Raw genomic sequence first — 65984 nt, 5'->3', positions numbered from 1 at the left:
CGGTAGTAAATAAACGATTTAACTTGTGTCATATTATACAACCGTAGTAATTAAAACGATTAATGTTACAGAGAAAGTACATGATCGGGGAAGAATAAGCAGTAACTTGCCAGGAACATTAAATCTGCAATACTAGTACCATGTCATATTAATATTTAAAATCGTCAAAAGCATACATGGAAAAGGAAACTGGAAGTGCAAGTACACTATTTAGCGCGATATATCAATCGACGAACAAGGCTCGCTCGATCTATCACACTTTGTCCTCGGATGTGTAACTTAATTATAATATTATAGAACGGCGGCGTGTATTGCGAAGAGGGTAAAAATCTGCTCGGTCGGTGCCAGAGTTAATCGAATTCGCCGGACAGCTTGCAACGTCGTGACGCAGAAGGGCGCATCGTCGCGATCGAGGGCGCATTTGAGAAAAAGTTGAACGCGAAGGCACTAAGCAGCTCGGAAGAAAAGACTCTTCCGCGTCACACTTTCTCCGATTAATTGCGTTAATTGTCTCGGGGCAATATCAGGTGGCAATTAAGGCGGCGACGGCTAATTAAGTTCGAAGCGGAGACATCGGTCCGAGCACTAACTCCCACCCCGCTGTAACCCTTCACCCTTTGTCCTTCTATCTACCTACGTGTCGTTCTAACGCTCCTCGTCGCTCGCGATAGCGCACAAAGCTGCGGACTAACTGAATTTTCTTGAGCAGTCAGGCGTCCATCAAAGATCCCGGCGATGGAAGGGCCCGGTAAGGGCCTCCGAAAGGGCATATCGTAACCCGCTCGCATCCTTTCCGCGACAATTACGCAGGGCCGTAATCGATTCTTCGTAGACTACACGTAAGTGTAGTCCTCGATCGACTCTGAGGAAAAAGAGGACACGCGACGGCTAATTAATTCGCGAAACGCGCAACGGTACCAAACGTGAAATGTTCGTCGGCGAAAACAAGCGAATCCGCCGCGAATACCGATAGCGGCGTTTACACAATGTTTCGAGTGGTTGCTGTTCTCAGTAATATGACATCAAAAGACTTTAATGCAATTGTACGAGGCGCGCGTCGCGCGGACGAAAAAGGACAGGAAAGTGGACAGAGAGGAAAAGAGGCGGGCGACGCTCATCGGCAGGGCGTAGGATCGGCCCTGGGTATCCACCTCACCTATAGCTAAACGCATCTAGTCTGTATACTGGGTGTACGCGATAAGTAATTCACTTAGACCTCTATTGAGTTAACCCTTGCTTCTGCCGTACCTCCATTTAGCCTCTGAAACCCGCTGTTCCGGCGGTACTCCCATCCCCGCCCTCCCCCTGCCCGCGTCTTCCGTCGTGGGTTGTCGTTGGACGATATTAAAATTATCGAGGAGGACGTGCGTATACTTTGTACACCCCTTGTACGCCGGTGCAGGTGCGATCGCATCGCATCGCGTCGGTGCCGGCGTTTGAAGCGGAAAAAGCCACCGTGCTACCGCGATTAGAAACTGAACTAAAACGATTTTTAGAGAAATCATATCCAGGTATACTAAAAGCAAGAAGTACGGAAAATTCCGAGCATACAGTTAATTTGGAATCATTGCGTTAAACGTAATGACTAAAAATTTATGTGACCGCGGAATATTTTTCTACAACTGACAATTCTTACGCCAGATCCCTGTCATTTTCTAATAGTTATCGATTGTCGAAATTCGTAATTTTTAGAACGCGAAACGTTCCACATTGATGGTCCCAGTGGATGAAACGAGCAATTGATATCCGCTCGATTACATAGAGAGGCAGACAGACGTGGAGGAGGAGGTCAGAGTGGAGAGGGGCAAAAGGTCAGGTCATATTGCGGATAGGCAAAGTAAGTATCTACCTCGTCGAAACGTCGGCGTAAGACCACTTAGAGCAAGGGTTCGTCTCTTTGGGAAAGCTTATGGTGGGCCCTCAAAGTGGCCATTACCAGCCGATGGTTGGCTCGTAGATGGTCAGTAAAATCGACGGCTAGCTCTTCCACGCTCCCTCCCCGTCGCGCCCCCCCCCCCGCCCTCGTTCCGCGCTCTTACTCACTTCCGGTTAGCATTTCCCGACGAACTTGTCCAATTAGGTGTGTCAAGGGGTATCGAATAATTACAGCGGTTTACTGCGGCGGTCGCATCTTCCACTGCTCGATTGATACTCCGGAAATTGTCTATTTTCGACGAGAGATGCCGAGACACAATAACGGCGCGAGATTAGAATCGACGAGCGCACCGGCATAGAGTACGCGTTTCATATTTAATAAATTATTTTATCCCAATCGAACCTCTCCATTTATTTCGTCGTTGCACCCGCGAGATGCGCAGAATGATTTCCTAAACAGTCTTTCGAGTCCGTTCCGCGACAGTTTCGCGATGCGAGGTGTTCAATGGACAACGCGTGTCACATCTGTCATAGGGTCTAGGTCACAACTCCGTTAACATACGCGAAGGGTTTGATAATTGACCTGTTACCCACGTATATGCGAACATTTGACAGTTACTCGATAGTTCTCGCCTGCTACTAACGTCCTTCCGGTAAGCCTCGGGTGTTACAGTTGCTTCGTAGTCGTCGCAGTAATAATGTCATAGTCGCCCGGCTCTGTCATTGTTGTCAGAGTTTTGATACTATTGTAAAATTGATGTCACGGAATTACACTGCCGTCCGTTCGTTTGTACAATTCGATGTAACTTTACATGCATGTTGCATTAGTAACATTTGATACAACGTGAAACTACGGCGATTATCTACATCTTTGAAATAAATATTCAACGTATTTGTAAACGAAGCGATCGGGAAAACAAAGGGGTAAGGCGAGCGTATCGATCTGGCATAAAAATTGGATACGCTGTCAGCTACCTTCGACACACGATGCGACAGAGAATACTAATTGACACAATGTGTAGAGGCTACCTTTCGAGAAGTTATCGTAGCTTCTCCATTCTGCTTTCAATTATGAAATACTCGCAGAGAAATATCGCCAAGCAAAATTAATGCCGCTGGCTCATCGGGCTCGAGTATTTAAAAAGACGTCTCTTAACGAGGAAGGGTATCGTTCGCCTCGCAACAGGACACGTTTAAAGAATTAAAGTATCTAATGCGAAAGAAAGGTCTTCGAAGCCGCCGTTTGAAAGCGAAGCATTGTCTGCTTAAGCCTGGCATTCAGTGATCTTTCCCTCTCTCTTTCTCCGGCGCGCGACCTGTCTCTCTTCCTTCTCGGATATAAATTGCGAAAGATAGGATAGAACAGGGATGGTTCGGGGTGGAGGGAGAAATAAGAAATTAAGAGAGAGTCTTAGGAGAGAATAAAGCTAAGAATTAAGGCGGCGCAGAGAGGCTCGGAGGAGAGGAAAGTAGGAACGATGGAGAAAGAAAGACGGGCGCGGAAGAAGAAGAGAGGACGAAATGAACTGAAACCACTGCTGGCGCTCGCTTTGGGGCTTAAGTCCTCCGAGGGATTCTTACTCGCGCGTCATTTAACAAAACAATTAGAAGTTAACCCCTTCCTGTGCGTCCGTCCATTCTTTTCTTGCGGGAGAATCTACGTTCCAAAACTAAGAAGATTTTTAACTCACTGGCAATGTTTTTCCTTCGTGTAAGCCCACGTCCCTTCAATTCTCGATTGATAACGGTACGTCGCATTTTTCGCGAGTTAATCTGGAGCGCGTGATGCAACATAAGGAGTTTTTGAACAATATGATAAGGTTTTACGTGAACTTCGCGCGAACGGTTTGGGGCAGTAATATGCTAAGTTATACGAAGTTAAACTTTATGCGAACACCGAGAGGAGCCGTGCATTATTAATGAGAGACAGTAGTCCTTTTCCTAGTTTTGGGATTTAATCCTAAACGCACGATCTTCGAAGACGCCACAAAAATTTGCAATTAAACCCGATCTCTTCGAAAATTAGGCGCAACACAAACCTTTTTCAAATACTCCACCAATGCGATATACCCGTAGAATGCGCTCGCCAATGGATAGACAATTTGTCGATAGCAAATCATATTGGAGATGTTCACATGTTCAAAGATAAATAAATCCAATAGATGGAAAAGCTTCTCGAAATATCAATTAGCAGTAAAGGAACATTTCTTTCTTTCTTTTTTTACTGACAAATGTCTGCGCCAGTCTGCGAGTTTCGCTTCTTTCAAATAGATAAATAAAACTGTAGCAACGTAAAGACATCCGGCTCCACTGCCCCTCTCGCTGCGTGAGACCGCACGAATGGAAACCACCCTCAATCTCATCGCAGGCGGTCTCGTCATCCCCTCCCTCCCAACAGTCCCCGTTCATCCTTCCCGCTCGCCTTCGAGAACCGCGTTGAGCGTCGAAGAGACAAAATAAATATGCCATCCGTGCTTCCCCGTCGCGGCCACCGTGAAATGTGCATAATCCTCAAACGAAGACGCGAAAGGAGGTTCGAGATCGGGCGGAAGACCGAGGAATCTTCGGAGGGGTGGAAGTGAGCGAAAAGATTTCTACCAATTATCGACGGCGCGCCTTTTGATCTGCGTACGCCGCCGCGACGCGCGTATGTTGATTCTTAAAACTCTTATTTCTATTTGAAAAACCCGCAGAGAAGCAAACTCTGCCTGTCTACCCCATCCACGCAATTTTCCCTCCCCCACCGCCGCACTTTCGATTCGCGGCTGATATTTTGCCGAAGAGTGGTTATTTTCAGAGCAAAGAGAAGACGCCGGTATGCCGTAGCGTAAAATCCTCCGAAAAGTCCTTTCATTTCGTCCCTTTATTTTTTAGAGGGTTTTTAAATATTGCAAAAGAATTAAAAAAAAGGAAACTCTCTCTGCTATACGGATTTATTGTCGTAATTAATCGATGCTTTCGCTTCGATTCTTTCCTCTAATTTTTTAATCTTGTCCTCACTCCGATTTTCTCTCCATTGTTTAGTGTGTCAAATATTTGTAAATGTATGTATAACAAATGTTCACAATGTATTGAGCTCGGGTCCGTGCGTTTGCCAAGCCCAAATAACTGTGCGGGTCACTCCCTGCATACAGGATTAGTAATAACTCTTTGTTTAAGAAAGGATTAGTCAATCTCGATATTTTTAAAAGAAAAATATTTTAACGTTTATCAAATGTAGCATTAAACATGTTTTTGTAGAAATATAAAAATATGTAAGGGCACACTTTCTTTATCATAATCTGACAACCGCTTCTATAAAAATTGTCTCGAAAAGATGTCTTCCGCAACTAGAAAATAATTAACTGTTTTCTAGAGTTCGGCAAATAGGTTTGAAAGGCCTTTGCGTTTATACAATCGACGAAATGACCATCGGAGCCAATATTCGCGGCTCGCGGGAATTGGGCCTTTGCACGACTTTTATTAATAATCAAATTAAATTTGCGTGGAAATCGTAGAAGTCGCAAAGGCGATCGCGACGGGAGGAGACGCGAATGGAATGATTCATCAAGATCTGCGATTCATAAAAGACTTCTAATCCCGAATCGCGACGGCGCTTTGCAACGAGGGGTAGGGTAGGGGTCGCGACAACTTGGAGTGGCCATTGTAATGTTAAGCGTCCGTCCCCCCCGTTTCCACCCTCGTTCTTCTTACGGCCAGGTCTGTTATCTCGACGACGCTTTCACGACGGAAACATCACTCGCTCCTCATTTTCCGCAAACGAGAGACTAAAACAATGACGAAGAAACGTAAAGATCGCGCTATTGTTATTGCGGTTATTAGCGAATGAATAATTCGCGCAAACCCATTATCGTCTATTAAGGTCGAATTATTGTTGGCGGTATTCCGCGCGGCCGCAACTTAGTGCATCCTCTTACAAACGTAATTAGTAATAATCCTATTGAAGAATAACCAGGTATGCAATTGCAAAAGTCGAAATTTGATCGTTATTCGAATGGTGGAGCATAAGCTTGTTGATTAGAGATTCCCTTTCAAAATTTTTATGTCAAAGTAACTGATTTTGATGCAATATTTTCTCGGTATTAAAAGGATCAAGAATAGCAATTCAACGTATATATATTTACTAATTTTTAAAATATAAGAAATGCGTTTATAGATAAAAATGTAGCTAATTAATTGTTCACGAGAAAACGTATTTACATAAAGTTAAATGGAGTGTATTTTATTTAATCCAACTGCTGCAAATGAATCTTTCAATTTTTATCTCAATAAGCTCAGACGGCAGACGAACTATTCTGTCGATGACAACCACTTGTCCCCGAGAAATGCATATCGCTGTAGATCGAGCGAAGGGTTCGAAGTCAATGGAGAGGAGACAAACCCTACGCGACGGACTGTTGATGCGAAAGCCACCGGGCTTTTTAATCGATGTCACCCCGTGCGTCCGTCTGGTCCAGATTAATTTCATCATGAATGTTAGCCCAACACTCGAGATTCAACCGCGAGCAAACACCCTCTACGCACTCTATTAACAGTTTAAAGCGTATTACAGTCGCATCGTTGGCCGCGCTTCGCACGCACGATCAACACCAACGAGCCATGATTCGCTTGGGAAAATGATAACTTTACCCGGTCAAAGAAAATTTGTATGGAAATATTTGCGTTTTCAAGTTGATCCATATGATCGTTCCAAGCGCAGTCGACATCGATATAATTTTGGCGAATTTCAACGTCACGGAGAAAAATATATATTGCGATTGTTACAAATAGACGTGAGCAGCGTTTTTCGGACTTTCGACAAAATATTACGGATTATCAAAGATCACTTAGTTTTTACTTGACAAAGATGATTAACATTTTTGAAAAGAGTAGTAAGCTAGAAAAGTACAATAACGAGGAATCGATATTCAAATGATTCGATTCGTATATAAAGTTCTTTGTCGTCGTATTACTTGAAATCTAATAGGAATGATTTGTGCTCGTTTAATCGACGCTTTTTTTTACAAAAAACGGTATATTACCGATTTGGTATTAGTACAAGTAGCCAATTAGGCTGGCTCTAGGAGTAAGGCTTGCGCGTGTACGCTCAACGTTAGTAGAATAAACCAGAACCGAGTCAGACCGAGAGCGCGACAGAGAGGAAGAGCGGGACGGAGTAAACGGAGATAGACAGAGGCATCGAGAGACAAGGAGAAAAATACGAGGCGAAATCCCTCCTACCTTCGCCTTTTTCGGTGGAGAAATAAAACTGTTGTATCTACTAATAAAGGCGGAGTCTTACTTTTAAAAGCGCGCACTTCGCTCTCCTTCTCCCTCCGTCTCGCTCTTTCGTTCTTTCTTCTTCTTCGTCCTGCGTTAAAATAGGAGGGATTAGTTCCTATGGTAGCGCTGGGGCTTAAGCATTGATGAGGTTTTTAAATGGGTTCTCCTTTGACGGTGGTAAGAGAACGCGAAAGGCGAGTAGGGGTGGCTACGACAACCAGGCCGAAGAGGCGGGCGGGCGGGCGGACGATATTTACCGGGAGATTAAAAAATCGAGGGAAAAATTAAGTGTTACGGGGGCACGCCCCTGTTCTGGACTTAATTCTACGTAATCCTCTGCTAAGATCGCCGAACCTTCCTCCCCCTCTTGCAACCCCCTCGTTACCCTTCCACGTTCTTCCACTTCAAGGAAGGTCGATCGAGATTTTCGTCCCCCTCCACGTAAGGATATGCTTTTTGTCGCTTGCTAATCATCTGGGATTACGTTCGTGTAAGAAAATGAAAGGGTTTCCCGATCAATGTGCTAGCTGTTGTCTGAATGTTAAGTGAAACGGCTGAATCCTCGATCTTTACGAAAAGAGCCCTATTATATTTCACGCTTACGCATCCTCGTGGTCGATAAGCAAAAACCGAACATCCTCGTAGTAAAACGGAGCGAAATCAAGTTTCGACCAACTGATACGAAATGCCTTCCGAAAGGACTTTTTCCCAGGCGGTCGCCCTCAAATAATAATGAAACTTAATTACATGAGGCCAAGTCGATATGTTGGCGGTACAAATATTTAGAGGGCGAGCGCACGGTGGTCGCGAAGCGATGTTATTAGTAAATTAACTGACATCAAAGAAATTGCGAGTGATGGTCACTTACTCCACTAATGGAAAGCCTGCATCCTCCTGCAAGAGATATACATATATACGTATATATATAAAAGATATATGTATATCTTTTTCTCTTACAGGCGAAAGATTATTACATATCTCAAATTCCAAATATATATATATTTATAGTACATTGCGTATATAACATATTTTTTACTTGTGCCACAATTTATGTATCTGAAAAAAATCTTCGTGCAAATTTCATAAACTGTTCTCATCACTCTTTTATTAAATTACGTGCATTTCAACAACGAATTATTGCAACATATACGCTACCTTGTAAATGCTCGATATTCATCACACTACGATTTTAATAATGCATCTAATACGCGTTTTGATTTTTTTCAGAAAATATTCAGTTAAAATATGTATTTAAAAATATTTCATTCAAAATGTATTATAGAAATAATGTAAATGTTTCAAGCATACGAAATATTAGGTTGTAAATAAATATATAATGTAAAAGTCTATTAAAGTTATTTTTTACTCGAATGCCATTTAAATCCAGAACGAGCATTCTGCTCTTTCTACTTTCATCCTGCTTGTCTATTCAATATTTAATATTCAATCATTTTAACGCCATGCTATTGTCGTTGATGACTAAACGTTTTAATGATCGTCAGTAAGTAGAAATCCCGAAGATTGTCAACGTTTAAGGGGATAACACATGTTCCGTGTGACGGAAAGCCGAAAGATCTACACGCGTCGTTTCCTTTCGGTCTCATCTCTAAGACCGGCTCCGCTTCACCGGGTGTCCGTTGCCGAGGGTCTTAAGGGTGATTTTTTCTCGTTCCTCGGCCTCGCCGGACTAAATTTCGCGCGTTAAGCCCTCGGTGTAATCCTGCCCTTAATATTCAAAAACGTGATCGCCCTACCAAGAGTGCCGGAACTGGTTCGTAGCTTGCCCAACGAAGACGCCACCTCGACGGGGAGGGAGCTTTTCATATGCTAATTGGCATTCGTCATTTTCTTATGGCGCCGACTTAAGTGTGCTTAAGGCTGCTAACTCCTTTCCCGGCGTTAGAGAGCTGGCTATGCCTCGCCGGCGTCCTCGTAATTGGACCTCTTCTCGATCCGCGCTCACATGCAGGCGAACGCGGGAATTCGTCAATCGCAAAATCGAGAATCTCTCGCTTGACAATAATGGCCGAATCGATGAGACGAAACCTCTTATCGCAAAACTTTATCGGTGTTTTACTTTAATAGTGCACATATTGAGAGACACCTACTTGCGTTCGCGTAGATCTGCTTTGGTTGCGCAGTGTCCAACAATAAAAATCACTTAGGTTAAAAATTCACTTTTAATAAAGCACACGAACTGTGAATGCGAACGACTACGAATGCCGACCTATGACTTCACGAGCACGCTATATATTGCGAAAAACGAACGTCGAACATTGATCGACACCAACTTTTAATTAAACTAGAAATGACAAAACGCGCGCTTCGCGCGCGCAGTTTGTGATCGGGCATTGTATAGTATTAAGAATTTGTACACATGCAAAGAAGTAATTGTATGCGCAACCAGCGCAACGTCAATTTAAAATAAAAAGTAATTTATCACTTACTGATACGATTCGCGACAGCAGAGTTGTACATCGTTCACTGTATATGTTGTACTGTAAAAATACAAATATGTATATGATTATTATAGATTAATTATGTAAAATCGAAATTATTGTAGTAAATGTGGTGGTAAATTAAGCACTGTAGACCTTTTATACAAATGTCCTTTATTGCACACGTTCTCTCACGCCGGTCCACAGTCGTCGCTCTACCACCATCTTGTCTTCACTCTTCTCTACCGCTATCGATCGTCGCGACCGATCGAGAGTATCGATGTACGCACTCTCTCACTCTCACTCTCTCTCTCATTCCGCGCGGCTCATTCAAACTTACAACATAAATATACTTTATAATTTATATTTTTTTAAATAGATATTTATTGACATAATTATATAGAATACTGAAAAGGTCCTTCTTTTAAATATAAACTCAAAAAATTGTACACGTATGGTTTTGTCTCTAACACTTATTCGAATCCTCGTTCGAATCATTTGAATAAATCAAATGAAAATACAGAACAAATGTTGTATTTCGCACAAGTAGCAAGTAACATAAGAATGTAAGATACTTACCTCACCATTTCTCCGTCGTTGCCCGATGCCTGCTTGGCCTCCTCCTCCTCTCAGATTTCCTTGTGGCACTTACACAACACTCACTCGCGAAAATCACCGATCGCGCGAAATTTCGGACACTCCCGTACGCGATGTGATATATCGCGAAACGCCCGAAATAGTATTAACAAATATCGCGTGACTTTCTGTCATACAAATTACTCAAACTAACAATTTGATTCGGAAGAATAGGATAATGGATAAAACACTTTTGAATTGGCGTCAATCTAATCCTCGAGATAAGCTATGTGAACAAAATTTCCAGCGATAAATAGTAATTATTAATTGCAACAGTTAATCGAGATCATTTACACAACGTAACGACGTACAATAAGCGATTTTCTGTACTTCTTGCCCGTTCGAGTTGCGAAGAACGACAGAGCGACTTACAGCGCGAACGCCGAAGTCGCACAAATTTCTCTTTTCCCGAAAATGGAACAGATTACACGAAATCGATAGACAATTAAAAGCGCGGTGCGTAAACGAGATGTAACCGCGACAAAGTACCACGGTTTACATAAAAATTTTAGACGAGTTAGTCTCGTGAAATATGTATACGTTGATAAAGAGCCGTCGCCTCAACATGCAATCCGTTTCTCGTTACAAGTTGTCGAAACTTAGTAATTAGTCAAGGAACGTTACTTGTTACTAATGAAGGTGTGCAAATCAATAGTGTTTTATCCCTGCGTTCGTCGCGATCGAGTCTTGGAAGCCGATAACGGAAAAGTAATAACACGTACGGAGCGACTCTCGCCACTGCCTGCCGGCTCGACGTTCGGCGAGCGAGTGATAGAGCAGCGACCTTCAGGTAAACTTTGGCCCGCGTAACGTCGTACGATACAGCGCCGAGTGAAAAACAACAAAAAAACCTTGAGAATTCGTTGGCCCGCTTAATCGTCGTGCGATACCGCGCCGAGTGAAAAACAACAAAAGAACCTTGAGAATTCGTTGGCCTGTCTACGCAATGGAAAATTCCGTACTTAATATTTTATTGTATATTACTTTGTTCCGTGGCTGTTACTACGCTTTGTGTATTATTCTGCGGACTTATTGGTATTGATTAAATTAACGATTAATTCTGTTCAATCGAGAAAATGTATCGGAACAAAAATCGTTGTTACTTAAATTCTAATTACCAAGATTAGAGATTTTACCTCAATAGTTATTGTATACAAATGTATATTTCTAAATTGCAAATCTTCATTCACAATGAATCTAAAAGAGAAGTGAAGCACACCGCGCTTCGAGAAAACCAATCAACATCGCGGAAAAGAGGCCTCAACTGTTCGATATTAACGACATTCGCGCTGGTAATAGAAAGGGATAAAATAATGGAAAAGCAATAGAAGAGATACATTCGCGTAATTCATTACGTGAAAAATTAATATTAAACACAGTCACACTAAGAGATATTTGCTTACATTCGCGCAGATCTACTTCGGTCTCTCGTGCTGTTCAACAATAAAAATCACCATCTCTGTGTTAAAAGTTCACTTTCAATAAAACACACGGAACTGCGCGCATCATTACCTTGTCCGTTGGAGAGTCGTTGGCAAGTAATAACACTTACGAGCGCGCTATATGCCACAAAAAGCAAATACGAACATCGACCGTTACCAGGTTCATTGTCGCTTACGAAATATTTGTAAAATAAAATTCACGCCGAATATTTCGCCCGTTGTATTTTAAACTAAATTTCGACGAATTATTACCGCACACTTTGCGCACTGCTTCATGGGATTCTTAACATCGCGTCTAAGGCACAACGATTACTTTCATTTAATTGCTAATTCCATTAAAAGAAAAATTCAATAATTTGTATACTATTATGTTGCAATTTCTTGTGATTGATCAATTTGTTAACGTTAACTGATTGCTATCGCTACATAAAAAGACAAAAGATAACACCAGTTAACAATAAGTAATCTTCGATACTTTTGTATTACAATTTCTCTACTCTAATTAATCTACAGAAAATCTGCAGAATACGCTTTTAAAGCATTCCGCGATCATTGTAGAATACCTTGTATATTTAAAAACGCATGCACAAAGAGTTTCTTATATAATTTTCATAAAGTTGTAATAAAAATGTGTTACAGTTCAATCGCGACGAAGTTATATTAATAACAACGATACCTATTCAATGAATTAATAAATCTGCGTTTGCTCGAAAGGATTGGCCGTTTGTCAAATTAATCCTCGAGCGAAGATTAAAATAAATTTAAGCGCAATTGGTAGACGTGTTTAATTCGAATGCCAATGGCAGTGCGTTAAAGAATGGACGTTGTATGGTTATCCCTTTTGCACTCACGTGAATAGCGAGTCATACACACCTCCGCGATATGTCGGTGTCGGTAATGTTATCCCCATCGCGACACTCTAACTTTATCGGAAGATATCTCGACGGCGTATCTGTAAGAAGATAACACGCGTATTCATCGTCGAATAGTGCCGCGCCTGTGCGCTCACGTTGAACGCTTACGTTTCTTTCCTGCAACGGCAGAGGTGAAAAGACGGAAAACGAGCTTTCCACGGGGTGAAATTTTACGCGGGATGTTGTCGCCATGTGAGCTTACCACAAAGGTGAATTAATAACACGAAAAAAATAACTATTTTTATCATCAGTGCAAATCTGAATAAACGTAAGTAGATGCCTGTGCAACGTATGCTTCGTATCACAACTTTATCGATCCTGTGAAAAATTATAATCGCGAATTCGTGCCCTATTATAATTGCGTTACAAATTTACATTCGAATAGTGCGATTACTTTTGAAGAAGCCTCTACGGTTCCACTAACTCAATGACTCACGATGACACATAGGTTGATATCAGATATATACCATTGCCGTAATTTTTTGATTTTTATGACTTTGATTCCATATATGATATTTCTAATATAAAATTTATTGTAAGCAGCGGAATATCTTTTTTACGTGTGTATATTTGCAAAGTATCTACACGATACTCAGCTAAATGAAAAGCCTACACGCGCGTGGATGAGACTTTAACATATTTGATCTTGCGATTAAAAGGCACATTCTTTTTAGAAAAATGACAGTTCGTTTTCCGGAAGTGATAAGAAGCGGATCGGAGGTGGAAGGCGGTTTGTCAGGACCGGCCAATCCAATACCTAGTCAATCAATCGATTGCGGCTGCGGACAAATGCGATGCCCGAAACTGGCGAAATTTGCAACGCGAAAACTCTTCGTGGGATTGGTTTGTTGGATCGGTGTGGTGCAAGCTGCATCGTATGCTTATTTTCATGTGACGGGAACCACAATAGCCAGAAGATTTCAATTCGATCCTTATGTGATGGGTGCGTATATCATCGATAATGCAAAACTCCTATATTTAACTAAAAGAATTCTCGAAAGAAAATTACACAACGTTGTGTTCACAGAAATATCCGGGGCATGAAATATTTTTTCTGTTACATTTCGTAAAACATATTTTAATCTAAACTGTTATTTTAATAGTTACATAAGTCTTCAATATAGTTACATTATTTTTAACATATGCAAAACTTGGCGTCGGTAACTTTTTTCTTTCAAGAATTGCTTCGATAATAAAAAATAATTTCCTAAAGAAACTTATCTCTTTCAGATTGGATTCTTGTTGTAGCAGAATTGACGCCTATTATATTAGGATTGGCGATAGCATATTGGGGCGACAGAATACACAGAGCTGCGTGGATAGGAGCTTTAACACTTTTCCAAAGCGCCTCGTTTTTCATTTTGATAATACCCCATTTAACACATCGTGTTCGTGTGATCGAGGAGACACAGAACATCACTCATATGTCATTGTATGCGGGTTAGTGCCCGAAGCGTACAGTAAAATACAATTATTTTCTCACTTCCGTTGGTATTACTGTACATTAGTATTGCATAAATCACATTGGCATTTAATTAGTCAATAAACAAAAAATAATTTTCTAGGTCCTAAAATGGCGTTTAAGTTTCAAATTGAAAAGTAATTTTGTTCGCGTTAAAAATATATTTTGGTTTCAGATGATAGTCCAGAATTATGCATTCCCAGATCATCGAGGATCATCGTAGAGGAAGACGAACCGTGTTACTTTACTATGGTCGTCATAATTTTTGTATTAGTTGTAAGCGGGATTGCAAATATCACATACTATGCGCTGGGAATTTCTTACCTGGACGATAATACAAAAAAGAAAAACGTGACCACTTTTATCAGTATAATAATTGCCGTAAAGATTATCGGGGTCCTTCTCGGGTATTTCTTAGGTTGGGGATGCCTTCGGTGAGTGCTACAATATATTTTATTAAATATCCTGGTTATTATCATATTATCATTGCGTGTTTGCAATCATTAAGATTCAATTACATTAATTAATGATTGCGAAACAGACACAAGTATATGTATATTTATTTTTAAACTTATTTACTCACGTCGCAGGATAGACGCGGAAGATTTCAGTGTTATAAAATCGTATCAGGACCAAATCGGGGCGTGGTGGCTTGGATTCCCAATTCTCTCCATATTATTGGTAATTCCTGGCTTGCTGCTTTCGTGGTTCCCAAGAAGATTACCCTCAGAGGTATATACATAGAACATAAACACAAATTTCTAGATTAATTGGAATTCTATAAGGTTTTATAAATGCAAGTGTTTTTGAAATTAATACTAATCCACTTTTTCTTATTACATTACATTCTTTTTAAAAAAATCACATTTTTCAGTCATACTTACTTTGTTAGGTTGTCCAACAAGCTGCAGCTTCACTTCTCGATCGGACTGCGGTACATAACCGAGCACCCCATAGAACGGCCAATCAAAAGGTCGGCAGTCCTGATTTTTGGCCGTCATTATGCAGATTGGTTACTAACAAAATTTTAATATTCAATATTCTGGCAACGGTATTGAGCGCCACGGCGCTTCTAAATTTTATGGCGCACGAGGAGAGCTTCTTAGAGTCCAGATTTCACATATCCAGACCGACAGGAATGTTTCGTGGATTTAACGACCCACTATCTTTCAGACTAGTCGCTAGTAAGATTAATCAATCTCTCTATTAATGGGCATATAGATAGAAGGAAAATGAAATCTTAGCGATATCAGTTTAAAGATAAATTTTTGGAATATTTTGACAAAGTAAATTATCAATAGCTAATTTTTATACAGAAACAAAAAAACTAAAATTTGTTCTCTTTCTAATTAACATTCTGTAAGATTAAGTGTAGTAGAGTAAGGCATTATATAATTAAATTTCTTTTACTTATGCAAAAAGAATTACGTAACCGGTAAATGAATCACCATGATTAAATTACTGAGACTTAAAAAAAATCTAAATATATGTAATTTACGAGTCGCAAGGTGTTGTAGGAAGTTGAAATATTATGTGATAGTTGAAATAATTTGTATGTAAAATAAATATTCACGTTTCGTTCTAGCTATCGTGAGACCTGTTCTAATTGGACTGATCGTAGTCATCAGTGGCCTAGTATTAGCCAAGGCAAAGCCACGAGCGAGATTTGTTATTGGTTACAGTTTCGTTATCGTGCTTCTGACAATAGCGATTATCATCGCACTAATCTTTGCTGCTTGCGAGAAACCACCAGTCGTCGGTTTAGACAAAGGCTCGTAAGTGTAGGCCGATACGTAGAATTAACATTTATCGAATAGCAATAGTATCATTAAAAGTAAAGGGACAATGTATCTCATTCTGCGACGTTCTATTTCATCTCGTGATAATCGCATGGACAAGTAAAGATTTCTTGACTGATGCTTTTGCAGCGATACAATGCTGAGATATTGCAACAAAAACTGTCATTGCTCTAAGGACGCCGAATTCCGGCCGATTTGCGACAACTCGGGAAAGTTCACGTACTATAGTCCTTGCTATGCCAGCTGCTCTATAATTATTCACGTCAACAACGAGAAGATCTACAGCGGTTGCGGCTGCGTAGAGGATCTGGCAGGATGGAGTAATGACCAGGCGACAGATGGTTCGTGCAATTCGACTCAATGCCAGGCCGGCTGGATGCTTTTTGAGGTGACTACACCTTTTTTCGTTTTTAACACTTTGAGTGCCATGTCACTCGTCATCTGGATGTCGCGTAAGTTTCCGCAAATACTGGATTTGTGAATGATACTGTCTTATTCTCATCCGATTAAGAATAATTTTACTAAAAACGTAAGACATTTAAAGAGCAAAAAAATATTCAAATTCATCAGATTTATTAAATTTAATGCCGAAATCAGATTGGTACTCAAAGTGTTAAATACATAATATTATAATCAATTATATATTTTAATTGTGGCTTCTACTATATTTATAAATCTTGCAATCCAATCTGAACAATTGCAGAAGCAAAATTTTTTAATATGTTTCAGTTTGGAGCTGTTTTAGCGTATGTGTTGATCGCTTCCACCCTCGTCGGAGATTTATTGATCAATATAAGATCGGTCTACAAACAGGACAAAGCTATCAGCATAGGTTTCTGGATGATGTGGATCGGAGTATTCGTTTACGTTATTGGCAAAGTTCTTTACGAATTCGTCTCGCGTCAGGCGTGTCAATACTGGGGCAATCAAAAGATAGTCTGTCGCTTACACGATACCGACAAACTCGGGAATTACTTGTGCTATCTGACAATACTATTCTTATCGCTTAGTGACTTGGTCAAAATTATCGTTTGGTTTTTCTGCAAAGATTTACAGTTATACGACGAAGATAAAGACCGAGAAAATGTTGAGCTACAAGAAATGGTCGAACAAGCAACAATAACCGAGCTACCTGAAATATTAAACAATAGTAAATATCCTTTGCAAACGATTACTAAATTCAATTTCTCCATTAAGAAAACTATAGTTTCTTTTTATACAATAAATTCCCTTTTCTGTAGAATCAGCAATATAAGATGCAATGATATTTTCAGACGACGAAACGGGACAAGTGGAGGTGGTTGTTGAACCAGAATCAAGGACAGTACCAGAGACAGCCGAACTGAAAGAAAAATCACCGGAGGAAAAAGAAGATACTCAAAAGAGCACGCCTTTGAAGTATGGCTCGTTGGGTTCAGGCAATCCTCGGTCGAGCTCGAATCCACCGACAAATCACAATTCGCAATCGACGATTCAAAATCTCGATTCCGAGGACGAGCTAGACAGTTCGAGCGACGAGAGTAAGAAACGGTCGGGTACACAAGTCGCTTACACGCCGCTGGAACTCGACTCTGATGTCGAGAGCGACCTCAGTAGCGTCGGACCTAGATCGAGGAGGCGCATTCCGAGCAAAGATTACGATCAAGCTCACGAGAGCGATCGCCCATCGTCCAAGAACGCGTCTCTTGGACGTCAATTTCCGAATCCCGATCACTACGAGGATCCACGAGGAAATTCGAGATTCAAGAGTCCGAATAGTTATCAGAACGATCCCTTGCAGACAAGCAGCTCCGAGTTGGCGAAGAAGGGTCAAGAGAGCGACGCGCCCAAACAGGGCGACTTCAACGAAGTTGGCATACCGATAGTGGATCCGTTTCCGGACGGGAGGAGCAACTCGGGCAGTACTAACACGGGGCACGTGAAGGACGTGAAGTCGCTGATCGATCGATACGAGCAGAACGCGAGTCAGGAAACTCTAGACGAAGATCGCTTATCGGTGAAGTCGACAGAGGATACGAGAAGTCGACCGGAGAGTAAGATAGGTATACCTCTGGTCGCTATGGTACCCGGTAGGTCATCCTCTCGAGGACAGGCCTCTTCAGGTTTCGGTAGCTTGCCAGATGTGCAGGACAAGAATGACCCACATTCGGAGAGATCCGGTACTCCCAGTCCGAAAAATGTCGCTAAAGGCAGCAAAGTAAGGCATCAAACCGATCTTTAGATTCACGATCGGTCTTACGTGATAGATGACGCACGGCACATGAAAACGACGCGCAGTTTTGCAGATATTTATGGAGAAGCGAGTAAATCCACTAGTAGAATAGAAGCACTATCACGATAATTTTATATCTGCGAGCGATAAGAGGCTTTGACTACAAAAGTACACAATGCTGCACAATACTATCTCTGACACCTGTCGCATTTGAGATATAAAACCCCCCCAATTTAACATCGCGTTTTGATAGGCGAACAGTAAAATTTTATGTACACTCTCTTTACTTGCGAATCGTAATATCAGTATAAGTTGCTCCAATTATCATGCAGAAATATTGCGATCGATAAAGTTATTTTCATCTGTGACTCCAAATATTTCTAATAAAGGATAGCCGGCTAATAAAATATTTACTGTATTTCATGGCATACTTTCATATTTGCAGTTATCCTTTGTAAAACGTAACATGTGTATAACAACGTCCATTATGATCCTTCTGATATTTATTACACGATTAAAATCTATCACATTCCTAATTTTGTGGATTATTTCGCCTACCTGTTAGTAATGGTTTCCTGTTTCATAGTACCACCTTATATATGTAGATAAAAATTCCTTCTAACGCGCTAATAACAACGGATACATTATATTTCATTGAGTAGATAAATTACGGTGTTTTGTTACTACTTCAAGGTATAATCATTATATGTACAATCATTTAATTTTATAGACGATTCATATTAGTATGAATCAATATTTTCACTATCGACAAGCGATGTATACGAAGTATATATATATATGTACTTTATACATGTACTAATTTAGCACCCGTTTTTCGTTGGAACGTGAGTCCGAAATAAAACAAATATTCATATTATACGTACCTACAACGAATTATGAATTCATCGGTTACGGCGATAAAAATAATTAATAGTAGTAAATTAAAATTAGTAAAAGATCGGGTGGTCGCTCTTCTCTTGCGAACACCATGGGTGATCTGCTAACAGTCGATTCTATCTAGGTTACTACGAGCTTTAAATAGCTAAGAAGGTGCTTAAGGTACTTGTAAAGTCTTTATTTGTCGGTTCTCGCTCGCTTCGCATTCGTCGTTCGATCCTTCTTGAAGATCTTCGATCAAAGTCTTTCTTCACGCGTAATGAATACGCCGAAAAGGTGATTGAACTTGATCATCAATTATTCTTTAAAGTGTCTCACCGGGCTCCTCAGCTATATCTTTTAGCTCGATCTCCTCGTCGAAGATCTTCACGTCTTTGACGAAATACCAGACGCCCACGTCGAATATCGTGCCGATCGTTACGAAACCTGAACAACAAAGAGATTGTGATGCACGAACAATTGTATTCTTCAAATATCATCGTTTTGTAAGATACTCACTGGCCGCGGTGAAGTTCAGCAAATACCTCAATACCTCGCCATTGTACAGCCAGCAGTTTCCCGTACCTGAACAAGTTTTACCCCACACGAGACAGGTATTGTCTAAAAGATAAAATATTAATTAATCTCCAAATAGAGAGCGTGTAAGCAAGCGAGTGCGTAAATATAGAGATACATGAAGTAATCGGTCGACTTGCGAACAGAGACATGGAATATTACTGAAAAAAAAAAATAAATAGAGACATCGGAGTCTTGTTTGCTGTTTGATAATAACAATTTGATAACGTTAGGCAATCTGTCTCTGTCGATGTTATTAACCGCGCGCGCGTGTACAAATGAAGTTTATCACTAACCTAATATAAATCCAAACAAAATTGGCGACGGTATGAAGGCAAAGAGGCTCATTATCATTAATCCGAAGCCCATGGCGACCGCCTTGTCCTTCTCGTCGACGCATCTTACGGAGACTAGGAAGTTCGACGCTCGTCCAGTTGCACCGCTAAATTTCAAAAGACACACCACCGCCAGAAAGATGTAAAATTTCTGCATACAATCCACTGGACACGAGCCCGGAATAGCAGTCCCCAAAGGTTCCACTGCGTCGGTCGTTTCCCATGGGACTTCGGTAGAAAATGGAAAGGATGTGACGTTGGCAAACGAATGCGCCAGGGAACGAGCCAATTTCGGTTTCACGCAGCTACAGTCCGTATAAACTTTGCTGCCGTTAGTGTGAAGCTAAAGAAAAAGTATACATTTAATAGAATAATGGAGAAAAAATACAGCAAATCTCGTCTTGTAGGGACTTGAGAATTTTCTAACATTGAAAAATTGCTTGACAAAAATTGTCTATTCGCCTCGGAAGAGTTCCTCCACCTTTAAGTAATCAGTTTTTCTCCCAAGGCGAGATTGCTTTTCATCGAGAGATAGTGTAAAATGATATCAAACCTTTATGCCACGACAGCCAGCATGACACGCGGATATAAACGTTTGTCCGTGCTCAGAGCACACGGGATTATAGGTGACGTAGTCGCAGTGGCACTGCTCGTTACAGGGTAGTTGCGTTTTTAAAACACCGTTAGGCTGAATGGCGATCTGGTCGTCGTTCGCCGAGCAACCGAGAAAGGCGTAAGAGATCATTCCCAGTATCGATATAATGCCAATCATGACGTTCCACGCCGCCAGGTATCTAGCCTTCGGCTTGTACTTGGAGATGACCAGACCGGACAGCAAAATCCCGAAGGCACTGAATACCAAGCCGACCGTGCCGGTGATCAACGACGAGACGGACGCCGATTGCTTGTACTGGGTCTCAATGTACTTCGGCATGAAGATCCAGTAGGGCATGTAGCCCATGAAGTAGAAGACCGTCGCCAGATTGTTGCACATCAGAGTCGTGTTCGTCAGCAGGCGCTTAAACGTCTTCAGCATGTCCGAGATAGACGCCGGTAGCTCCGATTCTTGCTCGCCCTTAATGCTCGCGGCCGATTTATTGCGTTCCAGGGCCAGAACTTTGCGTGCGGCCGCTCTCGGCAAGGTCTTCGGGAAGAGAGCGATCACGCTTGCGAAAATGAAGAGGAGAATGGCCAAAATGATCCATCCTAACCACCAAGCGCCTAGCCACCTGAAATGTCATATAAATTTATTAGATATAATGTAATTTTTTTTAAGCATCAATATATTATATCACATAAATCGCTTTGATTTTGATCAATAAATCGGCAAATCGCTTTAACGATACCTCGGGTCTTGCATCGTGATAGTGGGAGTTAAAGTCGGGCTAATGTAGAACTTCAAGGAGAATGAAGCCAGTCCGTAGCCGATGGCGGGTCCCAGCATTCGCAGAAAGTACGAGAAACTGATGAGCGCGGGCGTTTTCGACTTTTGTATGTTGTCGTCCATGTACGACACACCGAGGGTGTAATAAAGAGAACCACCCACTCCGGACACCAGTTGAGCGATGAAGAGGAGCACCTGCGGCGCGAAGTTTCCATCTTCGACCTCGCAATCCGTCCCACGACCTTCTTTGCCCAAACAGAGAAACTTGCGTTGTTTGTCGGAAATCACGCTTGTGTTCAGCGCATTTTGCAGCTTCGTATTCCCATACTCTTTAGTCAGCGACAGGGCATCTTCGCCGGGCCCGTAGAGAAAATGCGGTAACATCGTAAGACAACAGAAAAGTACAACCTGATGAAATAAACAACGGGGCATTATTTAAATATTCGGGAACGATCTGTACCTAATCCGCGAGTTTTTAAGTGCATAGTACTTTTTATTAATTCCATCTTTATTATTTCTCATTATTTTTTATCATTTATTATCGTATCATAAATATCGCAGCACGCTCAACTATCCGCTCAACATCCAGAGCATTCCGCAAGCGCCTCTTTACTGTTCGAAGAATGGAGCGCTTAGCTAAGCACACGACGACGAGAGTACGATGGCAAGAGGCATGAATGAGCGTAGCTACGATTCTAACACTTCCTAATTTAATTAAGAACCGACCAATCGGTGAGTTATGACGTCTACCGGCTCGTTCCTCGGGGCGTGTGCCGACAGCTGATTTCGTTTCTTGCCGACGCGAAAGTACAGCGCGCGAATAATACGCGATGCACGCCGCACTAATCGCAAATGTCGATATCCGTGGATACGTGTGGTAAAACTTACGGTGTAAATACCGAAAGCGATCCATCGAGGCCTGTGACCCCTTCCTGCGTAATACGACAGGGTGACGGATACGAAAAGCTGCGAGATGTCGTTACCCACTGTGATGAGACCTGCATGAGAAGAAAGCGCATACGTGGCGTAAATTGTGCCGTAGCAATTCATTTAATGACATTCCTCACGCGAACGCTAATTTCCACGTTGCTTTGGAAATTTCAAACTTGATTACAAGCGCAATAGAACAGCATTTTAAATTGTTAAAACGAATAAGCTGTAATAACGCTTATACATTTTCTATATAAAGCAAATTAAATAATTGATAAAAAGTTTTTTGCACAAAACTAATGAAATTTTAACAGAATTAATAAAAATATAACGCCAAAGTATTGACTATAATCAATCAATTTATTTATCGGCCTAAATTCAGGATAAGTAATGCCAATTTTTAACAAATGTTTCATAGATTTGTTTTATAAAAAAGCTTCGAAATACTAATGTAAAATCTTTCCATTTTTCCAATGTTTGTGAGTTACAGCTATCTCTACGATACACAGGAAATATAGAGCACTTAAGTATAACAACACGTATCGTACGTACCCGTCGTTTTCGAGGGTATTTTAAATCTCTTTTCGATGGTGGTGATGGTACCGTTGAAATAGGCATAACTGGCGGAGAATATGCAGCCGAGTACACCGTAAAGAAACACGTATGCCTTCTTGTTGGCGAACTTTTGCAGATTCGGACCCTTGAGGCACCATATGCCGCACGAAGTGTCGTCGGTGATCGGCAGCTCCTTGAAGACATCGTCGAGACCTCTGGTCGGCGTCGTGGGTGTCGATGGTGTCGCGGGCGGCGTCGTCGGCACCTGGAGCAGCTTCAGGTTCTCCGGCCCGTTCTTCTCGTGATTCGAGTTGCTCGAGTTGTTCTTCATCTTCGCCTCGACCTGATCGTCGCGACTGCCCCGCAGCTGGCAAGCGCCTAACACCAGTGGCTTCGAGCGAATTCAGTGACCTCAATCGCGGGTCGCACGATACCGATGTGACTTGATCGTCCTCGCGACTCTTGGCATCGCTTTTTCGTTCGGCCCGGACTCGCCCCCGCGCTCACTCGCGGAATCTACTCTTCTTCCCCTCGCACTGTTCCTCGTGTCCCGTCACTTTATCACGCGGTCACGTGTTCTCCATGTTTCGACCTGGTCTCGCTCGGACAACACCTACACTAGGAAATCTGGGGGTTGACTGCGACTGTCGCTCGTGCGGCTCGATGATTTATGCTTACGGGGATGATCAATGATGTCGATGGAGAGAGTTAAGCCTTAAGGCAGACTGAAGATAAAGTATTTGTACAGCAAACGCTGACGCCGAATGCCAGACAATATTATCAGACTGTTGGAACGGTATTATCAGAATGATACTCAAACGATAATTTGAAAAAAGAATAATGAGAATGTAAAGACTCGATTATGCATCAAGTAGATGAACCCTGTAGTTTTCACCTAAATAACAAGTGTTACAATGAATTGCTAATCATGTAGAGTTGTTGTGAAATGAGAAACCTGGTATGTCTGTGTTATACGTAAATTGAATTACAAGAACGAACGATCAATAATATCGCGAGCGAGAAGTTGACGAACCGCGGCCACCTACCCGCTGATGCAGGATGGACCCGAGTTTAGTTCGAACGATCGAGCGCGGTCGCCGTAGCGGAGTATTAATGTGCAGCGGCGGAGGTCTCTGTTAAAAAGTAAGGTCCGTCGATCGATCGCCGATCGCTCTGCGGCCGCGAGCCAGCGTGGTTCCCCGCGAAATATAGATTCGCGTCCGAAAACGAGCGATATTCTTCCGCAACTGAGGCGCCTAAACGCAACAGAGTGCAGGCCGTGTTCTATGCCTACTGAGGATCCCCACCTTTCGCCCCCCAAGGAGCCGATCGTACGAGAGAGAGCCACGATCTCCTTACACATGCCTACTATCCACCGTGTCGTTATCAAGCGGGTAAATTCTGTCTCTCGCAATCAGCCTATTCCTCCCCTCCTCCCTGTCGCTCTCTGTCTCCTCTCTCGTTTTCCTTTTGGTTGTCTCTCTCTCTCTCTCTCTCTTCTTTTCCCCCCTAGACTGGCGATTCTTTCAATCCCTCCTTCCACGACTAGGAACTAGCCGACCACGAATATCGTCGGCTCGATCTATCTTGGTCTATCTGATAACCTGCACCTGTAGGAACGATGCCCGAAAAGGAGTAGGGATGCGGGGTTGACTCCTACGCAGAAAAAGAGCAATTAGCGGGGTAAGCGCTCGGCGCCCCGTGCTATTGCGAAATTGGATGTGCGAATCAGACGGCGAAGCCGTAAAACACGTCTTACTGCTGCTGCTACCGCGGCCTGGCGGCTTAATTTCGAGCTCCTCTCATAATCATTACCTGTGAGTTATTAATAAATTAATTGCCACGCAACACCGAAATCAAGCTTCGTTCAAAAGTTCATTTTCGAGGCCTTTCCATGTCACTTAGTCCTCAAACAATTACCTAGTTTTCGATATCACTAATTGTATAACACTCCGTGTTAAGCGTTAATTTATTATTCTTTCCGTACGTTGCGATAAAAAGTGTAAAATAATATTCATTACTATTGTACCGGTGATTCGCAACTTTTGAATAACGTGCTATCCTTGTCCGGCTCTCGATAGCGCGGCGGGAGAAAAATTGTCGAAATAGAAGAGGCGTCGTGTGTATTTGTACGTAATATGTGCGAATCGAAAGAGCAGCTTTCGGGAGCGTTGCTCTACCCCCGAAACCTCGGCGTTGAAATCTCGACGTTGGTGAAACGGGGCATCCCTCGAGTGCCTATTCGCGACGTACGGTCCACGGCGACGTGCACGAGGTCTTGGCTTTCGGTGCGGTGTTGTCTAAGCTCGTTTCTAGTCAACCTCCGGGAGCAGAGGCTCACATTGTGGACCCATTATGATTTAATAGAGCCGACGTGATGTACACACGCGCGCACACATAGGCACTCGGTAAACTCTTCCGTCTATTCCCGCGCATTGCTAATGGCATACATCAAACAGCTATGTCGCTAATAGCTGACGGGTAATTGCCGAAGTTTAATTTTTATAGCAGCCGAGAACGGCCGGTTCTCCAAGCGGCCGAGCGTTACGGTCACGCTGTTAGATTTCGGGCGGTATCGGTCGTTCCGATTAAATATTTGTCAAAAGATCATTAATAATTACGGACAAACGGTTTCGAGCTTTGATTTCGCCTACGTTGGACGTTCATCTCTTCGTCTCGGTAGCATTTAATTTGTTCGCCCTAAGCAAGATACTGTTATCGCATGATGGATTTAAAAAGGAAAGAGAAAAAAAGAATTACATTCTTGTTATTCGAAGTAATCTTAAATAAATATCTGGCTATCACCTTACGCGCCTTGAGCAGAAGCGATAGTATAAAATGACGTTTAATACAAATTTTCTTATCACGACGGTAATCTGTATGCCTAAATGACTACCCAAACTCCTGTATGTGTACGTCTCAATTGAAACAAATAACTTGGCGCAATAAGAGAATCTTGAAACGATTGATTTATTTACACGATGAGAGCTTGTTAGATATTTGTAAAGTGAGAAATCTGAGAAAAATCATAAAGATCGATTCAGGCGCGAAATCGAGTTATCAGTTAAATTATATCGAATTAGCCATGATTTCGTTTCGTTTTGCAAACTGACATTCGTCGTGATTTGCAAGAAATGTCTTCCCTGCGGTATTTGTCTGCTCACAAACCTGCCGAGACAAATGAAAATTTACATCTACGATAAGAACATCATAAATACACCGCGGAATACACTGTGTGTACACAAATTTCTTGGAAACTTCGATCTGCCGTTTGATGCATGCAAATAAAATCTTCGCAGAAGTACTCGATATCAATTTACTGACACGTTGAAAGCCATTGCTGTAGAAGAGATTCTACAGCTACCAAGTTTTACTTTTTATGTAACTCGTAGTTTTGCGCATAAATTGGATTCGTTGTAAACTATAGAGTACATGTCACTTTAAACCTTCGTTCGTACAGCTTTCGCGCAATTACAGAATTTCTTGATTATCGCCAAATCGGCGAACATATTCCGTCACTCGTCACAGAAATATAATTATTAAATGTTACTTAAGTAAATACTGATACACAGAAGCTAAGTTGATATTCTTCGCAATGTACTGTAACCGTCAGATTTATGACACTTCGAAGCGCGTGACGTTGACCAGATTTAAGAATGGCGAGACGCCTTCCCATTGCTGAAAAAAATCCAAATCCACCGTGATTTATAAACTCTGTATTTGCGTGGTTCTCGGCGAGATGTTTACGCAACCTGAAACGCGTATATCACTCGAAGGCTGTGCCACCTTTTTGGATCGGGACGATGAAATTGAAGGAACTCTTCCCCGCAAGATTTCGAATCCACGGATATCCAATGTCCTATTAATAGTCGTTAATTGTATCATTTTTACTTTGTATGCCAATGTTTTGTAGATTATTTACGACTTACATTAAAAGATAATAAGAAATTCAAGTCGTAAATTTGAGAAGTGGTGATAACTCTACGAATTCTTTAATATATGTCGCGTATTAAATGATCAAAAATTTGCCGGTGTGAAACTAGATAAGATAACAAAACAATTTTTAGTGCACCGTCAATCTTAGAAGACATGCAGTTTGAGAATTAAGTTAGATTACGTTGGAATGATTAGACCATTTTCATTCAGTTACGTTACGTTACGTACTGCAATAATCCGCAAAATGTATTTGCTACATTTTTATTATATATTTACGCTTCGGGGACACGTGTCTCTCGCACGATATCAATTCCGTTGCAATTTCCCTTTGTATGATATCCCATTGCACATGATAAGTTAACTTACAAAGTACAAGGTTACTTCACCAGTACATAGACAAATTTCGTCAAGCGCTTTAAATGGCACAACCCACTTGCGTTTGTAAATTACGCAGCATTCGTAGAATGGCAGAAGGAACGCCGGATGAGCTGCATTAGTATCATTATTATTACGGCAGAGGTAATGGCCAAGTATTTTTCACGAGCTGCATTCTAAGGCCTTTACTCGCGATTAGTTCTTTATGCCACCTGCCTGCCCAGCTTGTGTCGTTGCGTGCTAATATGCCGGTTTTTGCAAAAAAAATAATTTATCTCTATTAAGAAAAGAGCAACGCCATGTCAAATGTGTTATGATCGTGTCGTCTTCAGAAGAAAAGAAAACCTCGAGTTGGATCAAGCATAATCGATAATAAAAGCGGCGCGATTCTTGAGCTTGGAAGTGGTGGAAGGTAAGTAAACCGATTGCTTCCGGTCATCTATACCACACACCTTCTGTCCTTCTTTACCGGGCAGTCTCGCTACTAGTCTGATCGGACTGTACCTCGACTTAGAAGACGTTGATGAGGTCTATATGAAAGATGGGTCAGGGTCATGCACAATGCAACCGTGTACACACAACAGCAAAACTTCCCAATATCAGGTCGAGGCGCGAACAAGTGATAGCTTCTACAATAGAAATTTGTACGTGTTAAATATATTTATTTATCTTTAAAAGATATTATCACAAAAAGATAACGATCAGTAATTTACTGTAAATAAATCTGCCTCTCTTCAAATTATAAGATAGTTATAAAAACAATTGTAAAACGATTACCTTCTGTGTCAGGTTCCTTGCGTAACTTCTATAAAATTATAATACTATGCATAAAACATGCAGCCATTTCTTTCCTTGAGTTTTTCTTCAAATTAAATTATTCCAACAACGCAACGAAAGATTGATAGAGAATTTTTTAAAATAAATTTCGCTGCATCATCATCAACGACGTAGCAACGAATCCTCATTCGCGTCAGTGTTACAGACGTTGCTAGCCGCCTCATAGACCTCATTTTTCCTTATTTGCGATGGAATAAGGTAGAACGCTTAATCGTAATGCCGAAGCGCATCCTCTAATGGTGTTCCGAAGGATGCGATCGATAGGAACGACCTGACGTCACGGGAACGTCGCGGAATTCATTACACGGGCCAAGCCGCCCGCTTTAGTTGGGTGGGCTTAAAAATTAAAAGGCTCTCAAACAAAAACTCCCTTTTTACCGTCAGCCTCGTGGGATGTAATCCCTCCGTCCGGTAGTGGCCCGTATGCCCCCGCCGAACCCCCGAAATTCGGTGGCTTGAAGACAAGCCTCGAGACTTTACTTCCATCTTCCATCGTCTCGACGCTCGTCCCCTCTCATTCTAAAACTGAGAAGCGAGCACGGTCTATTCACCGATCCACGGTGTAGTTTTTCGAATAAACCCTTTCGTCTCGCGGCGTGTTATATCTTACTCGCGGGAGATTTGGTGAGCGATAAGGCAATAAAGGGTGAATACCTTTTATCAAAACAACGGATCGTTCGAACTTACTTGATCGAAAATCGCGGAAATGGAAACGACAATTAAAATGTAGAAATAATTTTTGTAAAGTTTTCCCGAACGGAAGATTCGGAGGAAAAGATAAAAAATGAAAAGTTTTCGAGTGTGGAACAGAACGCGACGAAGCCTGAGGGTAATAACGTGTTAACAAAAAATAAGCGCAATTTATTTACAAAGAAATAGGAATGAGTATGATTCGGAAATAAAGGTTTAACAACGAAATTGTAACAACGATAGCTCCAAGCTTTCGATTCCGAGCGTTTAGAAGCTTGAGAGTTTAACAATCAAGGTGCATTATACTAACGTTATTTACATGATTAGCTGATGCCGCTAATAGAAACATTGCACTATCTATAAATCATCGGAATGTTCAGCGTCAGTCACGAAAGCTCCGGAATTTCAGGTACCTAGAGCAATTCCACAAATCTTATCGGATTTGTCCATTGTTGGACAGCAGCGTTATAGACGACTGTGCTCTGTCCTCTGATTTAAATTCCCATTAACTTCCTTCCTCTTGTCTACATTATCAATCGCGACGTCTTCCTTCACGAACTCGCGTCTCTTGTCACTCTCCGCGGCGCCATACAGATCTAAATCTTTGCCGAGATAGCAAACCGCACCGTCGAATAGTACCCCTATCATGGTAAATCCTGTAACATGACGAAACGGTGCTTCTTTGTAACCGAGGTGGCGAAATCAAACGCACACGATGCTCGAATCAACAATCGATTAATAAAATCATTTTGTCCCTTGTCCGACAGCTTGCTCTTATCTACTGTAATTTTTTCGTTCCATTTTTATCTAATCAGCCTCGCGGACAAACACATGCAGCTAGTGAAATATAGGTCGTTAAACTCGACGAAACCCACCGGCCGACGAGACGTTCACCAAGTATCGGAAGTTATCCCTGTGATAGAACCAGCAGTTTCCTTTAGTCCCACAGGACTCCTCCCATATCAAGCAAGTCGAGTCGATGATAGCCCCATAAATAATTGGCCCCGGAATTAGAGCCAGCAACGAGACGATCATCAGCGTGATGCCCTGGGCGAAACTCTTGTCCCTCTTTTCGACGCTCCTGTAGTTCACCAGAACATTGCCGATTTTCCCGGAACAGCCTAGCGAGTGGATCACGCAGGTGAGCACCGTGAAAAGCAAGTACGGCCGGTTGCAGTCACCGGTGCACGGACCAGCTCTGACCGTATCGAAGATCGACGGGAGCGCCTGCGAGTCGGGCAGATACATCTGCTGCTCCGAGATGAAAGCCGCTTCCCTACTGTTGCTGAAGTGATCGAAGTGGCCTTCGATATGGGTGGGTTCGTCCAACGGCAGACAACTGCAGTTCCCGAACTGCTTGTCGTCCAGAATCGTTCGGCATCCCGCGTGACAGGCGGAGAAGAAAGTTGTCTTCGACGCCTCGTGGCAGACCGGCGAATATTTGACGCCTGCACAATTGCAATCGACGTTGCAACCGTCTGTCAAATTCATTCTGCGAATGAAGAAAATTTGTAGCGATTAGGCGGGATGCTAAAATTTGTGATCTCTATCGAAAGACCAAATTCCAAATATACCTACTGCATAGTCTTCAAGTCTACACCGCGAATTCCAGCGTCTGTGCAGCCAAGAAATATGAATAATATTTGTCCCAGGACGAAGCAAATGCCGACGAGTACATTCCACGCGAGGAGCGGCCTGGGACCCGGTTTGAATTTGCTAATTATTAATCCCGATAACAAGAATCCTAATACCATACCGACTAGCGATATGGGGCCTGTGAATTAGAACAAAGCAACGTGTTACAAGTATGCCGTTACTGTTAAATGATATACAAAAAGTAACAAAAGAATTTTTTGTCGCAGAAAAATCGATTTTATTTCCTATAAGAATAAGCTAGCAATTATCTTGAAATCTTGTGAAAGCGCTTTTGATAGCAATTAAATGTTATCGCGTAAAATATTTTTGAGATAACGCGCGGAGTAATTGATATACATACTTGCAGCTCAAACAACAATGAAAGTTAAATTGTAGTTTAATATATGTTATTAACGTATGTACCTGCTATCACGGTACCGCCAGCCGCGGACGTACCGTATTGGACTTCAAGATACTTCGCCAAGAACGTGATATAGGCGGAAGCGCCAAGTATGTAAAATACGGCGCTTAAATTGTTGCAGGTCAACAGCCAGTTTGTTAACAGCCGTTTCATGGCTTTTGGAAACTCACGGATCGTCGGTATGTACTCATTGTCAGTTTCCAAGGGCATTGGGTTGGTGGATTCCATCTGTATCGGAGGCTTTTGCTGCAGCACTAAATCCAACTTCAAAGGTATTTCGCCGTCCTGGGACAAGGTTTTCGTTAATTAATTTATAGGGACTTGTAATCCATCAGTGAGTCATCTACATAGATTTGTCTTTTTATAATTTTATAAACTAATGTTTTCGCAAACTTTATATCGGCTGAGCTTTTCGCAGAAAGTCATTATTGCTTTCGTACAGATTAATAAATAGAGAAAAGTCTCCTGTTATGAGATAGCGGAGTTTCTGCTAAATTAATAGGCATCATCTGTTGGTTCCATCATAAATGTATTGCTCTTGGAGTAAAATTTGTTTAGTAGAACATTCATTGTCAGATTGTGTAATCGTTGCGAAAAAAGATTGCGATCGAATTTGGATGTTGAAAAGCTGTTATCTTATATTAGAAGATATCTAGTAATAGGGGACTTTCCCCTCTATATATAAAAACTAATCAATTTTTACTATAAATAAAAATTACACGTGTATTAATTTCGTTTCATTAGTAACTTCTAGTTAATAGATAAAATACCAATAAAATACCTTTTTAATTTCAACAACGTTATAATGTCCAACGTAAATTGTACCTACCGGCTTAGTCTTTTCAGATGTATCTTTCGACGCGGGAAGATCACGTGGAAACATAGCGATCAAAACGGCGAACATACCCATCGTAGCGCTAAGAATGATCCATCCGAGCCACCACGCACCCAACCATCGCGGATCTTTATTCGTAATAACGGGATGGAGCTTCGGGTCTATGTATAAACTCAGGCAACCATAGCCCAGCAAAAATCCGATCGCCGGACCCACGGTACGCAAAGCGAACGTAAAACCTTGCAAATAGAATTTCAATTCATGTTAAATCCTATTTTAATTCATGTAATGCAACAATTACGATATCACAGAAAATTGCGTAGTCTGAAAAATTTACTATTGAAACGTAATTATAAATTCGAACCAAATTTAGGATATTCTACCGCCAGCAAATATTAAAATAATTAACATGAATAATCCGACACCACTGGCAACAGGAAAGAAACTTTCTTTATCAGTCATGGTCCGTCATCTCTTTAGCAATGTTCTCGTGTAGCAAACCTCGACACGGAACCTTTATAGCATTTTACGACTACAAATACAATCTATTTTACATCATCAAAATACACGCGAATCCATGTACATGACTTTCTCAGTCAGATCGCTTGAAAAGGACCAAAACCCATGGTCCAAACTAGACATAAAAATTGCGAGATACGGTCAACCAAATTTAACGTTGTTCCTTTATTAGTATAATAATTCGCCCATGTGGTCAAATGTCATCGGACACCAATTCAAATTATCAATACGCAGACCTTATATCGCTCTAGATACGTATCATCGCTATAACAGCGCGTAAGTGAGACAGTTTCAATTCTGCGTTGTTACAGCGATGATACGTATTTAGAGCGATATAAGGTCTGCGTATTGATAATTTGAATTGGTATCCGATGGCATTTGACCACATGCCATGCGCCATTTGAATTAGTTTGGTTGCACTTGATAAGAGCCAAAACCCATGGCCGAAACGTTGTGCTAATAAAGGAAGTTTTCCTGTTGCCAGTGGTGTCGGATTATTCATCGTAATTATAAATACTCACAATATAAATGCTTATAAAAATCAGATAAAATTATCAGAATATTCCATTCCAAGTATAACCAGACGCTTGGTCAGATCTTATCTTGAATTCGCTCTTGAGATATCGCAATATTTATCAGACACGCCAAGAGAACCGATTAGTTATTACAACGCATTAGCAAGAAGCGCTTTTACTTTTTATATTTATAAGCAAAGATGAATTTAGATTTCGTGCACTTTTGCCAGCTTAAATCTACCAATGTTATCAAAATAACACAGAATTTATTAATCGATGCTCACCTAAGAGCATAGGTGTATTTTTCTTCTTCGTGTTGTCGTCTAAATACGTCTGTCCCAGACCGTAATAAAGAGTAGTTCCGATACCGAGAATAAATTGAGATATGAAAATCAACAGTCGAGGGAGGTAACTAGTGCTCGACTTAGTTTCGGCGTCGCAAAGTTCCGGCTGGTCCGTGCGCGGACAAATCGCGAGGTCGTTCGGAACATTCGGAACACTTGTCATGTTCAGTAAGGTCTGATCCAGATATTCCTTCGTCAGTGCCAAGGCGTCCTTTCCAGGACCGTATATGAAGTGCGGCAGAGCCAAAACGAGACAGGACAATGCGCTCAAGCCGACCCCAACCGAGATCCATCTTGGCCGATGACTGGATCCTCCGTAGTAGGTCAAGATCAGGGACAAGATCTGAGAGATCTCGTTACCCGAAAGGATCAACCCTGTGATAATAAGAAAGTTACACGGACACGTGATAACCTTACATAGCCCCTCGATGCGATTACTTGTTTTCAGTTCTAGTCCTTTTGCATTTTGGCAATTTTCTTCTAGGCACATCGAAATTGGATGTAGTTACGTGAAATTTCGTGTTTCTTCGATACCAGATAAAATTTTTCTTAATTCATAGTTAATTAACTCTGTATATGAACCCGGAGCTCTCGTAACATCGCAAGGAGAACGCTATTCAGATACTAAATACCGCACATATGGGTCGATCGCTTGTTAATGAGGCTATCAGTTGACTCGTAATTCGACATGAAAAATCGGAACATTGTGATATGACAATAATATATATATATTCATCCATTTGACACGACATCCATTTTACGCAAAGCAGTACGATTGATATCCGCAGCAAGTGTGCAAAATAAATTTCACATATGTATAAAAAATGTCGTCACTACAAATGAAAAGAAATTTCAGACCCTTAGAAGAAAAAATAATTTTTATTAAATTAAACAAAAGTATTTAACCAACATAATGGTTTAGATTAGCACAAGTGGCTTGCTCATTTCTGTTTATCGAATGCGATATTGCAAACAAAGGATCACTTTATCATTTTCAGTACGTGAGTATCACTCGTGAATAATCCTCTCCTGATCTGTTACTTTTAATTTTTCAAGTCGTTTCATGAAGAAAATGTTAAAATGTTGTGTGTGTGTGCGTGTATGTATCAGAAATCAAACATCAAGAGGATACGCCGTATTGTTTAATGTATTAAATTAATGTGATAAATATCACGTCGTGAGAACGCACTTGTTCGAAACACGTTAATATTTCGAGTATTGCGGCCAACTACAAAATCGTGTAATGCATATCCGCGTGTCTTCGCTCTTCAATGCATATATAGTGCTCGTTATACGACAGATTTGTCACTTCTATGATTGCGACACACTACTTACCTACTAGATAGACGCACACGGAAACGCGATTCGTGCGTGTGCAAGTACGAGTACTTATACGCGAGTATACCCGCGGATGCTCGACTGCTCGGCTTTGCCGGCAATGGGATCCGAGGTTGAAGGCGATTAAGACGAGATGACGTTCAAAGTTCTGCCGTGTCGAGATAAAGCGCGGTGTCGACTATGAATAATTTACTTCACGTCTGAGTTTTTCTCTAAACAGACATTTAAGCGCCACGCCGAGACTAGTTGGTCGCCGTACAGAGTCCCGATCGCAAAGCCGCGTAGATTCGTACCCGTAAACGATGTGTACCTTCGTCAATATTTGCAAAATGAACTACAGTCGCCACGTCGTCAAGTTTTATTATATGTGATTACGGGAGTGAGGCTCACCGGTCGTACGACTGGGTATCTTGAACCTCTTCTCTAGAGTTGTCAGGGTGACGACGATGTAGATAAAGGCCATTGCCTGGACGGTGCCCAGCAAACCGTACACCGCGATGAAGTTCCTCGGGGTGGCGCGATTTTCCAACCATCTGGGATAAATCCCACATATTCCACAATCTTTACTCATACCTCCGGTAGCCTTTAAAAAGATTGATTAGCGGAATCTTGCCTTCCTTAAGTCTACACAGAGAGAATTTTCTCTTAAAATTTATCCCAAAAATCGTATAATCGTGGGACAACACATTTCGACGAATTTTATGAGCGTTTTCTCAAATTTTACCATACATTTTACGAATAAAATGTGCACTAAGTACAATTACTAGTAAGCTGTATGGTAAAATTTCAAAAGACTCTCGTAAAGTTCTTCAAAATGCCATATTGGCCCACGATTACACGATTTTCAGGATAAATATTGAGAGAAAGTTCTCTCCGTGTAGATTAATTTACGCTTAACTCGTCAAAATCCACAAAGTTCAGGCTCTGTAAGCGCAGCAATTGTAATAATTTATAAGACCAGTTTTATAGCGCTTGCAAACCTTCAGTTATATCTCATCGTTTCTTTTTATATTTATTATCTTCATTTCTACTGATATCTTCATATTTTAAGCTCGATACCACTCAATAAACTCTGATGTTATAACGTGTAAAACTGGAAGCAAAAACGTAGAGATTTATTTGCGATAATGCAAATAAATTGCGCGATAATTGATACATAGCATTGACAGTCGTATTAAATCGTATTCAAATTCTCGTCAGCTCTTGCCGCAAACGATTTCTAACCAGCTTCGCGAGATCGGCAATGTTTTGCATTTACTCCGACGAGAGCGTTCCGGAGAATTAAGTTTTGCGATAAAAGCGCCCCGATGATACTAATTAAGTCAATGCGCTATATGAAATATAATGCTTAAGCGGAAAAACATAGTCATGATGATAACAGCAGTCGATAACGGTGACTTGCATTCTCGATCGCGAATGGTCTAGACGATGATGTTACATGTGCCGAAGCATAGGAGAAAAAAAAAGGGATTACGAGGCCGCAAACGCCTGCGGTGTTTTCACGTCGCTCGTGGTCGATGACTGCAGACGCATTCAATTTCTAGTGCTCCTACACACCGCAGCGTGAGAATTCGATGAGCATGAGACACGTACGTGCAATACAGGACGCGATAAGGCCGCTATCTTTCATCATAAGTCGCGTAATTATTACTACGTTAATGTAGATAATAAATCTCGTACGTTGCTAACGCTTGGCAGGTACGTCGGCATAGCATAACGACAGTAACAATGACATGTTCTGAATATACGCAAACACATCCGTTACGCAACTCACTTTTCGATCGCCAGAAGACGCCAATCTGATCTCGCTGGCGTTTACAATGCGAATATCCATAAACCGGGAGCGCGCGAAAAGATAAACGATAGCGCGTTTAACCAAATTTCAAGTTCAATCCTACTTTCCCTACTTATCCTACTGTTTGAAATTATAATTTCACGTGTTAACGATAATGTATATTATTATTAAAATCACAAATACTCCTCACTGCGTCTTCGTAAGTTATAGACACGTAATTATATACACGCGCAATTATTTGCGAATTTATAGAAATACAAATGTGATAAATTTAATAAATTAATTAAGAATAGCGCATCAAACTTACTTGACTTCTTGACTCGACCGACAAAATCGAAGAAATGAAGTTGAGAAATATTTTGCACTCGCAATAACGCGAGTCTCAGCAATATTTACTGTAAGCAACAATCTAATCTACAAATCTAATTAAGCAGCTTATCGTGCCAATAAATCATCCAAATATATACCTGCCATATAACTTCTGTGCGTCGACATTCGTCAGTGAAATATAATACTTATTTTAATTAATTTTTAATATAACGAGACCATACGTTAAAAAACTTCCTATTTACTTTTAAAATTCCGAACAAAGGAAGGGATTGTAAAATCCCCTCTCATTTCATGAAGAAAGTTAAAATTTGCGAATCTGTGTTTGTACGTTCGTTTTTCATGACTTTGATTTACAGGATACTTTGTTAGTGTTTGACATCAAACATTTTATGAAATATTCAGTTGTAAATTACTATGTTAAAAGGCTGCATAATTATTTTGTTAATAAAACTCTCAGAAACTGACTTTTTATTTCACTCCGTCAGTTGAGAGATTTATTCACCAACACTGTTATGCTCAATTTCAATTTACCTGAGACACGTAAGCTTACGTAATTGTAATTTATCTTAAGCACGAGTCTTACGAGTCGGAGACGCTAATTCGAAATCTTAATTGATTAGCACTTCCGTTTCTGCCGCTTATAAAAATTCCGCGAAGAAAAACATCACGGTAAGATTACAAATTATATTATGTTGAATTCTACGGAAAATACAAGTTATTTATTTATAAAATTAAATTTCAATCAATTATTTCAATATCAAATCGCTACTCATATTATCCTTGGCATTATTGAGTTACCAATATTTTCAAAAAATTATCTCGAGCTTATTTAAAATATCCGTTACCTTGATTATTTATATAGCGGATCTTCCGTGCAAAGTATCTTTCGTTTTTACGGTGCATAAATTTCTTATGCAAATTCTTGTTTCCTAATTTTAGAAATAAATACGAATTTTGGAATTCTCGCGCTGTCCGTTATCTCGCAGGATAAAGTTACGTGAAATGAAATTTCAATTCTTTCTCTCTCGTTTTTAATTTCTATGGAAAAAAAAGGCGCGACGGCACATTTGTAAGGCACGTAAAAATATTATTCTGACGTGGGAAAAGGATACGAATCACCGATGATTTCTCACCTTGACCTTAGACTCGTGGACGCAGAAGGGACTTCCGGGCCGCGATTCCTACTGGATCGCGATCCTCGAGTCTCGTCTACCGGGTAGCTCGGAAATCACCACGCGCTGCGGGCGCTCTAGTTAGCACGGATAAACGCGGGATAACTGAGCTTATTCGTATGTCAATGGCAATGCTCCCCTACTATTTCTCTATCAAATCGAATGATAAGCGGAACGTCATTCAATGGATATCGCCGATGAGACACCGGTGCTGACATCTTATTATTCGCACCCAAGCGATCCAACGCGCCTCCGACCGTAAGATAGCATGCGCATCTCCTGGTTGCGGTCCATGCTAAAGTGTATAATGAATAACGAATAACGCGTATGTCTTCGATGGAACAGCGTTCTAGTCCGGAGATAAGGATCTACGCGGAGAGAAGCCTGAGGGCTGCCACGGCCGGGTTTTAGGTAATCCTCGAATGCGATACAACCCCTGTGGACATTGGAAAACGTGGACATGAACTACGTAGCCAATATCCACATTTTGCCAAGTGGGTAACGCAGATTTACGAAATTTTGTAGCAAACTTGTACTCTTTTTGCTGAAAAAATTGTAGTAGATTGTTCTCGATAAACTTGGTTTTTTATACATTTTATTATAAACATGAGAACTTTTTTGACCGTGTCTGGCAACTTGTAAGAATCTTCCAAATTTTATTACAACTTTGCATTTTTCTGGTTATAAATAAAATAATGCCTCCCTTTTAGATACGAATTAAATTCTTATCCGATAAAAACAGACTAACTTGTAGAGGCCCTTCACCACCCCTGCCGCATTATTCTCGGCGGTCCTCTTTTCTTCACAATAAAATTGCGTTTACTTCGAGTTATACGAGTATACATTTTTTAATTACATTCCGCGACTAATTAAAATTTATAATATGAATGAAATTAAACAATTAATAATTTCTTGAAAGTGCTTTAAAAAACTGATCGCGAAGACCGACCGCGAAAATATGAAGATGCGTGTAACTATGCATGTATTCATGCACGACACATCTTGAAAGTGTACAGCGAGATAAACACAGAATAAATGACGTGAGATCCAGAGAAAAGAAACTTTCCGTACGAAAGATAGACCGACAATTGAATATTCCAGTTAATCAATATTCTCAAATAATGTAACAGATAATATAAAGTTTCAGCGTTCTCGACAAAATATTAGAATCTCATGTCATATTATTTTACTTCATATATAAATTTGTTAATGAAAAATGGATAGACTACAAGAGTTTAGCTCGACGAATACATCAATAATATTCGTCATATTTTGCGTGAAAATATGTGATGTGTTGCAACGGGACACCCAACCCTTCACAGTAAAAATCGCGATCACTCCCTTTCTATAGATGAAATATATTCAAATAAATATGAAATTATACATTGTAAAAAATCTATCTATTTTAAGACAACAAATCTACGAGATATACTAATCTACGATCTACGAACTACAATCTACGTTCTACGAGATGTAGATTCGTTGCCTTATTAAAAAGTTTGTGACTTACCACGCGATGCGCAAGAGCGGAGTTGGCTCGTTGATTCTGTAACATAAAAATAAGAATTTATTACAACAGTGTTCAAGCAAATTAATATTGTAAAACATAAGTAATTCTTATGTGTGTTAAACGTTTTATTTGATTGGAAATTTAAATGATTAATGCGCAAGAGATTTTCCGCAAAAGATCTTCAAAATAATAAACTTTAGTAAAATTTTAAATTATTTCTTGTTCTCTAATTATTATTTCGAAATTATAGAATTATGCAATAAAACGACGAAAAAATGAACTAATTAATTTTACACTAAATAAAAAATATTTACCTTAAAGTTGCTCCGCCGGCGCCTGATGTCTCTCCTGGGCCTCCTCCACTCAGATTGTCCTCTGGTACACTCGCGAAAACACAAAGATCGTTCGCGCGATTGTACACTCCCGTTTGCAAAGTCCGTTTGAAAGTACGCATGTTGTTCCGTCAAGTTCGCCTCCACTTCGAGTTGGCGAGTATTATATCCCAAAAACTGCCAAATCTCGGAAGTGTGGCCATCGACAGGAACGGACATTTAATGAATACTTGATCAAATGGGCTTTGAAAAGTCTTTAGTTCGATTATTTAAACGGCACTCCCGGACGCTACGAAAACAGAAACTTCGTTATACGCGCACTTTTGTTCGTATAATTGTTAGAGAGATTATTTCTTGGCACGCGATTGATATATTATAATTGTATGTTTAAAAGTGTCAAAATAGTACCAAAATTTCGACTCGGGAAGAACCAAAGCGCTAGCTAACTTGAAATTACTTCATTGCGATAATTACGGACGATAATTGCTCCTTTAATCGATGCTCAGACTAGCATAATTTGTTAGCTGTTTCTATAATAGATTGAAAGCACGAAATAATATACAAAATATTAAACCGAGTGCTTTAATTAGCATTTATCGGCTATTTATTAATACCACTAGTTTCTATATTTTTTTACGGAATTTATAAATTAAAATACACCTGCGAAATTGAATTTTTAATTATTTTCGGCCGATGTGTCTCAATTAACCGTTAACCCAGTTGCGTTTACGAAAGTATTAATATTTTACCGTCAATTGAAATATTAATTACACAATGAGGCGGTGATCGTAAAGACTGATGCCGAATTGCGAGTGTCTGTGCAAAACTCTTGAAACTTTCTGAAGCTCGACGATTCGTAGTTAGCAAAATAATTGTTCACGTTCGAAAAACTTTATTTCTAATATCTTCAAAAAGTCGCCGCTCAAATTTTACTTAGGACATCGTTGTTTTATTAATATATATTTATAATTAAGCTACCAGAGAGAGAGAGAGAGAGAGAGAGAGAGAGAGAGAGAGAGAGAGAGAGAGAGAGAGAGAGAGAGAGAGAGAATCGCGCAGTCAGAAAACTTCAATCGAATATTCACGTTAACTAAATTTCGATATCTCTGCAGATAAATAATAAAATTGATTTCACTGTGTTACTTAAAATCTAATATTTAATATAAAACTATTACCGACAAGTCTATCGCGTTATTATCATTCCAATCAGTTCATCACGCAGAGAAATATTAGACATATCGAACGAATAAATTCCACGAAGAAAATCTGAATCTGAATATGTACGCATTTGCGTAATATACAAATTAAATGGCTTACGTGTACAGATCGAAAGCAGCTTGCTATTCCGGCGAAATTAAAGAACAATATGGCATCACTGAAACTAAGTTTGTAAGTCTAATAAGAAACAATAGTGAGCAACACGCGCATACAGTACATGTAGTACGTGTAGTATGTAAGCCATTTAATTTGCGTATTACACAAACGTTTCCGCGGAACAGACAGTCTTAAGCGAAAGGTGCAAAAGTGCCGAATTACTCCAGCATCCCCTTAAGTAAAATTGACAACGTCAACGAACGACAACAGACGCACGGCAAGGCACGAGACAAAAATGCGACTGGGGGCGCGAGAAAAGTGGAGGAGGATCGGTAAAAATTTTCCACTGAATTTGCAAATTTTCCACGTAATTGTAAATACGACGGTACGTTGCTTGGCTCGGCGCTCGGCGCACGGTTTTTTCCCCCCGGGTTCACCCAGTTTTTGTGTACACAGCGCGGCGGCGACCTTGTTGTCGGTCGCAGTGCGGCGCGGCGCGACCGAGCGAGCGGGTGGTAGCACGTACGCTGTCATTATCCTTCGCGACGCGACCGCGGCGAGACGTGCTCCGCGAGCGATTAAACGCATCCCCAGCGAGAGATGGCTCGTGTCGAGATGACGTTGAATTCAACACCGGCACCGTCAAATTGACGTCGAGCCGACGTCGTTTCGCCGAATCGTTTTCCCGCTGGGCTCGCGAACGTGCCGGGAGTGCCGGGGCCGCGAATACTTTCCGCGCGACTTACCAGCCCGGAATCGAATCGAGGCGACACGACGCGGATTAATTATATCCCCCCCCGGCCCTGCTTTTCGCACGCGTCTCTTCCAGTCGAGTCGACTCCGCGAGCACCGAGTGAATCGTTGAGTTGCAGACTCGCGTAACGGAGCAGCGGAAAATTACCGCGCGCGGGTGGCTCGTTAATAATTCCGTTGCAACAATTATTCCGCATTTCGGAGAGCTTATCGCGCGCGCTGAATCGCGGCGGCGTGTCGTCGTACGAAGTCGCGTACGGATCAGCCGCTGAACTGACTCGCGTGGTACGGAAGGAGGGGGCGGCGTGACGGCAGTTCAAAGCGAGCGGCGAGACGTTGCGCCGTGGGACGCCCGGACGGATCCTGGGCCTCGGTACGTTCCTCCCGCGTAAGTATCGCGACCGGCCGCGTCCCCGGGCCGCTCGTCCACCGCGAGTCCGCGTATCGGCGACTCGGCGGGGCGCGTACGGCGCCGAGTTTCCCCTCGATCGGAGAGGCTTTCGGGTGCCTCGTTGCGACTGAGACGGCGGCCATCGGCCCAGCGAGAGTTGCCTCGTCGAACGACGTCGGAGACGAGGTCGAGTCGACGTCGTTTCCCACCGGGTCCTGACCGGAGCCCGCGCGAATCGTCGCGACGTGCCAGATCTTGCCCGCGACGGTTATTCGGAGTGCGAGAAGCGGACGGGAGTGCGTCCGCGGCGAGCAACAGGTGCGGCGTCGCCGCGACGCAACCGGAGTCTCGAGTCGCGTGAAGTTGGCCGCGCGCGATCTCGCGAATTTCTTTCCTCGCCATGTTGAATCCGTCCGTTGCGCTAACTGCGTCGTGGGTGGCGTCGGTTTTTCCGCGCGTCGTTGCTCGGGTCGCGGCTAACTAGCGGGGCGCTCGGTGTGATTGAGCGGTCGCGCGCGATCGACGGGAGGGCCGTGTCAAGTGCGTGCGACGGGGGTTGGCGAGGGATAACGGCTAACCTTGTCTTCGCCAAGTTGTACGTGCTCGCGAGTGTGTGCGTGTGTGCATCAGTGGCAGGAATCGGGAGCAACGGCGAGGCGAGAGAGGAGGAGGAGGCCCGGGGAGGCAACAGGCGCCGGCGGAGCAACCGTGGGTGAGTATCTTACGATTGAGGATTAGATCGCCGGTGTAATTTCGAGGCTCGGGCTCGATAGCGTGGCCGCGCCTTGGTAAAAGCCCGTACGGGCCATTCGCGAAGGATCTATTCTGGAAACTCCGGTCCTTTTTCCGCGCATCTCGTAGCGTTGCGCCCAGTGAGAAATGATTCGTCGATCGACGTCGAAACGACGTCGAATCGACATCGACAACGTCGAATTGACGTCGATTCGACATTTCGACGTCGATCGACGAATCATTTCTCACTGGGCCGGAGATCGAGCCTGGCGAAATTATAATCCAATAGCTGCGTTCGGCGTCGCGAATCCGAACGCGTCGGAGTGCTCTTTTGCATTGGAGCGAGCGAGAGGGGAGAATGAGGTAGAAAGGGAGAAAGAGCACTTGGACGCCTCCGATTTGTAATACGTCGGATCTTGTCCAGGGAGAAATGACTCGTCGATCGACGAGCCATTTCTCGCTAGGTGGACGGTACAATTTATCTTTTTGTCTTTTACTGCGTTTTATTTTTCATTTGCTTTTTTTGTACCCGTATCGTGTGTGTTGTTTAAACAGTTTCTTGAGGATTGACTCGTTTGCACGACGACACGCGTCATTTTAATGTATGTAATATAATTGACGTAAAATAATTTAAAGTTTAGATTTTCTTTCGGGGATACTCGAAACTCCTTTTGCTTATTAAATTATTGGCGACACTTATTGAAAATTTAACGTTTAGTGAAAATTGAAAGAATATTTATAAGATACTCGGAAAAATATTTAAGATTGATTTCTAGTGATTTTGACGATGTGAGGTTTAAATTTACTCCTCCAATTTTGTACAAGTTAATGTTTGAGACGCTCACTCTTGGAAAACAATACTCTTTTGTTTGAACAAATAAAACACGCAGAATCATTTGTTTTTATTAATGCTGCTTTTTAATATTTGAATATATATTTCAATTTTACAGATTAACGTCGTATAAACTCCGCTGTTGCGCGTCGGGGACTGGTGAGTCACTAATTATTTTTATTTTTAGATAATGGATTTGTGACAAAACTGTATCAGATACGTAACAGTTTTTTTTTATTATCAGTAATAAATTAAAGATTAATATTTTCAAGAATAATAAATTTATCGACGAAATACTTAATATTATTTATTTTCATGAATGTACTTGAATTACTTTTTGAACAATCCTGAAATATTATTTCGGAAATATGATGATAATTTGTCTGAAGGCCGAAGAGTTCGTATCGAGATTGAGAATATATTATAAAGATAATTATGTCTCACAAATCCATTGTCTTGCATGAATTATTTTATTGAACAATATTTGTGATTATTTGATTTTTCGTATGTGCAAAATACACAATACTCGCACATCTAAATCGTGAATTCACGAATGAATATCGTAATCAATTAAATAAATAATTGATAAACAAATACTATTAATTACGAAAAATATCGATCTCGCAATCGATAATAGTAGAATAATTTCAAAATATTTGAGTTACAACATTGTAAATATTATACGAATGCAAATGAAGCCATACCAGAAATAGCTTCCATTTTTTTAACGTTGTGTTGGTAACACAAGTTAAATTGCCATTGACTTTAATCAAATCAAATTACAAAGTAATACCCGGACAGACTGTTTCAATCAAGCATCACATGCTTGAAAGGGGCAAAGTATGCATATTCTATACACGCGCAAATATAAAATCGTCACGTTATGCCATCTCTCTTTTAGTAGCAGTAGCTTAAGTCAACGGCGCACGATACTATTTTTCCTACTGGATTGCTTACGAGAGCCAATCAGGAATCAGTCTCAAGCCTGATCTAAAACTCTGCCCTCTTATTGGCTCTCGCGAGCAATCCAGTAGGAAAAATAGTGTTGCGTGCCGTTGGCTTTAGTCACTTTTACATAGTTTTACGATCCCGTCAACTGCGGTTCTTGCTTATTTTTGGGAATTGACACGACGTTCCGATCCTGCAAAGCAGTTAGGTTTAGCTTTAACCGTCGAAAACGACGACGCAGAAGCAAACGAATCTACCTTCTGTCGACGAAGCGAATTGAAAATCCCGCGTCGTTTCATAGTGTTAATGAGATTATACGGCAATGATCGTAAGGCAGAAACTTTAAGTCGAGGAGTAAACCGCCGAGGGCATTGTGGTGTACGGATTTGCGGCATTACTAAGCATTTTTGGGCATTAATTTGGGCACTAGATCTTGCTGGGGCATTATAAAGATAAAATAAGATGATAAGATAAAGTAGTGCTCACTGGACAAGGGTGGGCATTGGTCTACATGACTGGTCAGCGGTTTACCTCTCGCTTCAAGTACACAGAGAAATGGGAAAAATAAACAGCACATCCATGTGCCGCCTTCATAGACATTTGCTCTCATAATTATTCAATTGTATTCGATTGCTATGTATCAGGTTGATCTCGTAAAGGGATAATTAATTGATAGGAACACGTGGAGAGTCTTTCTCTTAATGACAATATATTTGTTTTCGGTTTTTGTGGATCTATTAATAGAGCGCATATCAATATTATTGGAGATAACAGATAATATATATTACAACCTATTTATATAATTAAGTCTATATATACAATAGGAGTATAGGATATTCAAAAAGAAAGGATCGTATCCATGATGAGAATACATTTCTTCGCGCAGAGATTTTCTATTACCATCCTCTTCTCACTTGCGGCGGAAACCCTAGCGTGCTTTTATAACAAATTCTTCAATCACGTATACCTTCCGTCCGTTCGTTAAGTACATGAACAATGTTATATAATTAATAGTGACAATAATGATAATAATAATAAAACGTAATAATAATGAGATAGTAATATAATAATAATTTATTTTTCTATTACGTTATATTATAATACTTAACGCTAAATTCTCCTACTTTTCTCTTTCTAACTTTTTACAAAAAGGTGTTTTGGTTTTTTCTTTCTTTTCGTGTTCCATTAACTTCTACTTACAAATCTAACAAACCGAGTTAACCTCGTTTAAGGTTCGAAAGGGTTTGGGACTAGACAATGACGTTCCTCATAACCCCGATCCTAGTTGATTACGTTTTGATATTCCTTTAGCTCTCCTCACCCTTTCGTTGAGCTTCACTCTGTACACGAGTTAGCGCGACGAGCGTTGCACTAACGAATCGCTGACTAGTTTCTAATCATTACGGCTACTCGACCGTGCTAATTAAGGCACTGAATCACCAAGAGTAGACGAATGTACATTTTCTCTCGAGTTTTAAGAAAAACAATCGATTAGATCTCAAGTTAGATCAGAAAATTATCGCCGACAATAATCGGGCGACGCAAGTGTTTGAAACGTACGCTCGCGTTTCAAAGAGATGCTTTCATCGGAAATCACTAATCGTTACAAAAAGTAATTTCCCCTTGAATAAGCGATAAGAAGTGTTAGGCTCGCTCCGTACCGACGAGAGCGATCTATCAATAAAAACCGATTCACTCCTCGATCCTCCGCGAGCTCGCATCGCTGTAAAATTGGTCGACTTTACTTCATTTAGTATCTAGTTGCTTAATTAACACAAGGCCTCGAAAATAAGACACTTGGTTGTCCGCTGATGTGCGATTTTAAGGCCACGGCGGCTAGACAAGACGTTTTTCGATTATCATGCACGCTTCATTTTCTTCCTACAAACAAGTCACATTTGTGATTCCATCTCCGGTAAAATCAGTTAATATCTCAACTAGTAATACGCGTAAGCAACGGAGAGCCGAAACAAGATAGTGTGCACGAATTAGTATATCGGTAGACAAGTACTTTGGAAGATACACCTTGTTATTATAACCATTTATAGATATATTTATAGCCGGTGTCTATAATCGTTTCTTGAAGATAAATAACTATTCGAAAGAATAATTAGAAATTGCGCGAGTCAATTGTATATATAATCGTATATAATTATAATAATTTTAATTATATATTACCATTATAATTATATACGTGTATAAGTGCACATTTCAACATGTATATGTATAGTAATAACAAATTCTTATCTACCAAGGAGCTATAAATTCTGTCTCTCGTCTCCCTAAGCGTTATCCTAAAAAGTTGATACATTACAGACAAACGCGATCTTTTTCCCCATGGAAATACAACTTAACAACTTACAGCACTAGAAATTTTCGTTTATCATTAAGCTTTTAGGGTCTACTTAAAATTTAACTAAAATTTAAAACACCTCCCTCTCCGAAAACCCGCATCTCCAACACCTCCGCTTCTAAAACTGTTACGGAGTTGTCGCATCAATCTTCGTCAGTATTTTTAGCGCATTCAATTAGCTTGGTCGAAAACATATCGCGTGTCGTGGCTAGGAGTGAGCTCTGAAAACAAGTTTCTCGAACGATATCGTCAAAATTTCTCAGGCCCGGTCTACAACGAAAGAAAGAGGATCAACGTATGGTTCCGACTTTTAACGACTAACAACTCGTTGCAGGTCAGGCCTTAGGCCTAGATTTACACTTGGCAGACAAGCGGAAATTGAATCAAAACGAATCAGGACTCTCGCTGATAGTCGAAAATTTCTACTTTCTGTCAGCAATGTGCTGTTCAGCGCGAGTTCTGATTGGCTTCTGCATTTCTCCTCTGCTTTTCTGCCCCTAGGTGCGAATCCAGCCTTACAGGAGTTCGTTGCACGAACGACGCGTTCGATTTAGGAATCACCGACAAAAATGTAGAAGCACAGAATTTTATAACACGAGTTCGAAAGTCAAGTTCGGAAACCTCGCGTGCAGTTACATTTCGATGCATCGCTGTTGTGATATTTTAGAATACGAAATATTTAGAAATCAAATTAGCGTCGTGTTCGAGATACAAAATTGCGTTGTGTTCGAAAGCCAGTAGGCCGTTGACGCACACAGCTTTCATAATTATGGACCAAAGTTACGTTTCGCTCAAGCCTCTTTTTCGGCACTCAAGTCCTCGAGTCGTTCGCACGACGAGGATCGCTTTCCCTGTACGAGCGATCGCCAGCTCGTTATAAATAATTACATTCGTAACTCTAAGAACCGTTGCGTCTTTTCTAAAAGTTGTGTTGATCGAGCGCGCCAGTATCCGGGCTGTAAGGGAGAAGGGAGAGGAAGATTAAGATCGGGGAGGCGAAAAGGGAAGAGTACGGATTAGCGAGAAGTTGCGGATCGCCAGCGACTACCCTCTGTCGCCTCGTCGAGGCTCATCCTCTTCGCCTCTTCGTCGGCTCTCGCGATTCGGTATTCCGGTACGATGTCGCGAGACGTGATCAGGAACATATAGAAATCTCGAAAAATAACTAATAACGAGGAAGATGATGAGCTGACCCCCTCCCCCCCCCGAAGACGACAATCGAATGCTTCGCGCAGCTCTGTCGCCCGTTTCCATTTCTCGTTGAAGGCTGTAACTATCTCGTAACGGTCTAGTGTTAAAGCTTTATTGCAATCTGGCCTCCTGAGGTGTTGTCTGATACGGTAAGCCCGGGAAAGCTGCTCCAGCTGCCGTCGCCGCCGCCGCCGCCGCCGCTGGCAGTCCTGCAGCACCTGGCAAAGTCGCATACGTGTACGGCGCCACGTAACCCGCCGCGGCTGCGTTCGCTGCAACGAGAAAAAGTATCTCCCATAAGCATTGCGCGCATACGATAACATTGCAATGATAACGAATATAATCAATCCTATAATTGTTTCTCGAGCGAAGCTCTTATTGCACAAACTCCTTCCTTCTAAAGTTTTGCACACGAGAGACAACACAGATCTAGTGTTCCAAGATAAAATGTCGCTCCTTGATACGTAGCAGATCGCAGAGAAGGCATACGCAAAGCGATTTGTGCGCGCTGTAAATCTTGACTGTGCGCCACAGCTTTTGTCCTTACTGCGCTACTCACTTGTAATACGTAAAACTGATAGAGTGCTTTCTCTCTCGTTGACCACCATCACTCACCACGAGAAAACACCGCCACCATCACCACAGACAGCACAGACAGACTTGGCAATATATATTATAGGCGTCAATTTTATAGTTGGTGAAGCGCATGCAAGACTTTGCCCCCTGTTCGCTCGTTCCCGAGCATCGAACAGTGCGACGAGATTTCGTGCGCGAGCGTACAAGCTAACGTAAGAAATATACATACACAGTTAAAAAAAAACTAATAATAAGAGTAAAACCACGTAAAGTAAATGGAAAGAATGAAATCTGCGGATTTACCGAGAATATTTCTGCTTAATTGTCACTGACGCGAGGGACTGCGAGAGACACTGAATGGCCGAATAATTGGAAAGAAAGCGAGATACGCATTTATCAGCGTGTATCAGCACAAAAGACGTAGCAGAATTCCCACGGCGGATCCGCCCGGAAATGCTCGGGGCTTTTGGAAAACGCTAGGCGTGTGTGTATAGAATAAGCGACACCTCATTGCATCCGTTCTCGCGACGGCGTACAACATCCCCGTCATCGGAATTATCATTCCCCCTAACCATGCATAATTCGGTGCGTAGCAAAAGCTGCACACATCAGGTTACGCGTTTCCCCAATTCAATTCCCGCCGCATTATCCCACGTGTCCCCCTCCCGCCCCTTGTGAAAACGAAAACCAGATCCTGTGAGAACCCCGCTCGCGCGAGGTAAGCACACCCGAGGAAAGTGTGCGTGGCGCGCAACCCTCCCCTATCTTTCAAGATCTTCTACCGTAATCACGCAGCACGGACGGCAGAAATTGCGGCAGGAGAGCTTTCTCCAGCCGTTGCTGATGCGCCAGCGTCGCACCGGGCCCGTTTTGCTGTTGCTGTTGGTGGTGTTGGTGGTGGTGTATCGGATAGTTGCTACCCTTGCTCTGGACACTATTCAAACACGTACCAGCCGCGGCCGCGGTGGTGTACGGGTACGCCTCGGCGAAGTTGTACGAGGTGCCCGGGTAGGTCGCGGCGGCTGCCGCCGCGTTCTGGTACTCGTAGAACTGCGATGCCGCGGCGACGGCGGCCGCGTGGCTCAACTGCGTCGTCGGGAGCGGTACCAGACCACCTGGCGCCGCAGCCGCCAGGTAGGGCGACTGGTACACGTAGCCCGGTGGTACCCTGCAAAACGAAAATGACCGTTAGCTGCGGACGCCGATGCCGCGTCGAGCGCAACGACACTCGAAGACTTGAGGCGGATGTTTGCAAATTACAAGTGCGACGCGCACCGACGGCAACATTGCTTTCTAAGGGAAAGGCAATTGAAAGAAATTTCGCTTTTGTTATGTAGATCGAACGCTCTCATTTCGTGCGAAATGAATATTAACCATTTTACCGCCGGGTCCTGTTAAGAATAACAACTGTTTGCCGTCAAGATCTTTTACCTTGCCCAGTTTGTAGCGACACAAAGGGAACATTAAATGCCGTCTCGTCCGTGAAACGATAATTTGCAAACAAGCACGCCAGTTTTGAAGCGGTCGACAGCCATCGGGCATCGCTCGATGCTCCTTTCGAAAAAGGTGCGACGAGGGAATGCGATGGCTCTCGTTCGCTTCAATTGTATACTTCTCTCATTTCCTGGGATACAGTGGAGTAAGGAAGGAAAGATAACGTACAGCAAATGTTATTCGTGTCACGATTAGGTGTGTAAGATGCGTGTAAGAGAAAATGTTCTTCGTGTAACGCGTGACAATTCGCGCTACCGTTCGTTATAAGATCGTCAATCGAAAGAAATATTTAATAACTCGTCTGTCTCCTGATTATCTCAATGGTCGTGTAAAGATAAAGACGGCGATCGTTAAATAACGTTTATCGCGCGTTTCTGCACCGCCGATTCGTCATTAAACGCGTGGAGCGCGCGCGGTGAAAAACACAAACTTTCTTTCTTGCGTTTCGCGTTACAAGAAGATTCTCGGCTCGACGGTCTTTCGCTCTCGAGCAGCTCTCTACCAACACCAAAAGCACGCAACACCAAACGGCAAAGTGAGCGAGGGACCGAGTTCTCGTCGACCGATCTTCGCGCCTGTGTAACGTACGGACGATCGGATCGAAACGCGCTTCTGTACGTCGACAGCGACGTCGATACGCGTGCGTATATGAACGAGAATATTACGGGATGTTTCATCTCACGACTCGAAAATCGCATATCTTGGAAAGGTTCGATTAAAATCCTTCAAACGAATCCATCTTTCCCTTTTGTCTTCTACATACAAGATCTGCGATCTCGAATCTGTGATGAAATTGTTCTGTGTACAAGTATTGGAAGTCGCGCACTCTCTCTCTCTCTCTCTCTCTCTCTCGTTGTTAGCTACAGAATTCCTGCCGGATCGAAATTTTGTAGCGCAAATTTAATCGAAGAATTCCGAACTTTTATTAAATATTTTAATAATTAAATTGAAAATCAAAATTCTATACTGAAGTGAGTCTCGCTTAAAATTAATTTCGAAGATTTCAGATTCTGGTTTTCACATCTTTGACTCACAATTCATTAAAAGACATTAATTTTTGACGATTCTTCTAATTCGATCTCTCTCTCTCCCTCCCTTCCCTCCATCAAATTTTATTATGAAATAGATCAACTTCACATTTATTAGCAAATTCGTCAAAAACTGAGAGAAACTCGCGTCTTCTAATATGTGTGTGTGTCTGTGCGTGTGTGTACATGTGTGCATGTTCCATTGCATTCTGATGATACCAGTTGCAATTATACAGAAAGGCAGCCATTAATTAGAAAAAAATTGAAAAAAAAATTCCTAAGATGTGTATTTAAAATTGTATAGTTCGAATGAGATTCAAAGAACGTTTTGTACTTGAAGAGTTTATCTATATAGAAATGTCACTTGGACAAACTTCGTTGCAGAAGATATACATCTGCAATTTACTTTTGCAAGGAAAATCACGTCCTCGTAAAACAAAAGAAACGAGCTAACATCAGGATGCAGTGAGTGTGTATGTGCGTGCGTGCTTACGTTCGACGGATATTCCGTTGGAAAAGGAAGTGGAGACGGGAAAGCGGAAGGAAGCAAGTCGACGTGAAAACGGTAACGTTGCTCTCACTGTGGTATCAATAATAAGGCGGAAAACGTACGCAACAATCCAAGAAAAAATCTTTCACGTGTTGGCAAAACAACAGCAAACCAACGACAAACGTGTATGTAGGTGACTGCACGAAATATAAATACTTCTCGGCACACGGCACACGATTATCTAACATCAACGTTAGTACCTAAATTCTCACAGATCTAAGGAAACGTCCCGAGTTCGCTATTCTCCGATTTTTACCATCTTTGAATATACAGTAGAGTATCTTAAAATAAGATACACATATTTTGTCACAAATACTTGGCTCTTTCTGCAGATTTAGGGGACGAACTCGATATTCTTACTCGTTGTCATTTAAATTATACAATGGAGCACGTAAAAAAAAATTAAACTGACTTTTGCCACGTCACATATTTAATAGGGATATAATAAAAACGTTATTTCGTTTAATACCGAATATTGGCGCGTTAGAAATGACGAAGTTTGAAATTTTTTAAACAGAAAAATGAGCAAAGTGACGTCGCATTGCGAATAATTTTTCGACACGCTATACTACCCAGTAAATTTGCTCGTTACGTTTCGCACGTCATTGCAACGACGAGTACAAGCATTGTTGACTGCATGCATTCATGCATGTGTGTGCATCGCATTCGTTACGCATTATGTAATGTTTTTATCAGTTATATTCTTAGAACGAGAGTGTCGAGTTGTCGTAATTACATCACTGTCAGGTTGTTGCATCCCCTAAATCTGCGGCAAAGCGTAGAAAAAGTACAGAAAGGGTCGCTCAACCCGGGTCACTCCAGAGTGTATCCAAATTCAGAAAAATCAACGCTAGACTCGAAACGTATCCTTGTACGAAAGGAGGAAAAAAGATAGTACATCTCACGGCAGTGCCTCCGTCTCCCTTACACTTTCTCTTTTACTCTCTTTGCCGTTCTTTTTACTCTTCTCAAATAATAACGCGCGGAAGATTCCGATTGGCGAGCGTTCTTCGATCACCCGCGAAATTTGTTCACCGATTCGCAATTGTTTCTTATCGATCGACGTGTGCTCTGCGAATACACAAAAATATATATAGGTAAATTCGTTTTCTAAAGTCGTGTGTACCGTCGTGCTTAAAAATTTACTGTATACGACATTATCTTGAGTCATCGAGATCCATATTTTCTGTCAAATGCTTAAGCACGTAATTTTGGAAGTTTGGTTCAATCAATTTGACACAAATTCACTAAGTAAATATCGATAAAGACTTAAACGTGGAACGTAAAACGAAAAATATCGTACATTAACGGGACAAACGAATTTATTAGGTTTACAAATATTAAGAATGCCGACTTGCGTAAGTGTAGATAGCCAGAGCGACGCAAGCATCGAAAGTTTTTCAAGTCAAGTTTTTAAGTCAAACTTGGGATTACAATGTTACCTCCGATTGTGCCCTTCGGGTAAGCCTAGTTTCGGCACGCGATCTCAATAAGCCGTATGTATGAGCGCGCGTCGTACGCAGTCAATAATGAATCGCGGGCCAACAGATATTCGATAACTGATTAAACGGTAAAGAGCGATTCCGTAGTTTCGAGACACCGCGAGGAGCCCGGCCTCTTTCCCGGAGACAGCCCTGAACTTTTTAGCGGATCGATAATAGCCAGTGTCCAGTCTGCGAAGGAAATCAATATGTCGTCCTGTGGCTCCGACCGGCACAGAGCTCCTCCGTAACGTCGGATTGGTGCCCGGTGACCATTATCACACAATCGCAAACAATCGAGAGCGCTTCGACACGCGTGTCGTACGTCGCTTAATTCGAACGAGCATGTCAAGTCGCGTGCTGCAACGGGGGGAGGGGAAAAAGAATCACAATGGCCGTAGAATCGACGACCTTGAATCGGACCTGTCATCCAGGATGGATGACCCACGCGGTCGATGAGCACTGTATGACGCGCGGGGCGGGTGAAATTATAATAAAGATAGAGGTAAAATAAAAAGAGAGCGACACGTATGTCGTTGCGCGCTATAATGTCGCTGTAATGTCGCATTGCGGACGAACGGCGTTCTTATCCGCGTCGTTTGATGAGGACCCGAGCGAGCGAGAGTCCGAGAATTCGCGTCAATTTGCATGGGGATTTGTCCGCGAGACGTTAAAGCGTGTAAGAAAGATTCAGCGAAGATGACTTCTAAATGAGCGTCTTTGGGAGGGAAAAGTATCGCGCCGCCATACTCCGAGAGACTGCAATCTTTCTCTTTATTTCTCTACGTTTGCTATGACTGTAATTTTTTTACAACATAATATTCATTCGCGTACAATTTAAGAGAGAAACTCGAGCAAGTCGTATGCGTTTGCGAAAGGAAGATAAAATCGGCGGCCTTGGCGGCGAAGGGCAGTGGATCGAGGGGCATAGGAATAGAAAATTTATGCACTCTGACGTTGCGCACTTTTTCTTTATCTCAGTTCCGGTTTTAAGACATTTGCTCAGTCTAAAAACGTTTCGCGAATAATCATCGGGGCGTCTCGTCGTTGCTCTTAACCGAGGCAGAGAGATTCGCGGGAGAGCGGGAAAATAAAAATAACAGAAATGTGACATGATAAATGAAACTCGACACGTTGCGCGGCAATCGATCTGTCTGTACAAACAAACGCACGGAAATTAATAGGAGTATTGCCAATTTTATTGACATCGAAGACTGTCAGCCACCTGCTGGACTTTTCAGTGTCTCTCTTTCACACGCACACACACACACACACACATACATACATACATATAGAACACTGAAGATTAATTGATGGACGCTCGTAAAAATATCTCGTTTGTTCTTTCGTTTCATTCCACGATAGATTTTCCATTGACTCATTAATTCCCGTTAACTTGGAAGAAGAATTCACGGGCGGAGATAAGGTTTACGATTTTCCAATTAACGAACGCTGACAGAAAAATGTCTGAATATATTTATTATTTTCTCGAGATAGCAACACCGAAGTTTCATGTCTCAATCAGCTGCTTCGTTAAAATAATTATCACGTGGTCAGGAGGGAACGTCTATAAACGTTTGAGAAAAGTGTGAGAGCGCATATTGATCCTCTCCGAGAAAGTAAACTGTTTTATTATTGGTCCAGAATTATCATGGATTGCGCCGGCATTCGATATTTCGCGTGGTCTGAAAACAAAAGCCGCGACACAAAGAGCACAGGGCGCGGAATGACGTTCCCTTCGTACAGTCCCGCTTTTCCATCGCTTTTTTTGCCCTCTACATTTTCCATCGAATTTATCTGTCGGTCGCATCTCAGCCGCGGTACGTGCATTATGGATAGCTCGCGTGTCCTCAGCCCCTCTTTTTCCCCGTTCTACGTGTTCCATTCTGTTCTCCTCGTTCCACGTGTGTTTCCAGACCGGCGCGTCCGTCCCCGCCCAGGTGGCAATTTCCAATCCCAATTGCCCCCGTCACTGTTTCCCTCGCGCCGAGCGACAAGCACGAGGAAATCTTACCGAGTGCAGAATCATTGAAAGATTATCGCGAAAGATGCAATAAAGTAAAAATTAAACACGCGGTCGTGGGCTCGTCTTTCTTCAGCTTTCCGTATCTTTCCTTATCTTTTCACTACGGGCCCCAAGTTTTTCGTGTTCCGGGTATTTCACAATACGTAAGAAAGATCGGGATGTTCGACTGAACGTTACTTAGGCAACGTTAGTTATATACGTTAATAACAAAAGTGTTTTAGAACGCGGTATCAAGGGAATGTTTATAAATTGCTGATGTGGGCGGGAAAATGTCCATAACGCGCGTCTGTCTCGCGAGAATTGTTATAATTGATAGAACATGTAGACTATTTCCGAGCCCGTCAAAAGTTATGAATGACGCGTCGCGGAAAGCTATAGCGGATGTTCGGAAATAACTTCACGATGTTTTTTAATTAAATGCGTTTAACCCGCGCCGATGCAACGGTAAGGTACGTAGAGTTTCGTCCGCGAGATGTAGAAATCAATTCCGAATTAGTCATTAAAATATTACGACGTTTGTGTCAAGATTTATTATAATTTGCGGAGACACGCGCGGGTTACCGGATTTCCATTAAACGCACGTATCTCTGCGCATCTAATCAGATTTCGCAATGACACATCGTACGAACCGGAATTATTCCGGCAAATTTCACCGGAACCCATATTCCGTGTATATAGCCTAGTAATAAAAGATAGACCGCTAATTGATCGCGAGAAACGCATCGATCGATTTCATCACATCAGCGATAAGGAAAACAATGGAGGCGTAACGGTGTAACACTAATTGCATTCACATCACCGGTTTGTTTTATACACGATGACGTAGGTAGTCGAAAACGTGACAAATCAAATTAGAAAAAATACAGATTGTTTTCCAGCGTACGCTTGAACTATTACACAATACTCAATTATTTCTGACTCTTAAATTGAATCTCACGACCGTAAAAATAAGAAAAAAAATTCTCTTTAATGTTTAATACAAATTAAATCTTCCCCGAGAGATGCGAGAGCCTTAAAACACTCACAAGATTAAAGGATATCAATGATAAACCTCTGTTAAGTTAGATATACTAGACTTTTATTTCGAATAAAAATAAAATTCGAGAAGAATTTCGAAAAGAACTTGCTCGCGCAATGCGAAGACGAAATAATATCCGCGAAACCTTCGAGCCCGTATTCTTTACGTCCTTGAAACCTTCGTGTGGAAATAGAGCGGTCGGTTTTAACAGACGCATAATTTCTACAATGAAAAACCGCGATGTGCGACCTTTTATGCACGATCGATGTAACATACGAACAGACAAAAAAAAACGTACGCCGCATTACGGCGACTCCCGCGAGAATGGATGCGCGCACGTTTGTCGCCTCGCGGTAATTTAAAAAAAAAATAACGCCAGGATCGATAAAAGTAATGGCGGTTCCGGGGAAAAAAAATTTACCAGTGTACCAAAGAGCGTACAAATTTGCGAAAGAATACAATCGAGTTGAGCGAAGCAACGACGTATGTAAGACTTTTCGTCTGAACCGAGGGGGAAACCCGAGGGGGAAACCGCTGAGGGCATTGTGGTGTACAGATTTACGGCATTACTAGGCACTTTTTGGGCATGGGACCTTGCTAGGGCATTATAAAGATAAAATAAGATAAAACAAGATAAATAGGATGAGACACAAGTGGTCTGTTTTTTATTGCTGCACTCCTGAACTAGTGCACACTGGTGCAATGGGTTGGAATGAGAGGTAATCTATTTGTTTCATTTTAACTTATTGCACTAGTTCAGTAGTGCAGTAATAAAGAACAGGCCTAAGATAATAAGATAAAGTAATGCCCACTGGGCATTAGTGGGCATTGGTGTACACGATTTTGGCCAGCGGTTTCCCCCTCGGTCTGAACGGAGTGTAAACGTTGAAACGGAAATAACTTATACTCCAATTGTGCAAAACAGGAAACAGCTTGGCGCGTATATAAAATATCAATGTCATTCTTTTAATCGCCGATGACGAATATGTCAATTAGAAAGGAAGCGCCTTTCCCAACATAGCCGACAAATTCGCGTTTCATCCTGGAATTTCCTCTTTGTAAAACGCTAAGCAGAAAGGCCAACGAGGTGAGGGACACAAAGTCGTCCCGCAGTCACGAAGAGACCCCCCGTATCGTCCCTTCGTGACGGATCTAAGTGACCACCCTCGATTTCCGACGCAAAGTGGCAGCGCGCCGCGATTAGGATCTCCCGACTATTCCCTACGTGCATTACCACGCAACTTACTGACGTAGTACGCGAGGGGGTGAATCGCGCAGCGACAGGGGTTGTTCAATCAATCCCATTAATTCGTGCGTGCGGGCCGCTACGACCCCCATGGCTATGGGGCGATCGTTAACGGTAAGGACGACGAAGCGGAAATGCGCGTTAGCGAAGCGGAAATTATCGAGACACCTTGCACGATACGTTACGACACAGAGGATCCGTGATCCAGTAACCGATATTTCTCTCTTTCATTCGTGCAGATTTATTAATCGATATGTGTTCGATCTCTTGGAGAGAAACTGTGACATGACCGAAACATCTTTAGAAAAGAAGATCGTCTCGCGAAATATGCAATGCACAAAAATGTACACGCGATAGCGCCAGGCATCTTTATCACAGATGGGGCCGGAAAGTGTATGTCCGGGATGTCGAATCGCGAGCGCGAAATTAATTTCGTCGGTCCCCGACGTTGATGCACCTCGCAGAGGAGAGAACAGCTGGACAAAGAAACCGATGCTCGGGACAGGCTTCGTAGGCGTTCGAATTGACGACGCTTCGTTCCCCGAGCGACATTCACGTAGGACAAGGAGCATCGGTCAGCGCGTAATCTCGCCATCATCTCCTTCCGTACACACTCGCGCGCGATTAAGTGTGTCACGGAATGCGACGTGGTCGGTTTTGCACGCGCGCGGAGCGGATCGGTGGCACGTGGTACCCCGCGACCGTTCGCGATCGCGCGCGGCTACGCGTTTCCGCGTCGCACATGCGAGTGCATGTAGTTTAATGTGTGTGTGTGTGTACGTGTACGCGCGCGTGTGTGCCGTCGCGTATCCGCAGAGTCACCTGCGCACTCTGTACGCGCATGTGTGCACGGGCGCAAATGTATATATGCATGACGGGGCCGATGCGCAGTGCACGGATTGTGCGGGCGCCGGCGCCGTGGATAATCCAATGGGATGATCTGCCAATCCTTGGAAAGCAGACCGGACCAATGGTGACTGCGAAGGGTGGTGCCCGCGACGACTTAATTGTTCTCGGTACGCGCAGACCCGCCGAGAACACGACCCGGCAGATGTGTACGAATTAAGAAACGCACCCTCGAACGAGGAGGAAGATTCTTTATTTTACTTGACGAAAACCGGGAAAACGTTTGATTATGAATCGCACGATTGATAGATAGTTAATTGTGAGATCTGCGCTTACCGCACGTATTATAAATCACTGGCTCTTTTCAAACAGACTGGAAATAATACGCGTTGATGCAAATTAAATGCCCTCCCACCTAAAAAAAAAAAATCTGGCAGTTTCCCCGAGGTTGAAATATATTAAAGTAAGCGAGTGACCGACGAAAATATATTACTTTTACCGTGTTATGCACACGCGGCGAGGTAGAGGCGACAGATGGATGAAGGAAATTTATCTCTTAGGCGCTCGCTCGAAAATATAATTTACGTCTAATTTCGAAGTGCGTGACAGCTCTGAAATTTCGAGGGATCATCCGGAATCGCGCCGTTCTAAAATGCGAGATGCAGGCTTAAATGCGGCCTCAATGTATTTATGTAAATGCGATACAGAACGTTCGCGCTGCTGTCTCGCGGTGCGATGTTACGGCTTGCGTCAGAAGAGCGACGACGACAGGTGGATGGGAGCCGCGGCAATGAAAATAGAAATGGACCTTTAACACCCCGCGCCGTTTCATCTCCCCGAAAGAAATGAGCGTGGATCTTATTCCCGCCGACGACGCGCGAGACGCGGATGAAATGCCGGAATGGCACTCGACTCGTTAGAATCGACTGTCACAAAGGGCGCGAGTCAATGTTTTTACGAATGAGTCAGAAAGAGTATACTTTTGTTCCCCCCCCCCCCCTAAGACAGCATTGTACACTACATAAAAGATACGTGGGCTAGCGCAACGCGGTGACATATTTTTCGAAGCGTTTCACGTTCGCTTTGATGTACAGATATCGCCGAATGAATTTGGATGAAATCGGAGAGGAGTAAGAGTCCGCAAATACGACCGTACCTCTCGGACGGTGTATTATTTCTTTCAGAGACAATTAACTTTGAACAACGTTAGGAAATGAAATTCTCGCGAGCGAGAAGAGCCGAAGCAGGAAGCATTCGTCTTAGCCGGAGATTTGAGTCATCTCGTTTAATTCAGTCTCGATTTTCGGTATACATACGTAACGGATGGGTAGCGGCGGGCGGAAATGATGCGCGAGAGCATAAATAAGCGTGGATTTTTTAACACGCCTCGACGCTTCGTAAAGACGGCCTTAAATCGCGTTAGAATCCTCTCGATAGGGCCTTCGAGCAGTGGCGGCTCACAGTTGGAGAGAAGCTGACATGAGGGACAGGTGGTGCTAAATAAAGACTGGACCGTCGCCAGCGCGGCTCCAAGATGGCCGGCCGAGACGTTCGGCGTCGTCGTCGTCGTCGTCGTCGTGGTCGTCGTCGTTGTCGTCGTCGTCGGCGTTCGCTTACGACACAAATTTACCGTCGGACGGAACCGTCTCTGACGTCTACTACAACGTCCGGACCGGTGTTGGATTTCACTTTTCCACCTACGTTTTGCTAATTCGAGGACGCGCGTCGCGGACCACGCATCTATGCGCCTATGCGTGACGCCGACGACGACGTTTTTGCCAATAACGCGCGTCGACGTGCTAAATGCGAGTTTTCGGGCGATACAGCCCGCGGATATTCGCCCGCGGCGAAAAACTTTGCCATTGTTCGCGAGCAACAGCGCCGCGCCGCACTGCGTTCCACGTCCATAAGATTCCGCCAATGAGATTAATTTCGTGATAAAAGAAACAACAATTTTCCATCTAAAAACACAATTCTTATTTCATTGACATAACGCGCAACTTATCTGAGCAAGTCTATGCAACTTCTTTACGTTACGAACGCGAGCTTCTACGTAAAACTAAGCTAAAACCAATCGACCTTACTGGAGACTCTGTGATAATTCGAACCCGTAATTTCGACCACGCGAGAGTCAATCGGCCTTTGCATGGGGCTCCGTTGGATCGCACAAAAAATGAACCCCCCCCTTTCCCATGACGCGTCTATATATCTTCTTTCGTGTGATTGCGACACGTTTCTTCGCGAGATGAGAAAAGTCAGGCTCTCTCCCGCGACCTTTCGTCAAGAGGCGAGAAAAAAAGGGAGTCTCGGGTTACTCTGCAAAAAAAAAATCACCGGCAAGAGCGATAGGGAATCGAACTGCGAGCGTGCCTGCCTTCTGCGTACATACGCACCCTTTCCCAGTCGCGAAAACAAGGTAGTCTCGGGAAGACTCGTTATTGCAGTATGTTCCTACAATTGGTACACGCTACACCCGGTAATTAATGTCCGGAACAAATTAAAAAAAAAAGACTTCCGACGGCGCCGTAAGTAATCCGTTCCGCGGTTTCACGACGTGGAGCTGTATGGTACAATGTAGATATGCCGTGTTATTTGAAAGTCCAAAAACCACCCACGTACAACACCAAAAAATACAACACCAATAGCGACACCAAGTGTAGTGTAAGCCTTCACCACACACACAAGGTTATTAATATTATAGTGGTTAGCGAGTCCTATACAGTCTCGACGGGCATCCGATGGGTATTTCGTTGAAAGGCACACTTCGATCCACCTTATCGCATTCCAAGGAGGAGTATACCTATCTCGCATGGCCTCCATTGCGACTCCTAAACCGATGTGTCAGCTTTACAGAAATAATTTCGCTAAATCGATCTTCCCGTCCCGTTTCGTGTGCACGTGCGAATTTGTCACCCGGCCACACGCCGCGTCTCGTTCCTGCCTATTGTTGCGCTCATTTGTATCACAAATGCGATTGTGATCTAGGAAGAGGCAGCGAGTTATTAAGCGGCGTTGTGTTTCGTAGAAGGGTTATTTCAATCGCTGGTACAAACATTTTATTATGCGATTTGCACATTTCGATGAGAATTTTCGTGCGGCAACGAAGACTCCGCACTCCGGGCCAAACGAGGTGAACCGCGACAGGATCGATCGTCGCGCGATCAAAAATTAATACACACCGTTCGTGTCTCAGCGCCGGTCGATTTCCGGCGGAGCCCAAAAGAAGAAAAATCTCACAATTGGCGAAATCGCGGCCGCGTTCACCTTTATCCAACCGAATTCCGAACGTTCCCTCGTCCTCTCGGCTTCTGCGCGCTCGGAGCTTCCATCTATCCGTTTCTCGTTCTCGCGGAATCACGAAAGGCGCTTTAAGCGAGTAAACGAGGCGCGAGGAGAAGTCTGCATGGTCTACGTATGCCGAAAGACTAAATATTTATAAGCAATGGCCGGACGGTTCGTTGGCGGATCAGATACGCTTCTTCCTTGGCTTGCGTTAATTTAACGAAGAAACCTTCTATTTCGTAATTCATACGGCTCTTTAGTGCCATTCACATTTCATATCACGGTTTTATTTTTTTCATTCTATAAAGAGGAAACAATGCAGCCGGATTGACGAAATACGTTTAGGAACCAGCTTAGCTACAAGACTCGTTAAAGTGTCTAATAAAGTACCTCGTTCGTTTCGACTAAAAAACAAATAACCCAACGCGAAAGGAAACATTGCGAAAGTCCGTATCTAAAATTGGAAGACGCTTTACCCTCGCTCCGTTTTAGTATTCCCGCCACCATAGGCAAACCAAGAGAGTAATTGTGATAAACGGAGTACAATGTGCACATGAGAATTGAAATAAAGAAACGAGTCGTCAAACCATAATTTTTGCAAGTGCGCTAAAGTGAAAAGAAAAACGATTGTGCATTTGAAAGAATGTTTAAAAAAGCACAACGCTGCACTCACTAATTTCTTGCGAGTTTATTAGTTTCAATGATCGGTAGTTGAGAAAATTATGACTTTATTTTTGTTTCACTTCAACTAATCAGCAGTATAATACTGCGCAATATGGATTAACGTATCGTGCTCTTTAAACAATTAATTTTTCTCAATGCGTGAATGAGTAAAAGAGAAAAATTAGTTATAGAAAATTTGCAGTTTCGGTATCTCGAAGTAGTCTTTAGGGGCTCTAAAATGATAAATGTGCTTTCTCCAATTATTTAATGTCCAAGATAACGTTTAGATCGATAGTAACGTCGTTATCTCTTGTCTTTCTTTTGCGTGCCTGTTTGTAATGAAGAAAACTTCGATCGGGCTAAATAACAGAGCATTTCGATTTTATTTCATACGAACGTCGAGTCGAAGAGGTAACAGCTATGCTGCGACTATTACTGCTACGATTATCATTATTAATATTATGCTTATTAAGAAAAAGAGTGTGAAGAGTGTAAAAGATATAATATTAAAAAAAAACTAACACCAAATAACAAACAATCGCAAATCTCTCAGCAACCGCAATCATTATCATCACTTCACGTCAGTTTCACTAAGAAAGAAACAAGAAAAAAAAACACAGTCAAAAAAGTACGTTAGGAGAAGAAGAACAGGCCGATCCCCGGAAGATCTTCGCTATGTACTTCATGGAAAGAAATTCGTAGGTACTCATACGTGTAGATTTCTGATACGTGTGCGTGTGCCGCTTTCTCTCTCACTCCCTTTCTCTCTCTCTTTCTCTCTCTCTCTCGCTCTCTTTCACCGATCGCTAATACATTTGCCCTTTTTTCTCTTTCTTTGTCTCTCTTTCGCGTTAATATGGGGTCCTTAGAATGGCCCTTGGCCGTCTCAAGGATCTCGGAAAGAGAACTCTCTGCCCGTCTCCTTACGCGCGCGCGTCAGGATGCTGAAACGTCATATATATGGTGTCTTTAAAAAAAAAGCTCGTAAAATTACTCGACCGTGCGACTCCGCTAAGCGAGTGGCTTCTTGGCTCTTAAACCTTGCATTACCGACTATTAATTGCCGTCGCATCCCCGATATTCCCGAGAAATTCTTGCGGATAATTGAACGATTCGTGTGCTCGCTGCAAGGATGGACTTGAAAAGATTTTATTCTCATCGACAATTCGCAAGGAATTCGAAAAATTTTTTCGGTTTCATATCGAACAGCAAATTTACATAATCGCTGCGCAAATGACGAGTTGTTTTGCAATTTAACTTGCCTACGTGATAACTGAACGAGCGCTCGAGAGAAACGAAAAATCGCGCGTGATTTCATTGACTTGCAGCGAATGAATTTGGTAGCCATTGATTGTAAACGATCACGAAAATTCCTGACTTTGGCTACTTTGATCTAGCTACAGTTACGACATATACTTTCTTAATATCCCTCGAAAAAGCACATAAATGTAGACTCACCCGTACTGTCCGGGAAGTACTGCTGGGTAACCAGCCCGGATGCCCGCAGCGAACGGGAATGCTGAAATCACAAATATAATCGGTGAATTTCAGTTTTCAATTACCAATTCTATATATTTCTACTTATTTCGTTTATTTCTATACATTTGTATTATTATCGTGTAATTGAAATATTCAATTATTCCTTTTCTAAGTGCTAGGAAATAATTTTCTTTTTGTCTATGCCTGAAATATCTATTTTTTACATCTCTTTTTCAAGGGAAATTTTGTTTGACATAATTGATCAAGCGTGGAGATAGCTTTTTAAGACGAGAAAGATTATTATTATCGCCAGTAGGTGATTAACAATAGGAAGAATTATTTGACGACTTAAACTGGCCAAGTAGTTTATGAAAAATATAATTCTTCCTATTGTTATCGTTTTAAGAACTGATCAAAATTAACTAAAAAAACTTTTCGACCAAAAGCGTATGATGATGTTAAAAGTATTCTCTATTTTAGCTTTTTGGATTTTATCACAAGAGTAAAAATAGGGACAAAATCACATGTTACATCGTAAACTTAATAATTCACGGCACATATGATCCTAGGAATTATATTATTTCACACAGTTGATAGAAAGAACTGTAAAAATAACTCGTATTTTTAGTCAGGAATCTGTGTCATGCGTTATATCTTCCAGCAATGTCATGTTTCATTCATCGGTATTATCAATATAGAACTAGTATCCTATCAAATCCTGCCAGATCGATATACGGTGTGAAATTATCATTATGAAAATAGCAGGCGTGATATCTCTCGAAGGGCTAATCAAACAAACGAAAATTCGCATGATTTATCGTAGACTAGAAATCTTTTGATGACTGAGTTGATGACTGAGTAAATCGTCCGGCTGTAAAGAAAACTCGGAATTGATTCGCAAATATTTGTACGTCTTTTGACATTGTTTTCTTTTTACATTACCGAAAAATTCTGATAACGACTGTTCCATAGTTGTTACGTCTTATACCATTTGACGGCGCAACGCCATCAAATAGAAATAAATACGTGTATAGAAACAGACACGTAGGTGCACGTGAAACGTGCGCACGAATCCACGTACTGATGCTTCAATGGCATGCTCGCTATCTGAGAGCTACATTATGGCGCGTAATAAACTTGAAATGGCCATGTAACCGAATATATCACGATTGCCGTCCTATCAAGAATACTACATGTTTCGTCCTTCCCGTTGTAACATGGCGCATATCACTTTTCTCAAGCTGATATATTTTATAGTATATTTTACAGTACAGTCATATTTTTAGAAATTCAATGTAATTGACAAAGTTTTATCTTTCTGCTTTTTTTTTAGAATCTTACGTATCAAAAGTAATCCTGATAATTAGAAAAGATAAATTTAGGAGATGGAATGAATAACTTTCTGTTTCTGTCTCGAATCAAAATACTTTTTGATAGAATTCTTGAAGCTCCAGAATAATCAAAAACTAGATATGTAAAAGATTTTCTAATCTTTAAAGCGAATAAACTCGAAACGTTTCTAAATTATAAATAGCCACGTTTGTTCCACTCTTGTTTTTATTAAATTTTTATGACTCTAACTTTTGTCGACACATATCAGAAACTTGAACTAGAGTTTTTTTTTTTTACAAAAGATGAGATGGATACGGATACGGAAAGTAATTTGTTATCAAAAGCAATTGTAAACAATCAAACGTATTCTGGCAGCTGAAACTTGACTTGAAAACGAGATTGCCACTCCGCGTTAAACTAGAGATAATTCTTGTATCAGAAAAAAAGAAAGCCAGACAAGACCGGTACTCGGGTTAACGCAAATTTAGACTTAGGTCTCGAAGCGCCAAGCTATGCTGGCTCAAAGCCACCAAGAAAGTTCGCGAGAATGACTCAGGGGACACTTTACTACTTGGCTGATCGTCATTCGCTCTTCCCGTTTCACATCTACGTTGTACAGTTTACTAGTATATAAAAATCAACGTTGTGTTTTTCGTATATTATTTGTTAGACGAAACTTCGAAGTGTGCCGCACCATTTTAAATGCTATACAATATTTTGTCTGTCGCAATTAACGTCGAAGATAAATTATCATCTTCAAAAGTTGGACGTGTATGATTACTAAATAATGCGACAGATTTCTTATCCTACGTGTCCAAGATGCGCGTATTGCTGCAACGAACGACGTTTCAGACCTGGCAACGTATCAACAGCGTAAAACTCGTGACTGCAACACGCAAATATCAAAAACACGGAATTCAAATGAGAAATACGATGTTGTTCCTAGACAGAAATGATGTGATCGCGATTTTTAACCCGCTAAAAACGCACGGGTAAGCCAGAAATTTAGACCTGGATAACTTAACGAAATTTCGAATACAACTAAACATTAAATGCGAAAGTCTTGTTGATCTTCGTGAACAATTCAATAGCAATTGAGACGACGTTAGGTCAGTTTTGCATAATTATCTCGATATAATTTAGAGGCCAGCCATTATTAGTGAAAAATA

At 41.9% G+C, this 65984-nt stretch overlaps 4 protein-coding genes across 10 annotated transcripts in view; 1 reads left to right on the top strand and 3 right to left on the bottom strand.

Annotated features, from left to right (window-relative positions):
* The first annotated feature begins 12624 nt into the window (after nt 1–12624).
* LOC105569967 (solute carrier organic anion transporter family member 1A5) lies at nt 12625–18576 on the top strand. Of its 2 annotated transcripts, none has more exons than XM_012026849.1 (10): nt 12625–12776; nt 13242–13510; nt 13798–14007; nt 14205–14463; nt 14620–14761; nt 14922–15213; nt 15615–15804; nt 15958–16216; nt 16558–16978; nt 17103–18576. In XM_012026849.1, the coding sequence occupies exons 2-10, from the start codon at nt 13246–13248 to the stop codon at nt 18047–18049; spliced, it is 2985 nt and encodes a 994-aa protein (XP_011882239.1). In that variant the 5' UTR covers nt 12625–12776; nt 13242–13245; the 3' UTR covers nt 18050–18576. The 2 variants fall into 2 exon arrangements, with proteins under 2 accessions (XP_011882239.1, XP_011882238.1); XM_012026848.1 differs by having other exon boundaries at nt 12625–12835.
* On the bottom strand, nt 18459–23975 carry LOC105569968 (solute carrier organic anion transporter family member 2A1-like). Of its 3 annotated transcripts, none has more exons than XM_012026851.1 (8): nt 23743–23975; nt 22694–23421; nt 22100–22209; nt 21174–21619; nt 20381–21056; nt 19789–20170; nt 19436–19537; nt 18459–19363 (listed from the first exon to the last, which is right to left on the bottom strand). In XM_012026851.1, exons 2-8 carry the CDS (start codon nt 23025–23027, stop codon nt 19242–19244), a joined length of 2172 nt encoding a protein of 723 aa, XP_011882241.1. In that variant the 5' UTR covers nt 23028–23421; nt 23743–23975; the 3' UTR covers nt 18459–19241. The 3 variants fall into 3 exon arrangements, with proteins under 3 accessions (XP_011882241.1, XP_011882243.1, XP_011882240.1); XM_012026853.1 differs by having other exon boundaries at nt 22694–23314; XM_012026850.1 differs by having other exon boundaries at nt 22694–23975.
* Nucleotides 23976–28488: 4513 nt separating this feature from the next.
* Nucleotides 28489–37572, bottom strand: LOC105569965 (solute carrier organic anion transporter family member 4C1). 3 transcript variants are annotated; one of them, XM_012026846.1, is made up of 8 exons: nt 37400–37572; nt 34532–34724; nt 32744–33178; nt 31420–31664; nt 30593–30875; nt 30113–30308; nt 29410–30026; nt 28489–29190 (listed from the first exon to the last, which is right to left on the bottom strand). In XM_012026846.1, the coding sequence occupies exons 2-8, from the start codon at nt 34710–34712 to the stop codon at nt 29000–29002; spliced, it is 2148 nt and encodes a 715-aa protein (XP_011882236.1). In that variant the 5' UTR covers nt 34713–34724; nt 37400–37572; the 3' UTR covers nt 28489–28999. The 3 variants fall into 3 exon arrangements, with proteins under 3 accessions (XP_011882236.1, XP_011882237.1, XP_011882235.1); XM_012026847.1 differs by lacking the exon at nt 37400–37572 and adding an exon at nt 36244–36326; XM_012026845.1 differs by lacking the exon at nt 37400–37572 and adding an exon at nt 35916–36175.
* Nucleotides 37573–46415: 8843 nt separating this feature from the next.
* Nucleotides 46416–65984, bottom strand: part of LOC105569964 (RNA-binding protein 24-like) — a 30043-nt gene continuing 10474 nt past the window's right edge. The window contains exons 4-6 of one of the 2 annotated variants that reach the window (XM_012026843.1): nt 63463–63523; nt 49321–49538; nt 46416–48066 (exon numbers count right to left, since the gene is read on the bottom strand). In XM_012026843.1, the coding sequence (XP_011882233.1) occupies nt 47906–48066; nt 49321–49538; nt 63463–63523 (440 nt within the window). In that variant the 3' untranslated portion in view covers nt 46416–47905. The remainder of the gene's footprint in view (nt 48067–49320; nt 49539–63462; nt 63524–65984) is intronic. The other variant, XM_012026844.1, reaches the window with a different exon arrangement.

This window comes from Vollenhovia emeryi, unplaced genomic scaffold (assembly GCF_000949405.1).
Source record: "Vollenhovia emeryi isolate VEMERY1.0 unplaced genomic scaffold, V.emery_V1.0 DF939122.1, whole genome shotgun sequence".
In the NCBI taxonomy this organism is placed as follows: Eukaryota; Metazoa; Arthropoda; class Insecta; order Hymenoptera; family Formicidae; genus Vollenhovia; species Vollenhovia emeryi.
The sequence above is the reverse complement of the archived record's forward strand: the minus strand, read 5'-3'. Positions and strand labels throughout refer to the sequence as shown.

Coding starts and splice junctions, on each gene's coding strand:
- LOC105569968 (XM_012026850.1), bottom strand. CDS start 23,027: ATGAAGAACAACTCGAGCAACTCGAATCACGAGAAGAACGGGCCGGAG. Junction 21,620..22,099: donor TCGCTTTCGGTATTTACACC/GTAAGTTTTACC, acceptor TTATTTCATCAG/GTTGTACTTTTCTGTTGTCT. Junction 20,171..20,380: donor CTGGCTGTCGTGGCATAAAG/GTTTGATATCAT, acceptor CTTTTTCTTTAG/CTTCACACTAACGGCAGCAA.
- LOC105569965 (XM_012026845.1), bottom strand. CDS start 35,975: ATGGATATTCGCATTGTAAACGCCAGCGAGATCAGATTGGCGTCTTCT. Junction 31,665..32,743: donor AAATACACCTATGCTCTTAG/GTGAGCATCGAT, acceptor TCTATTTGCAAG/GTTTTACGTTCGCTTTGCGT. Junction 30,027..30,112: donor GTAGACTTGAAGACTATGCA/GTAGGTATATTT, acceptor CTTCATTCGCAG/AATGAATTTGACAGACGGTT.
- LOC105569967 (XM_012026849.1), top strand. CDS start 13,246: ATGACAGTTCGTTTTCCGGAAGTGATAAGAAGCGGATCGGAGGTGGAA. Junction 14,008..14,204: donor TCATATGTCATTGTATGCGG/GTTAGTGCCCGA, acceptor TTTTGGTTTCAG/ATGATAGTCCAGAATTATGC. Junction 15,805..15,957: donor GTCGGTTTAGACAAAGGCTC/GTAAGTGTAGGC, acceptor ATGCTTTTGCAG/CGATACAATGCTGAGATATT.